Raw genomic sequence first — 57431 nt, 5'->3', positions numbered from 1 at the left:
AACCTCAGTTGATTGCTCGGGGTCGCTGATTGGGGGCCCCAATCCCCTCCAACTTCGATATTTCGTTATAGGACTAAAATGAAATAAAATGGAAAGTTGAGGATAAGAATGATAAAATAAAAAGATTTAGGACCAAAATGATATGGCTTATTTGATTTGCAAATGTGATTTCAAAATCACAACTTTAACCTAATTCTACCCGCAACAAAACAAAATAACTCATACAAAGTCAAAGAAGGGGCCCTTTTATATCACTTTTTTTTCACAACAAAATAAAATAATTCATACAAAGTCAAATGGTGGCCCCCATTTATACCACTCTTTTTCAAAATCAAAATCTGATTTTAAAATCCTATTTTGAAACCAAATGCAGCATAAAATGCTATAGATTGAAGACTAAAAATGAAAAAAAAAATTAACGCCATAACCTCTATGTTTAACGGAGCAAAGCACATGGGGCTAATTGTCCCAAACAAAAGAATAATGTGCGATTTGTCCCAATCCAAAATCACAATGAGGGTTTTTGTCTTTTTCCCTATAATATATGATAGCGAAACAGAAAAAGTATGTTAACAAGTTTGTGCCATGTGTCATCCCAAGATTAATAAGATGATGTCATGTATCAAGCCCTTAGCTCTTTATTGCATTGCTTCACCTGCATGGAAGAAGATAGTCAAAGATGATTAAAAAGAAGCAATAATGTATTTAATGAGAGATGGTCAATGCTTATGTGGCAGATCATTGCACGAACAAAAGACTTTTATGAGAGTAGTCCGAATTATTTAATATATATATATATATATATATATAATTAATAGAAGTAGATTAATTAAATGTTCTTTAACTAGGCCGTGTTAATTGAAGCTCCAGTAGCATCAATGACATATTGAGCAAAGAGCGGACAATATCTTATGCTTATTACTTCTAAAAATAGTTGATTACTTTTGTAAAGTACTTATTTACGTGAAACTATTTTTTCATGCTTTTGATAAAATCATTACTTATTTATGGGGAAAATGACACTAGTGGTCTTATAAGTTTGCCATTTTTTGATATCGAGTCCTAAATGTTTCACTTCGGAAAAACAAGTCCTAAAACGTTTGTAAAAGTGTTAGCGGTAGTCCTATCTGTCACCGCCGTTAACGGAAGTGCCAGCAAGGATAACGGCTTGTCCAGGTGGCCGTTAAGTGTTGATGTGGGACGAATGGCCCGACTGCACCCGAGAGGACGATCCAAATTTTGAAGACTGGGCTTGAATTTCACGATCCCGCTCTCTCTTAGAATCGGGTTGGTTCGGGTCCGGATGTCTCATTCTTCACCCGACTCCTTCCCCATGCCCGAAACCCTAGCATGACTCCTCTCCTCCACACAACCTAGCGCCGCCCCTGCAAACCGCCGATCATGGGCACCCTAGCACCTCGAGTAGCCCCGCCTGAGCCCGATCAGGGTGTAGCACCTCGAACACCCCAATGCGGGTGGATGGGTGGGTGCTGGCATTGAATCGAATTCACTGTCAGATCTTGAAGAAATTCTCTGTCTTTCCTTCCTCTTCTTCGTCTTCTCCTTCCCCACATGTAATCGGACCGGCCCAATTCTGTCAGGTTCGATCTCGTCTCCTCCCTGTCGGATCTGGGTTTGCTTCATTTCTTTCGTCAACCTTTACACTTGTTCGCGATGCTTTTGAAAGTTTGGCTGAAGAAAGATGCTAAATTTTGTTTGCCCATATGTCTGATTTGATCCTAATTGAAGAATTGACAATATTGATTAGTTGAATATTCCATTCTTGTTCGGCCACTTTGAGTTCTTGAGCTGCTTTTATCGTTTCTCTTCGGGTAATTTAACGTTGATTGCTTTTAAAAGAACGATTTGTTTCTCAAGCGCCGCCCCTGCAAATCCCTAATCCAATTCCCAACCAAATTCTGAAATATCCAAATTCTGAAAACCCTAATGGCGAAATTCAAGACCATGGGAGAGCTTCAGCGCCCACGGAAATGGCGGAATCCAAGACCGTACACTCCCATCTCGTCACCTACTTCTCCATGCTCTTTCTGCTGTCCCTCTGCCTCCCCTCGTCATCCTACTATAAGCTAAGCTATCCCCCCATTACTTCTCTACTATTTCCATCTATTCCTGCTTTCCTTTGATTCGGAGCTTCCCTGCAGCTGCTCCCGAGGGTGATGCGGTTAGTTGAGTCTTCAAAATTCGAGCCGTCTTCTCGGGTGCAGTTGAGCCATTCGTGCCACGTCAGAACTTAATGGCCACCTGGACCCGCCGTTATCCTTGCTGGCACTTTCGTTAACGGCTGTGACGGATAGGACCACCGCCGACACTTTTACAAATGTTTTAGGACTTGTTTTTCCGAAGTGAAATATTTAGGACTCGATGTCAAAAAATGGCAAACTTATAGGACCGCTAGTGTCATTTTCCACTTATTTATGTAAAACTATTTTTTCATAATTATGCAAATCGAAATTAAAAGGGCTAAGCTTAAATTGGTCCATACTTCTTGTAGCAAATCAAGGTTAACCCCTATAACTCTTAACATGTACATTTCACTTTTGCCGATTTAAATTTATATTGCAATATAAACTAATTACCTTAATTGTGATTAATTTGATTATGTTAATATTATTAATAAATTATACAAATGATTCTTTTTTGAGTTAATAAAGTACTTATTTATGTAAATAAAGTACTTAATTTTGATTTAAACTAATTATATTAATTTCATTTTATCGTCAATTTGAAAATTACCGAAAACTTAATTTTACGATCATAAAGTAATTTATATTTTTAAAGGCCTAATTATATATCAATATATATTATTTTTTCATGAATAATAATCTCTCGCAACACGCGAGTGGGACGACTAGTATTGTTTATATTAATACATTCAACGACTTCATTTTGATTTGAGAGTATATCCATGTTTCTCTCTTTTTTTTTTTGCATGTATATACTACCCTTCTGTTTCAGAAAGAAATCATATATTTAGTATTCTTTAGAAAGAAATGAATGGACATAGATGAAATAATATTTTCTACTTTTATATTTGACATATTTACTTTAAAAATCACACTTTCATTGAAAATTGATAAATCTTGTGAAATTATTAAATAAATGAAATTATTAATATCTTAATTGGCATATAACATTCTTATATTAGCAACAATCATCAAATTTTTAACATCACCAACATTTTTTTAGTTTCATTCATGTTCACACACGATAAATTTTTCTTCCTCTTCGCTCATATATCTATGCATATTTCTCCTCTTTTGTTTTTTCTAGAATTTTAGTTCGATCTTTGGTTCATAATCGTTAGAGATTATTCTATTTTACTTATACATGTTTATTCTATATGTTGTCGGACACACTTAATTATTTTGTCAAAATAATTCATTTGTATTTGAGATGGGTGATTTGTTGCAATATTATATTCCATGTATAAATATTTGAGTAGATTATATTAGTTATAACTAAAAGTTATTTAATTTATGCCTGCGCAACTGCGGGTCTTCAACTAATTTATATATATGTTTTTGATACGAATGATTTGTTTCAATATAACATGTATAAATATTCCAGCATATTAGTTTGCAACTAATAATTATTTAACTTTTGTCCATACAATGCGCGAGTCTTCAACTATATTATATTTTATCATTTTAATTCTTTTGCCTATGTGAATTATATCAATCGCACGTAGCACTAGTATACGATCTAGTTTTTATTATGGTGTTTGTGAGTACTGCAGGTGTGTTTTCTTTGTCCATTTTGACACAAAATATTAAGGGAAGGGATATAATATCCCACGCTATAGTCGATGGTAGGGTTGTGCATAGATAGCAGGTATATCCAGAATCGGTCGGAACCTATTCGTTAGGGTAAGATTCGGGTAACTCGTATTGAAAATAGGGCAGGGTCTGAGTATTAAAAATAAAGAATCGATGAAAATCTACTTTGATTTCGGTTCTTGCATATAGGATACCTAGAACCAGAACCGAAACCGATACTCGGACCCAGATAATAATTTCTCACATTATATATATTTAATTATATTCATATATTCTTATATATATAAAAAATATAGTTACTAGTTTTTTTAAAAAAAATCTAAATCTATGTCGACATTCTATTTTGCGTGATTACTGATTATGAATGAGACATTTTCGGTTTTATTTGCCGAGACAAAAAAATTTACAGGTTCTAACATGTTACTTGAAACCTGCGGTATAATATAGGTTCCAGTTAAGTTTTGGTACCAGGACTCAACATGGTAGGATCCGGTTCTAAAATCTTAGAACCTGATCCTTACAGGGTATGGTCCGCGTATTGTGAAAAAAAATAGAGTACCTGAACCCGCACACCCTTAGTCGATGGCCATGGGGAATACTTTCCAAATATTTGTTTTGGGTAGATATTCCTGAAACCCAAAGTTCAGGGGGCAAAATGTATTTTCCCCAATTTTCTGTTTTTCTCCTCACATTGTCGGGGCGCTAAACCTCAGCTGCTTCGTTCCCAACAGAAGGAGAATCTGAAACTCCATTACATTGCACTCCTCCCCACCTCTACGCTCGCGGCTATGCCGGAATCGTCGTGAACTTCCAGGCGGCGGCGGCGGCTCGGAGGCGGAGAGCCAAGATGTTCGAAGGGCTGGTCCGCCAGCTGCTACTCGGCTACCTCGGCCGGTACGTTAAGGACATACAGAGGGATCAGCTGAAGATCACACTCTGGCACGAGGAGGTCCTGCTGGAGAACGTCGAGCTGATCCTCGAAGCCTTCGATTACCTGCGTCTGCCCTTTGCTCTCAAGGAAGGCCGTGTCGGCAGGCTCAGCATCAGAATCCCATGGAAGAAGCTCGGTTGGGACCCCATAATTATCATCCTCGAGGACGTCTTCGTCCTCGCCTCCCCCAGGGATGACGAAGAGGTGCGTGTTCCGGCAGGCTGAGAAATAGCCGAATCTCTTGCAATTTAATTTGATTTCGGAAGTTTGTGATGCTTCATTCTGCGTTTTGTGTGCATCTGTCTGCCGGGATTGGTGAACTTTAAGGCAAGAATGTCAACTTGTTCCGGTGTTGGTTTTATTAGTAAGGCGATCATATAGCAGAAAACTGTCTTGGGCTGAAAAACGCTTGAATATCTGCCTTGTCCCGTCTAAATTTACGAGTGAAAGTGTGTCGTCCTCGGAGTACCTTGGATGCAATCGCTTCGTGGAAAATGTGATGGGCTTAGAATTGCGTGCATACCTTTGTCTTGCCATCTAATTTCTTGTTGAAAGAATTATCTTTATGAGTGGATTGAAGGCTGGTGTGAGTGAACATAGCGATAAGGAAGCTTGTGAGTTCCTATTAGCTAAGACCAATATTTAAAATTTTCATTTTGTTTTGCAAAACTGTGCAAGTTTACGACTTTTTACGTGAAGACAATCTGTGAAGCATTATATTTGTAATTTCATTGCCTACATGGTTTCAGTGGAGGTTGGCAGCAGTGGAGCAAAGGGAATTTGCTAGCAAGAAGGCCAAGCTCGCAGCAGCAGAGCTAGCGAAGCTATCAAGGCGTGTGTGTGGTGAGCTGCTCGACTTCTATTTCCAGATATTCCCCTTTTCCAGTATACATGATTATTTCATGTGCACCACTGTAGATTATTCAGTTTTTAATTTACTAGAAAGGAATTTAGTGCTTTCATCAAGCTGGATTGTGTTTCTTATTGTCATCATGCCACTCCAAATATGAAGGTTCTAGCTCTCCAAGATTGTGTGCTTAGTCAACACAACTTGCACTTGGTGGCGATGAGGTCAAGGTTTCTTGTGTTGTGAGTTTATGGATGTTTGTTCTCTTGGGCTGGGAAACTGAATTAGGCACTGCACAGTGGAGAATGGATTGCTTCTTGTATATTTAAAGTTTGTGGATAATATCCTTTTAAAAGTTAGATTAGGAAAGAAGTGCAAATGCCGAGTGTAGGTGACGGTTTGTGCATTGGGACCAGGCTTGGGCAAAGGTGCTCTCTAACTAAAGTTAAGCCGGAAGACAGTTAATATTATATGGAGAGACTATAGTCTGTTCATGTAATGGTTTTGGTGACCAACTCTGGATGAAGTAGGCTGAGTCTAGCTACTAGCCACACGCCCCTCAGGATGTCTCATTGCTAGGAAATGGTGGTGGACAATAACTGTTGGAGGGAGTTTGACTTCTAAACGGACTGGGGCTTGTAGACTTTGGCAAATGTGCTCTCATGCTAAAGTTAAGCCTGAAATCTGTTACCTTTAAATGGAGAGACTGAACTTCTGTTACTTTTATAATGGTTTTGGTGACCAGCATGGTATTAATTTCATTGAGAAAACCTCCCCTAAAGAAAAAGGTACTAAAAAAAAGGGAACAATCCTGTGTGACAGTGGCATCACTAGGAAATGATGGTGCCTAATAACTGTGGAAGGGAGTATTACTTTGGGTTCAAAATTGCTGGTGTGAAATGTCTATGTGATTACCGGTTTACCTTTGTGGCCACACCTTGTATAGGTCCTGTGAATTTTGATTTGGTCATAACTCTAATCTTGGCATCGGAAGGTTATCTTGCACTTGAATTTCAACCTGAATTCTACTTACACTGATTTTTCAGTCTGTAGCAACATTTTGACAATCTACACACTTTTATCTCCATTTTTCTTTAAAACCTACGAATTATCTCTTGTACTGAAGCACAGCTGTGATGTTATGGGACATGATTTTTGGAATAAGTTCCATGTTCTATTCCTTTTCTTGGATTGTTTATTCTTTGTCTTAGATGTGAGAATGGAGCTTTGAGATCTTGTTCACACATGGAGAGAGGTCTTGGTTACCTCATGGAGATCATTTGGAAAGACATGCTGCTGATTCACGCCTTGAATCTCTTTTATAGTCACTATTGGTGTCTTTTTATTTACTATAGGATTATGAAGGGTTAGACTTGTTTGATGGGCAATTTTAATGCTATAGCATTTTATATCTTGGAACTGTTGATTACATGAGCCTCTTTCTCATCATTAAAAATTTTAGGGAGCCTGAATATGTTGATATGTTGCTCTAGGAATTTAGTTTAGTTGATATGTGGGAATTATTACTCAGAGATTCCTTTATGGAGTTATGCTTAATGTTCCTAGTAGCTGTTTTTTTGCTTATTCTGGAACAGTATAAGAGGCCAATGATGAGGATCTATTTTTGTAGATAACCAGGCTGGGGAATCGTTTATATCATATATTACTGCAAAGGTAATGGGGTTCCCTTTTCTATCTTCACTTTCTGTTTTTCATACTTATTTTGCCACGGCACTTCAAAGATGTGTTTTTCATAGTTTATGCAATGCCAGCTGATATATCTTTCCTCTCTTGGTTAGATACTTGACAGCATCCAAGTGTCCATTAGAAATTTCCATGTGGTATACCGTGACCTGTACTGTGGCTTGCCCAGTAATTCTGTAAGTTTATTTCAGATTCATTTTGCCTTTGATTATTGCTTTTGTTACCTTTTACTGCTTCATTTGTGAACTACTGTATCTTTCTCTTATTGCTGGTATTAGACTGCTTTAATCAAGGGCATATCTATACACCGTACATCCTTTTCGTATCCTGTTCTAGTTTTATATTTCAGCTATTTCTAGCTTTCTTGAATCTTATGGAGCTTATGTTCTCGAATCAGAAGCATTTTAATGAACTTTTGCGGAATATGCGGTACTACTGTGAGTGGCTACTTCTTAGGGATGCCATTGATGTTTTGGCAGTGCTTGTCCTAGTGTGATCTACAATAGTATGATATCAATTTTGATGCTGCTGCTGCTGCCATTAATATAATTTTCATTTTTGCCCCTGCAAACAATGAATTACTGGTTAAGCATACTGGTTATCTAATACTGGCACCACTGTAACGATGATTTTAGGGGTTAATCGTATTACCTTGAATTTTAGTTCTTCATTTTGAAGAAATTATCTCACATAAATGTTTGATATCCAATAATGTCACAAGATTTGTTTGGTAGAATCCATTTCCTGTTAATTCTTTCACTTCTTGAATAATTTCCAGAATGTTTATTTTTAAATTTTATCAAATTATTAACGGACATGACAGAAAAAAGCAAAAGGAAAAACAAATGGTCTTGGTAAAGAAGAGGATGATGGAGAAAGGGGGGTTTTGCTTTCCTGTCACTGTTGACCAAAAGCATGGCAATGCAGTAGTTATGGGAAGAATAAGGCTGAAAATATAAAAGCACAGAAGGTTGTTCTGATTGTTTAACATCTCAGAATAAATTTCTCCCTTTTATTCCCACAGTAAGAGATGTTTAGCAAAAAGAAGGGTTTTTTCATTCACTAACACTCCCCCGCATATGTGACTAAATAAGGGAAAAAGGAAAATATATTTTCCTGTAAATAAGGTGTATTTTATCCCATAGCAAAGCAACACTGCCCTGACGTGTGAATAGACGGGGAAAATTTCTTTTCCCCACAGAATTAACACTCCCCCTCATGCATGTGTTAGATTGGTTGAAGAAGCACTGCGTATGTATGCTTGCCATGGCCTGTAAATGGTTGGGCTCAACTTCAACCTAAAAGCTTAAGCTAATAGATTGGTGACTATTTCATCTTATATATCCAGCTTTTTCTTATTGACTTTCCTTGGATCCTAACTCTCAGATTTGCCTTTGTGTGTCAATCAAACATGTGGACTAAAACTTCTCTTGATGACCCTCTCATGTGTCAGTTAGACACAGGTCCTTAAACTGGCTACGAGGTTGGTAGACCTCTTTTTTTTGTTTTATACTCTTGGGTCATTGAGCATCAACTGAAAAAGCGATCTTAAAAACCGCCCCTCAACATGGGCCTAGCATGGTGTGAGCCCACTCAAATTCTTAAAACCTTGTCTTGATAACATGTGTTATTTTGACCTGTCTTAACAACTTCTGATAAAGTTGGCAAGCCCATATTGACCGAACTTTACTGGGAATTTATCTCTATAGATCCAGGTGTCAGTAAATTCTTTCTCATATCCGAGAATCTATCTATCTATATATATAAGTAAAATTCATTTGAGTAGTAATAAATGCTATAGAGTTAATGCAATTAAATATTTTAAAAATACTTTAATTTTCAGAACTAAAAAATACTTATAGATACAGCGAACGTTTTATAAATATAAACATTTATTTATATGTATAGTTAAACTCACTCGAATAACAATTAAAATTCTTGAGTTTATGCAATTAAAAATTAGGAAAAATTAATTTTGATTTTCGTACTTCTTTGTAAAAAATTTAATTTTTGGAATTAAAAACACTTAAATTATAGCAAAACCAAAGGTTGTGATTTATGATAAATTTGTGTTTTTGCAAATTAATCTAAAAAAATTAGCAGAAGTTACTAATTTAATAAACTTATGGTCATATAAGAGGAAAAAAAATTTGACAGGTCACCTATGGTCATATCAAATTTTACTAGCCTAAGAAAACCTGTAATAATCCTAAAACAATAAATTAATCGATAAAAAATATAAAATAGATATTATAATATTTTTTGGTTAAAAATATAATTAATTATGCATATACATATATAAATTATTAATTTGTGTTTTTTTAATAGAAATCTTGACAAGTAATTATTAAAAATAAGCCCGTGCAAAGCACGGGTTTGAACGGTAGTACTATTGTATGCGGATGCTTATGTCCTCAGGTATTTTCATTCTTTGAATTGCAGAAGAAGCATTCGTCTATTTTAACCATCTATGAAAGTTATGCTTACTTTAATAATTGTAGATGTTGAATCATGTTTTTCATTTCGTTTTTAATGTTAATGTGTGCAGGCACAATTCATGCTTGGTTTGAAATTCTCAAGTTTGGCAATCATGAAGCAAACATCTCCTGGGTGCGTTTGCATGCAGATTTATACACATTCATATGGTCAAATTATTCAATTTGAATTTTTCCCAATTAACTGTTGCTAGATCAGCATGTTTTATGCTCATTTATATCATTTTATTTTGATTCTAGTTCTTGCTGTTTTACCTTGAGAAATGAATACAAATGGGAGAAGAGGGCTGGTGGAAGTAGAAATCGTTGAAATGTATATATAAATTTCAAACTGCCCATCTACAGACTTATGCACACATACGCTGCTGTGCCTCTCCACAGACCTCTGTATATAGGTAGAACTACACCGGTTAAAAATCCCTACTAGAATAACGGAAAATCACAGTACCATGAACAAACAGTAAGTTGGAATGTTACAGAATAATTATCACACCCGGTTGGAGGAACAACTGACCGGCTGCATCTATGCTCGTAAACCTTTGATGTTTGACTCTCTCTTTTTCTATGCTCTACTGCCAATGAGTGTGAATATGATGGCATGAAAGTCCTTTAAGTAACTTCTCTTATTTTCCCCTGTTGTAGTCACACGGGGAAAAAGAGAATCTCCTAGGACTCTTCCCAAGCCCCATGTATGGTGCGCGGCACTGGAAGCAAGAATTAACGCTGCATTTATAAGTTAATGCGTTGCTCTAAACCTTATTATAAATTTGTGGTAAGACATTAAGCCGACTGTTCTGTGAAGAACTTGATGAATTAATTCTTGCATTGCTTGAGTATACTGCATTTAAGTGATTATCATGCGCTTGTGACCTTGCTCAGTGGTTTCATGAGTTTCTCATAAGAAAATCATCAGTTCATCTCTGTTGGTTTATTTGATTTATCTCATGTGGTACTTGTTTGTATTTTCTCCAGTACAAGGGGCCTGGTCAGCAAAATGGTGGAGATTACTGGTTTGGAAATCTATTGCAGCTCATCAAATGGAAATCTCAGTTTGCTGACCAGGGATAATGTCCAAGACTCCAAGGACCTGAGGAACTCAAGATATGAGGGGAATGCATATGACCATATACTGGCTCCGCTGGATGCGTCTCTCTCGCTTCTGGTATGGAAATAGTTTTGCATGGTTAAATATGCTAAATATTCTATCATGAATTGCTGAAATCTGATAGTTCAATTTTTGACATACCTGAGGGGTGGGCTGGGCTGTGCAATAGTATTTATAATGTGTCATAGGCTAATGATTGTTTTTGGTCCACTCGCTGCTTTTCATCATTGATTGTTCTTCTGCTTCAGTTTCAACTTTATGCATTATACTTTATAGGGGTATCTCTAATCTGACACTCTTTTCTTATGATAAGTGAACCGAACACTTTTAAGCTTTATAATCAAGATTAGACCTCTGCTGTTACAGCGTCCTTTAACTTGCTTTGCTTTATCAAGCAGCTGAAATAAGCTGATCTGGCCAGACAATTATTCACTAACCGTTTGATTAATTTGTGTAGGTTGACAGGTCTGGCAAGCTTGACAGTGATGCTCCACAATACTCCATAAATGCTGAAGTCACCAACTTGGTTTGTTTTAGTGCTTTTAATAAACTAAAAGTTACTTTCTTAGTTTCTTTATTTTGTCCCTCACACTGATATGGTGATTTGCTTCTTTTTTTTTTCCCCCTCTTCCCCATTGTCAGATGTTCTCTCTTGATGAAGTCCAGCTGCAATACATCCTGATTATATGGGACAACTTGTGCACATATCAACTAAGAGAAAAGTATGAAATGGGAAACATTCTATATAAGTTTTTCCACTAGTGGAACATCAATCTACAATTGGTGCTCAATTATAAGAATTTTGCAAACAGATATGGACGTTATCGCCCTTGGAGCTGTCCTTTATCAAGGAAACCTGCAAATTGGCAAAAAGTTTGGTGGCGCTATGCACAAGAATCTGTTTTATCAGATGTTCGAAAGACATTGAGGAAAACATCTTGGAGATTCTTTGGAGAGAGACTGTACGTTTTTAACCGATAAATTGTTTCTTATTAGACATTTTGAAATAGATGGTATTTTTTCTCTTTGACTTGGCTCTTAAGTTGAGACATCTGTTTTACTATGTTGGTGAGCTCTCAAAGTGTACATGCTGAGTGACTCTAATTTTCTGCATTGTTTCTTATTAGGCATTTTGAAATGGATGGTATTTCTTTTTACTTGGCTGTTATGTTGAGACATCTATATTACTATGTTGGTGAGCTCTAGTGTACATGCTGAGTGACTGTGGATTTCTATATGATAAATTGTTTCTTACTAGGCATTCTGAAATGGATGATATTTCTTATTTTTACTTGGCTCTTATGCTGGGACATCTATATTACTATGTTGATGAGCTCTTGAAATGTACGTGTTGAAAGGGAAAATGTTCTGTATGTTATGTTGTCAAATGGTTTTTGGTGTGCAATCATTAAAGTTAAATATTGATTTCATTTAAAGTCAAATTTTCTCAGTTCTCCATTTTGATAGATGCATAATAGGGGTTGAGCTGTTTTCTTGTTAAGGACAGATCAAGCTCAGATTATAGGGTTGAGTAATTAACCAAAATCCAGCAACCTCAGGAGAATGTTATGTTCAGAACAGACTAGGAAAGTCAATTTATTGGTGTATAATGAAATTCTTTTTGTTGCAGGAGCTGTCGTCGGCGGTATGTTGACCTGTATAAGAAGAAACTAATATTTCTTAGACAGGAGCAGGTGATTTCTCCACCTCAGTGCCGGACCAAAACTTCTTTAATTCAGTTCTTGCACCCTTCCCCAATTTACCATTAGAAGCAATTAAGGGTAATATTATGTGTGTTGTTTGTTTATTTGAATTGGTATAGACTTGGATCTTTACCTTTTAAATGTAGTGTGAGGATTCCATTCTTTCTTGCTTGAAGGGCCAGAGATTATTGGGACTATTAGTTTTGTAACTTGTACATTCATTCTGTATATCTGATTAGCCGTCCCCCACAGAGTCGATAGTGCTTCATATTTCTAACCCCCCTTTCTATTCTTATACTTTGTTTAACCAATAGCATGGGGGACACCAATCTATAAAGAAAATGTCTTTCTGGATTTTGTGAAAAAGAATTTTATGTCCGAGTCTGACTCTTTAGTTTGAATCTTGAGTTTTTTAGCAGATTGTGTAGATAACTTTTTAGATAATTCTTTGCTTAACTGCAGTATATTCCCTTTTATTATATTTTCTGATTGGCTCCCCCGTCTTTTGACGTATGGGACAAATTGGATATGAAGGGCTTTATGAGACTGATGTTCCTATATGTTGATTCAAACTAGTGCTTCTGTGCACTTCTTGAACATACTACTCTTTTTCTAGAATTATCTATAAGTATCTTTGTGGGTTCTACAATTATGTGAGAGTTATCGCATTTGTAGCTGATAAATTCTGTGTTATTCTTCTCTGCTGTTTTTTCCATGGTCCTTCTGGTACAGGGTACATAGGCAAGTCTGTATTTTGCTTCACTGCCTCTAGGAGCTGTATCGTCATAATTATACTTAATTGTATTGCTATTGTTTATGAAGAATTTGTCCTACAGTTGGCATCTTCTTGTTTTGTATGCTTGCTAACTTAACATTATTAATTTGTTAAATCAGTCAATTGATGAAGAAATTCTTCTAGAGTTGGAGCAAATGGAAAAGGATTCTGATGTAGATGATATATTAAGTTACCGTGCAGTTGCTGAACATAAATTGCAGGTGAGCTTGATTAGTTTTGTTAGGGGATTCGCTTCATTTTGTTGTATTCTAGTTATGCACCTTGCCTTAGTAAAGAATACACGTTGGCACGATATATCATCTCTTTCAAAACTACTGCATGTTACTACATTGAGCAGACCTTTCAGTTCTGCGCTGAATTTTTGACAAATAAGGGATTCAAGTTCAATTTAGTAATAAAACCAAGAAGTGAAACTGTTCACATAAGGATATGCACAATTTGCAGAGCAGAGGAAACAAAGTGATCTATGTTATGACAAGAGTTGATCAAACTACGGAAAGAATGCTAACATCTCAATTAGAGTGACCATCGGTCCAAAAGCTAAACACCTGAGACCATTGATGATGCCTTACTAGTTGTGCAGCTTAGAGAAATAGGCTTTTACAGTATATTAAATTAATTAATTGGCAGGAGCTTCCAGTCAACTCTTCAGACTCCAATTCAGGATTTAACAGCCTTGAGAAGTCCCGCAATCTTGACCAATCATCAAGCAGACCCCGTGGATGGTTAAATTGGCTGTCTCGTGGTATGCTTGGTGCTGGGGGTACAGAAGATTCTAGTCAATTTTCAGGAGTCGTTTCGGATGAAGTAATCAAGGTAATGTTGTAACTCATAAAACTATACTTCCATTGTGCTGTTAGATATATTAAGGGGGAAAAATTTGGAAATTTCGGTGGTAAGAGTTTCATGATGTTCCAAATGCCTGAAGGTATTGATGAGGGAAATGGCAAAGATCACTTTTGATGTGCTAGAAGTATTGGAATTCTTGTTTTCATCTATGTATAATTAAAGTAGTTTTTTGTCTCTTACAATCGGATGATAGTAACCAATGACTTCACGCCTCATTTTTACAGGACATATATGAAGCGACAGAGTTTCAGCCTTCCGCTTCAACCAATGGACCTGTTGTTACGGATGACAAGTTATATAGATGTGCAGTCAAATTCTGCATTCATGAAATTGCTGCACTATTAAGAAGCACGTACGTAGATATCAGCATAGATGTGATGCCTTTGTGTTAGTTCTCGCTTGCTCTAGATGTTCATTCACAGTGATTGTCTCAACTTGGTATAAGTTATTGTTATTATTTGATAGTTTTGCTCAGCATTTCAGTGCTATTATATTGCTGTGTCCATTTTTTTTGTCCCTTGCATTTGCTGCTTTGGTAGGTCATAGGTTTTTTCATTGCTTATGCTTTTTTGACTACTCTTAGACTTGTGTAATATTTTTTATCTTTTATTCATATTTATTGTTTTATCTAGTAGTTGACATTGATTTTTCATCTTTTAAATTATTACTGGAGGAACCTTTTATTGGTGAATGTAAGTGTAATACCAAGAACTTTATTAGATGGTAATCCATTTACTCATATTATCTGTAGAAAATCCAAGACAGATACTGCAAAGTTGATTCTCAATGAAGCTGCTGTTGAATATAAAGTTCGGGAAGAATCTTCTTCAGTTGATGCGCTTCTCAACTCAATCAGTATAATCTCCCCTCATGATGAAAGGGCCATTTTACTTTCAAAGAGGGTATGTACCATCTTTACAAGCTAATGCACTTTTAGGATTTTGTGGCTTCTTTGTCCGAACTGTCTCTTGGTGTCACCATATCTGGTCCAAGTTGGTATGCTAAGATGGAAAGTTCAGACGGAAATCCAGTTTTAACTTTCATGGTTATCTGATTGAAGATTAAAAACTTCTTTCTTTCAATGGAAGAATATCGATGTTAATAACTTAATTGAAAAGTGCTTACAATTTTTATCCCTACTAGAGAATTAGTGACTCTGTTAGCTGATGACAGGACTTCCAAAAGGCATAACTGTCGTTATTATTCTTCATGTGGCAGTTTTCCTTTAGACAGTTATTGTGCCCAAACAAATTTATTTTCAACTTCAATTGCACCTTTGCCATATATGTCACATCTAATGTCAAAATATGCAGGACTCTTCACAACCTTCTTGTAGGATCCACATGGACCTTTCACCAAGCCAAGAAGTTCAAGTATCGATAAAGGTGTTATTAATTTGGAATGTCTATGTGAAGGATATATTTGATCTTTGTTTGGTTGGTGTCTTGGGCTGTGAACTTCTAACTTTGATTTCTCTTCAGATTGCAGTTGAACCACTTTTATTGTCTCTTGATGCTGCATTCTTCAGGAACTGCATGGAATTTTATGAAGTTCTGGAGTATGTTGAATTTCAGCATGAAAGAGTAAGCTTGAACTCTGAATCCTCTATATTCTGTTTTTATAAGTTTGTTCTATTTTTTTTTCTACGTTCTTACATTTTGGTGATTGTTCAATTTATTTTCTGTTGGCTTTCCAAACCTGTCCTTTCTGTTTAAGCTTTCTTGTTTGGTTGCTTTATTGTCTCGGGATATTCTAATAGGTAGTCTGAACGTTTTATCTTCAGTCATAAAATCTGTGTAGCAAAGGCATCTTGTTAATCCTTTTGTGTTAAGTTAGTTGAGTAATATCTAAGGTCTCGCTTTTTTCCGTTAAACATGGTCAAAAGTACTAGAGATCCTGGCTCCCTTTGGCACTGCATTTTTCCTTACGTTCTTTAGCCTTCTTTTATATTTGGAGTGATTTTATGTTGGTCAGTAAAGGTTTTGTTTAGTGTCACTTTGGCCGCTAAAGTTTCTGTTTGGTGTCATTTGACCACCCAAGATATCAAAAGTAAAGTGTCTGGCCACTCAGAATGAGGGAATCATTAAGATGGAGATACATTAAGCATGTGGGAGTCGCATATCCAATTAAAGGGCAAGAGTCTCTTTTTTCATTTCTCTCTTCACCATCTCCCTTGTGTCCTTTCTTTCTCCTACGGCTCAATCTCTCTCTCTCTCTCTCTCTCTCTCTCTCTCTCTCTACACGTCCTTCCAGATCTTTAAGAAAAGAAGTCTAACGTCCATAAATTTAATTTCCTCGCAACATAATCAAGAGAAAAGGGCAAAATGAACAAGAAATTTACTCAACAAACATATAATTAGGAATGCTGTTTAATTAACAAACATATAAAATTAATTCTTATATGGCCATTGAATTTAGTAAAAGAATGGTTGAGGTGGTGTAATGCTGTTGATTTGCATCACCATCCCCAGTTCAAACCCTGTTGCCACTTGTCCAAAAAATTAGGAGAAAAAGGGAAAAATGAACAAAGCTTGAGATAAAATTAATTCTTCCATGGCCATTGAATTTCTAGTCCAGTCGCTACATTGATCCTCCATTCAACTTAAACCCCATACTATACCTGCTGGAAGTTGAATTGCCCTTAGATACAGCTATTTAAAGAAATCCCAACAAAAGAAGGAAAAAATAATCTCCATTTTTCTTTCTCTGGCTCTTTTCAGTGTACCAAACACTAATCTTAAGCCTCCGTGGCATAGAGTCTTTTCAAGTTATACATAGTTCTCCAGGAACTGAGGTCGACCATGTTCCTGGTGGTGCAGGCATTATAGGCATTACCTACTAAGCCGCCATTTTGACCAATTATGGGCGAGTGAGTACAACTCTTCTTGGCTATGGCTAAATGTCTTCTATTTTTTTAACAGTCTGTTTCTTTGCTAGTAAAAGAATTCGTTATTGTATATCTCTTTCATTGTTTAAGTTAGGATTACCCTCTTGGGTTTTGAAACGGCTTTGGCTTGATTAATGTATCATTGTTGATCTTTGTTATTAGCTTTTAATGTCCTCTCTGCCTCTGCTGTTTAATGATCTTTCTTTGGTAGGGAGTAAAAATCTGAGCTAGTCACTAGAGAGTGTCCATCAATAGAGAACATTTAGCTAGTTCATCCTGTAATTAGTCCCTGCTGCATTGCTCTTTTTGCCTGCAGTGCTAAAAATTGCTGGCTAAATTAATACTCATTGAATTAGAATTAGAAGAAAGAAAAGAGGAAGAGAGAGATGGCAAAGAGGGAAATGGAAAACACATCCTTCTCCCTTAAAAAATGGCATATAGCTAGCACGTGTTGAATGAAAGGAGATGGTGAAGAAAGAAATGGAAGACCATCTTTGTCCCTTCTAAAATGTCATATAGGGCACATGCTTATTCTCTATCCATTACAATGGGCCGAACTGACATGCGTAGAAAATCTTCAGGGGACAAAGTGACAAAGTGAATTTTAGTGGCTAAAGTGATACCAAACATGAACTTTAGTGGCAAACTTGAATAACATCTAGATTACTCAACCATGTGCCGCATTATTTGTTCTTTATTTGTGACTTTGAAAGCTCTAGAATGGGCACAAGTTAGACCGTGTTGGATTGAAGTGCAAAATTTCTGTGTAGCAAAGACCCATCGTTTTATTTAATCTTAAAAAACATGTGGTTGGAGACTGGATTGTAGAGGCATACATGGTCAACCTGTTCCAAGTTATTTCTTTTTCTCTTTACGTTTCTAAAGGCAGGTTGCCAGTGCTTTTGGAAGAGGTCCAGTGATTATTATGGATTTACTCTTGGCTAATTTTAAGTTCTGCTTTTCCATAATTATTAATAAATTGAATATCTAAGTAAGATTGCTACAGAGCTTTTGTTCTTTGTATTGTCTAAATAACCTGTAATTTAGATTCTTTCGCATGAAGCATTTATGTAGGGTAATAAACACTGATTGTCTAAATAACTTCTTCCTCTTTTAGTATTAGCCTTGTATTGCTGCATAACTTTATAGTTCACTAAACTTTTTTATGGCATATCGTCATAGTGCACTTGAGATTATATTTCTCTAAAGAGTAATAAAGTCTTTGTATTAGTTTATTTATAAATCTTTGAAGCTATTTCTGTACCAATGCAGGTCATCTCTTCCCTAAATGGCATTAGGAACAGCAGAGCACGAGTACAGTCCAAAACTGAGTGAGTTCCCCCTTTATCCTGAATAAAAGCTATTGACTCTTAAGGCAACTATATCCAGCTCAACCTAAAGAATACTGATGTCAGAGAAATCTCCTCACCTGATACCTGACATTGGCCTTAAATAACATAGGTCCTTTTGTGTCTTTCCATTATGTTGTGTCTGAGGCATGCCAAATTGCAGAAGCTCCCCTTTACAATTTACTGCGGTTTAACTTCTGGTTCTTCTCCTACGAGAAACTCATGTTTCTTCTTCCCCCCACCCCCAACATCTATGTTCTTGGGCATCTTTTGCTTCTATGTGCTTTCTTATAGTAAGACAATTGCACTGCTCTTTGGCTGCATGCAGCTTTAGGTAAAATTGAGATTAAAAATCACACGTTTCCTTAATTTAATTTGGATGTGAATTCATTATCAACCTTTTGCACAAGGTTCTTGTTCAGCTACTTATAATAGCTTTAAGAGGTTCCTGTGCATAGAGCTGGCCATGATGCTATGCTATTTTTAAACATTGTCGTGCTGATCTTACTTGAATGAAAGTGGATATTAAGATGTATTGCTATGATGTTTCCATAAATTTTGTTTTTGAGCAATCCTTTTTTTATTTTTTATTAAGAATTGAAAGTAGTTAGATAGGGTTATGAGAATTTTTGGTGCTTTGCAGATACATTTTGTCAACGCGTGAAAGAGTGACATTGGATGTCAGAGTCAACAATGTTACTGTAAGCATACCTTGGACTAATACATCATTGGAGCACTCTGAAATGGTAATTACCTTTGATACATGGAAAAAAAAACCGTTAGCTCTGTTTCCTAGCAGAAGTCTTCCATTTCTTCATCCTCATTTGTATTTTCAGCGAGTTTTTTCTCTTTATTAACAGTGTGTCCAAAAGAAACTCCTAAAACAATGATTCACTTAACTGTTTATCATGGCTGCTGACTAGTTTTATTGCGATTCTACTTTGGCAGGTTCTGGGGCTTCGAGCACTGGTTTTTAGCTCAGACTCTGAGCAAGATGACTGGTCTGATGTGCCAGACGACATCCTAATGCCTGTTGCAGAGTGTAATTTTTCCAGTTTACAACATCATCTCTACGATCATTTTGAGGTCAAAATTGATGATGCTGAGGTGTGGTTTCTGTGTCTACTGCTTATCCGATATTTGTTGCTGAAAGGGATTACTTAGTTCTTTTATTGTGTCGGTGTAATTCAGTAAATGTTGATGCAGGTAAAAATTATTAGAAATTCTTATTCTAAACCGGTCACAGTATTGGAGAAGTTCTCTGCATCAGTTGGCGTGGCCTCATGCTTCATCCAAGATGAATCAATACCAAAACAGTTGGAGGTAGTTAAACATATTTATGAACCTGCCTGTCGAGACATAATTTGATATTGTCCCCTTCCTAGATTATTGTTTGACAACAATCATTACACGATATGTGTTAGTTGCCTTGATATGAAACTCAGTGATGCGAATTTGGAGTTGCGAAAGCACTGCTTCTCCAACTTGATTTGCAATACTGCAATATTGCAATAGTTGCTTTTTGTTTGTAATATTAATTAAAAGTTTTTAGTTTGAGATCATTTGCTTATATCTTTTCATTTCCTTGTAAATTTCAGGTTCGTATTAAAGCACCAATTGTATATGTGCACTTTTCACTGTCCATATTCATTGCTGCTATGGAATTGATTTTGTATCTTGATGACATGCATCAAAAGACTCAACCTGTGTCACTCAGAAGCCCTGATTCAGGTCATACCATATCAGATCATGTAAAAAGTTCAATATTTGGTTTTTCTCTTGCTGCAAATTTGGGAGCAGTGACCATTCATTTTGACCTTGAGAAAGATGAAGGCAATAGCACCTCATGCATGGTCTCCCTGAATGCAACAGATATCAGGTGTGTTTTGCTTATGCTCTTTTCTGTGCAATTGATTCTGTATATGCTCTCTTAATCTGCTTTCGGAATCATGACGGAAACATGTGGCTTCGTTTGTTTTCCGAATCATAATCTTACTCCACTCAACTCAGCTCTATTTTTCTCTCAATTCAACAACACAATCATTATCTTTTTATCTTTTTCTCTAATTTAATAATAAATTTTCTCACATACTTTTTTCTAATCATTTTTCTAATCAATTTTTTAATAATAAATTCCCCATCTACTTTCATATCTATATATACATATCAAATTTTTAATAATAAATATTCCATCTATTTTCACATCTACATATACATACATACATACATACATATATATATATATATTCTCACATGTCAATATATTTGTCAAAACTTGCAATCATTTCACAAAATCAAGTTGAATTGGATCATTATCCAACTCGAAAACCAAACACAAAGTACACTCTTATCTTTGAATTTGAGAATGCGTGCATGGTGTTTCCTTTTTCTCCTTTTTGGCTAACAAAAATTTTGCATCTTCATCATTAAAGCTTAGGTTACTTAAACTTCATACAGTTTAGAAATTTTTGTGATGAAACTTGTCCTATTCTCCAATGGCTCAAGAATTTCTACATATTAATTGGAGAATATGCCAGAGTTATAGCATAATCTCATAATGAGCATCTCTTAGGTATGCTGTTAGAAGTTGGGTATATTGATTGTTAGAAGTATTCCTTCTGTGCATATCTAGTAGCTACTATTTGGGAAAACACGTGGGTTCGGAACATGTGTGGGACATGTAATGTAAATATAACACATACATGTAATGTACTACAAAAGGAAGTAAAATGAAGCATTTGTCCATAGTTTAATCCAGATTACATTTAGCGCAGTCATAGCAGCTATTTGTTTGTTAAATTCCTCAGACAGATAAAAGGACCTTGCAAGGATTAATTCCCTAGATAGGTTGATGTAATTTATCTCTTGTAGTCACCTGCTCTAGCTCTAATGGAGAAGGCTTTGATACCAAACATCTCAATAAAAAACTCTAAGAAGCCTTCCTGTTTAGCAGTTCCTGTGTAACTGAATATTGTTATGAAAATACCACAAAAAAAAAGCCTGCGCTAATTAGATATACTAATAATGAACTAATATTCATTTTGTTCTTTACTTTTGGAGTTAAAAATCCTTTCTTGTTATCTTTTGTAATTTTATCTATACTTCCGTTAATTTCAAATCCATAAAAATTTGATAAGTAATAGATACACAAGATACGTGCCAAAACAGAATGAGATATAGAATACAATGCAAATATTAGCATCAAAAATAATAATTCCTAGTTTCTCTAAATATCCATATCTATGATATACGAGTAGCTTTAAGCTTCACCAAATTGAATTATTTTTAGTAATTTATTTATTCTATTTTTTTTTGTGGCAATGATCTGAATTGTTTATGGCTTGAGCTTTCCTAATTTGTAGCATGTCATTCTGTCAGATTTCATTCATGTTGTAACAGGATGAGTTGTACCATGCTATGCATTTCATTTTCTCATGTTAGACAAAAATTTTGTTAAGTAGTAATTACAAAAAAGATACAAATCTAGATCATGTTTGCCCATATCTTTTGAGAAAATAACTGTAAAGAAATTTGTTATTGACCTCATAAACCACACCCTTTGTCTTGCTACAGCAACATGAAAGGTTCGTAATATCATGTTGGAATCGTCATTTTTTAAGGAAATTTTTGGGGGCTTTGAGTGATGTATAGGTTTGCTTGATAGATTCTTGTAATCTCTTGTTGATACATGTGAGGTGTATAGGCCTAGAAGAGGATAGGAAAGTTGGAAGAACGGGGCATAGAAAATTCCTGATCGGAATGTGAGAACTCTCGGTACTGACACTGTCATAGTGCCATTGCATTGACCTCATTTCCTATATCCTCTATAGAAAGAATAGATTGCTTGTCTAATTTTGATGATGAAAAGTTTTTAGTTGACTACTGGGAAATGGCATTTTCTATTTTTGTAAGATGTGGGGTCAACATTTTCTTAGTGTGGTGTTGGAATACTGAACGATAAAACCAATGAAACGTAAAGAGCATCAAATTGTGTTTACAAGCTAAAAGAGCCAAATTGCATGAACCAGTGGGAATTAGAGTGGGCATGACCTTTTGTTGATGATATGCATCATATGTTATATTAACACTATTAAGAGAAGAACCTGACTTTGATGCAGTGAAGAAGAAGAACAATGTTTGGTACTAGCAACTTCTCTTGTACAAAATGTTGTTATTGAAGTTCTTAAGCGGCTGAAGGTTCAGCTACGGGACAGTAGATTTTCTGTATGACTAGATAGATTTGAATATGTAAGTACAGGTAGTGGAGCAAAATAGGTTTTAAGAGCTATCAGCTTTTGCCCTTAAAAAACTTTTATTTTCTGTTCTCTGTGTCCTGTTGGCCAAATATTTGTAGAAGTTTCTTTTGACCGTTGCTCAACATTTGTGCATTTTCATGTACTTTTACAGGTTTGAGTCTACAGAGCTTTTAAACTGCTGGATCTTCTCAAAGGCAGTGGAGATCACTAGTTGCTCTCTGAATGATGACCGAGACAGGTGTACTCTATGCTTGTTTGGCTCTGTTTCTGAAAATGTACCTCAACATGACATGAACAGCAGGGTCTACAACAAAATCAGTAAGAAGAATGACCAAAGAATATCAGCTAATGGATGTTTTCTTTTGCATTATGAAGCTTGTAGAAAAGAAGACTTTAGTCTGGAGAAATGCACGATAAGTTTGAGTGATGGTGAGCTTCACTGCTATCCTCATATAATTGGGTTGATGATAGGGTTTTCTGATAGAATAGCTGAGTATGCAAGACTTCATGTTCAGAAATCATCTGGTCACTCTTTAGATGAAAAAGCTCAGAGACAGGTGCCTGATTTGGAGAACAAAAAATTTGGCTTCTCAAACTTCTTGGAACCAGAATGTTCTAAGAGTGCGAGCATTCCGGCAAGTCAGTTTCCCTTCATCACTATTGACAATTCTGGTCAACTTAGAAGCCTTGAGGATTCTCTTCTTTATGGTCTCTCCGACTGGAGGAAGAAATTTTCTCCGTGTGGAAGATCTGGAGGTGTGAAGTTTACCAAAGATAATGTATCGAATGGATATCTATCCTCATCATTGGAGCCTGCTTCTTCAGGCAGTGGACAATTTATTGCTGAGTTTAATATGTGCGGAATCAGAGTACATTTCCATGATTCCTCATGCATCATTGGAACTATCACCGTACATACCATTAGTTCTAAAGTTTTTGTCTATGAAGAGTTTGTGGATATATTTTGTTCAACTGAAGGGTTGATGCTCAAATCATCTTGTTGGCGGCAGGGTCTCCTTGAGTTTTTGTGGGGCCCTGCATTACGGGATTTTTCTCCTATCTTAAATGTCCGTGTGCGGATCCCGACCACTCATAAAAATCCTCAACTAGAAGTAAGCATAGGAGTTCAACATGTGTGTTGCATTTTGCCCACTGAATATTTGGCTCTATTAATAGGTTACTTTTCACTGCCCGATTGGACCATTAATCCAAAGCAACAGCTTGATGAACGTAGCAGTTCACATACAGATGATGAGAGTCCAATGACCTTTAAAATAGAGATACTGGATTCTGATCTGATTATCCCCACTGAGGAAAAAGCCTTTCAATTTTTAGGGCTTGAGATTCCGCAGCTATATTGTGATATTATCCTTGACAATTCAAGTGTTGCAGTGGAGGACATCCCTTCCCATTTGGTCGATGGGTGTAAAATTGCAGAGAGAAGCCAGGCTTTTAATGTCTTTGGAAGACAATTGTATCTTTCCCTTCTCTTGCTCAAAGATGAAGATTGTCTTCCAAAATTTGATCGAGATGCTGTGAGTAGGAAATTGACCTTGATTGCACCACTCAGTGCTGATGTGTGGATTAGAGTTCCAAGGGAGAATGAGTCATCTTCTGACTGCTCTGTGACTCCTGTTTGCATCATGGCAAGGATTGATAATTGTGAACTCATTGCTGATGGTAAGAGGGCTGTATTTTCATAAATATGTGTGATCTTTTTACATTTTCACTGTATCTTTTCTCCTCTTCCATTAAATTCTAGACCAGAAGCTGACCTTTCATATCCAAACAACAAGTCACTTGCTAAAACAGCTATCAATTGCAATGCTTTTTGCGCGTCCTCCTTTTTGGCAGCAGTAACCCGTAACCATTTTTTTTCCCCTGCAATTGTTGACAGAGAGTTATCTCTTTGATGGACTTGATGGAGTGGTGAATGTCATCAATCAGTTTTCTGCAATTGAAGATAGATCTAAAGCTTTCACAGGGAATGCATTGCAGTTTCTTAAATCAAACAGCTGCCGAGAGAAGGATTTAACAGCTTCAGCTGATGTTTCAAGCTCTGGGTTGATGGAAATTTCATTATTCGTTAATTCGTCGAGGATAAAGTTGCATCACACTGCACAAGATTCAGCTGCTTGTGAACCAGTGGCTATGGCTGAGATGCAGTTGACATGTTCCATATCATTGAGACATGAGATGCCACAGCATTTGGAGATCAGTTTTTCTTCGTTTGTCATATATTCTTTGTCCAGTTCTGCCATCTTAGCAAGATGCTCTCCTGCTGGTTATGATTCATCAGTCCTGGGCATTACTTTATCGGTGTTAGAACAAGTTAGAAATGATATTTCCTTTTCTCTTCCATCTCTTGAACTTTGGTTTGAATATTTGGACTGGGTGAAGTTCCTTGATGCTCTGAGATCTCTTGTTGAAGAACAAGGCAGAACGGCTAATACAGGAGCATTATTGAACAGCAGTACCAGTTCGGTTCTACATACAGAATCAGCTGCTTCAGAAAGTAATGGCCTTGTGACTTCTTCAGATAGTAATTTTGTGGGCATGGTGAAGCGGGAGACCAGCTTTGTGACTGTGAGGACCGAGAATATGGGTTTGACCTGTCATTTCCCTTTTGCACTTAACAGAGACTCAATACAGGGTTCTGGGAATGGCACATTTCCACTGGCAGAAAATCAGCATCTTTCACACTGTAAATTTGCTTCAGTCACTATTAATACAAGGAGTGCTTGGCTGTCTCTGAATAGCAGAGGTTCAAAATTCAAATCTTGCATTGAGAATGTGAGTGCTAGTGTCGGGATATCTCCAGAGAAGTGTCTCAGATCTTCACCTTTCTTTCAGATAATTCAGGTTACTTTCGAGGCTGAAATTTGTAATAGAACAGATGAGCTTGTTGATATCTCAGCAGAGGTAGGATGCGATCGAATAGAATTCGGCCTCTCGCATCAAGTATTCTATTTCTGGCATGACATTGAGCTCAACATTCTGGAGGCAGGGCCTTCTCAGATTTCAATTGGTTGCATTGATTGCAACTTAAATATTAGAAAGGTGTCTCTGCTGGTAACTGATGGAAGGGTAAGTTAAAGTAGTTGGTTTTTGAAACTCATAATCTTTACTATCTCTTGTTATTTCCACTTAGATTGAGAGTCTTACTGGATTACGTTAGCCTGCCTACTACAGTTTTTCCTTGATAAGGATTGAAATATAAATCCTGTTTTAATCCAAAGAGACGTACTTTTTTATACAATACACCTGACCTCTCAAAACCACCCCAACCTTCACAACACTCACACCCCAGAGAAATGGCAGATCAGTTTCTGCATTGTGGAAGCATATTAATTGAGACTAGGACAACTTGCTCCATAATCTTTGTGAGGTGACCTCCATTTTATTTGATCTTATGAAGTAGAAGTCAAAAGCCTTAAGCTGCTTATCCTTAATATTTTATGATATTTTTTTGGTCTTTGGTAATGAAGTACTTACCATTGACTTGTCTATTCAAGTGACTTCACATTAGGTACTTCTGCACTAGTTCAACCCCTTACACTGTTTTTTCTTCTTCTGATCTGTGTTCTGTTTTGATCTGACTTGATGCAGTGGACCTGCAATGGACCCCTTCTTGAAGTTCTTGTAAGGAACTTCGTCTTGCAGGCCAAAGCGAGTGAAACAGTTGTGGAGAGCTCAATTTGGAGTGACATTCAAGTGAATTACAATAACATTCATAAGGTAAAACTTGACGCCAGATATGAACAGTATTAAGTATATCAAATCCAGTGAGCAAGTCTAAATTTGGTTTGCAGGTCATGTGGGAACCATTTATAGAGCCATGGAACTTCCAGATGAGGCTAACCAGGAAGAGGGAGATAAGTGTCCTTCTGAAGAGTTCCATCGTCACGGACATCCATCTTAAATCGATGGCACAGCTCAATCTGAACATCACAGAGTCATTTTTTGAGGTACATATGATAATTTATGGTCTCATTTCTTCATGTAAAGTGCTTCTTGAATGCTTGCCTACTCTAATAACTCTTTTCCTTTCAACTTTTATGTTCAGCATTGAAAGTAAGGCTTTCAATTACCATTATTTTATTTTCTACTTTATTTTTATACTAAAGATTGAGTTTTAGTAATTCTTTAGTGTCGTTATGGCCTAGATTTTTTTTTTGTCTGTTAACTCGTGATTTCTGTTTGGTTAGTGTGTTTGCAGGACAATTGAGATGATCAATGATGCATTGGGACTAGCAAGACCCGATGTTATTTCTAAAAGCTCAAGTTTCTTGAATCCACAATTGACTGAAACTATTTCGGCTGGAAGATATGCGCCCTATATTCTGCAGAACTTGACTTCTTTGCGTCTGGCATATCACACTTTTCTTGGACCAAGCAATTTGAATGATCTTGATACCGGAGAAATGAAAGACTGGCATTATGTGCAACCAGGTTCCTCAGTTCCAATTTACATCGATGAAACTCCAGAGGAGCAACTTCTTCGTTTTAGACCTGCTGCCTCTTCTGACAGGCTAAATGAAAATCAACTCAGTGGGGCTGCTCACCATTTTATTATGATCCAACTTGAAGGGACATCTACTCCTTCTGTACCAATGTCAATGGATCTTGTTGGACTTAGCTACTTTCAGGTCGATTTTTCGAAAACATCTAGTTTAGAACTCGGGACAGTTGGAAGTAGGCCTGCTGCTGGTCCTGAAGATGACCATAATGATAGAGCTAGTGATGGTTTTGTTATCCCTGTAGTGTTTGATGTTTCGGTGCAGCGCTTCAGTAAATTGATACAGCTGTACTCAACGGTCAGTTATGACTATCTCATATGATTCTGTAAAATCTAATCCTTTTTCCCATAGCTTTGTGCTTATTACTTCTAACTCTCAGGTCATTGTTGAGAATGAAACTTCTGTTCCATTGGAGTTGCGATTTGATATTCCACTGGGTGTATCTCCAAAGGTATGAATTTTTTTTATTTTTTATTTTGAAAAAGTGTTAGCCATTCTTTTATGAAAATCAGATTGGACTGGATGATCCAAGCAAGTCAACCGAGAATTGGTGCAATGACCTGTCTAGTTCTTGGTAGCATATGGATATGCCATGAAAAATAATTGCTGGACTGAACTGTCCGGTTTATCCACTAACCATGATGAGGCATTTACCTTTATGTATTCTCTGTGCTAACATTTTTATGAATGTAATGGTAAGGTTGTTGTACATGCTTAACTCTAGAGGAATCCATGTGCTCATCAGTTCATCTCAGTTGATTGGATGTCCACTACATTTCTAATAAATGTAGATCTAGATAGTCAGTTTTTCATTTTATCAAACATTCTGAACTTTAGAGCTAAATTTCTGCTCAGATTGTGGATCCAATCCTTCCTGGTGAGAAGTATCCGCTTCCCTTACACTTAGCTCAACCTGGCCGAGTCAGGTGGCGTCCCCAAGGGAACTCTTATGTTTGGAGTGAAACTCAAATCCTCCGGAATATTCTGTCACAGGATAGCAGGATTGGATTCCTTCGATCTTTTGTTTGCTATCCTTCTCATCCAAGTAGCAACCCATTCCGTTGTTGCTTATCGGTTAGAAAGATTTGTTTGCATTCAGTGGAGAAGCCAAAAAAAGGTACTTCCCTTCATGCTAGGAGTACCCCGAAGCGATCTGGTGAACGAGATGGGTTATTACTTGGTTCAGACAAATCAAAAAATCAGTTTGTTTATCAGTTGACCTTGATTACTCCTTTGGTAGTTCACAACTATCTCCCAGAAGTGGTTTCATTGACCATTGAAAGCGGGGGGGTTAAACATGCTTCGTTGCTGTCAGAGGTTTGCAATCCTTATCCTTAAATAATGTGGTTCTTAGTAAGCTTCATATCTATCTTTATCTTCTGTCAACTTCTCGGTACTGATGAAGCGATTATTGCTGATTCAGGTAGCTACTTCCTTTTATCACATTGATCCATCGCATGAACTGGGCCTTAATTTCCATCTGCAAGGATACAAAACGTCTGTCTCTAGGTTCCCTGATGCGGAAGCATTCGTTACATTAGCTAAGTTTACTGGCACCAAGTTTATTCTTTCAGAGACTCTGAGTTTTGAGGCTGATGTTGGTAAAGGTAATTATGTGGAGGATATTCAACTAGTACTTTTTATATTACATATGAATAGTGTTCGGTGAATTTAAATTTGCCCCTTGAATTTTCACAGTAGCTCTAAGATGCATCTTGTGTTTGGTCTCAAAATGAACTTGATCTTTGCACAACCATTTCAAATATTTTAGCTTGAGTTACATGCTGCTTATGTAATTTTCTGTATAAGGTTAAGCGGGAAATTCACCCATGTGCTAAAAAATAGTAGCATTAATTGTATAAGGTCGAGGTGATTTCAAAGCTTTATTTGAGGTTGGTGATTTCTAAAGCTTCAATGTATACCAATCCATATATTTCCAGCATATATATGCATGAGTTCGTAGTTTCCCAAATACACTAAGCAGCATATGACCAAAATCAATTAATTGTGTGTGTGTTCTGAGCCAATTGAGATGGTTTCACAAAGCTCTAGGGGCATTTGGGACAATGATATTATTTATTGGCATTTTGGGATTGTCCGTAAAATACAAGGGGTAAATTGAGAGTATTTCATTGCTTTATGTACTTATTTGATTGTTTGTCTAAGCCTTACATCAGTATTTTCATGCAACCTCAGGTCCAATAAATGCTACTCTAGAGAAGAAGTTGGATGCTTTTTCCGGGGCTCGGGAGCTCTTCGTATATGTTCCATTTCTGTTATATAATTGCTTGGGTTTTCCACTCTGCCTTGCTGACTCTGCCAGTGAAGTGGCAAGTGGAACAGTGTGCACTATTCCGTCATGTTACGATTTGGTTGAGGAAGAACCTATTCAAATGAAAATGGATGGCCTTGGTCTTTTGTCTTCCAGTGAAGATTATAAGAATGGGTCTCCTAATAGTGCGGTGATCTCAACTAGGAGATTCGTGAATATGCCTACAGGTGGGATGGCCTCTGTAGTGAATCTACGCAAGAAGAATTACGTGGAAAACCCAGGAGAGTGGATTGGTAATTCAACCAATAGAACTTGTCCGACTAATATATCAGATTTAAGGAACTCATGTGTTGTAGATAATGAGGGTGCAAAGGTTAGGGCGTTCGCTTATGTGCCTAAACTAAGTTCTTATTCAAGCGATAACATGGTAAGAGTTAGGAGAAGCTTTTTAGAATCTGTTGGAGGAAAGCAGTTGGGCTTTTCGTGGTCGGATCCATTTCCATTAGATCCTGCAAGTGGTTCGACTACTGTTCTTGTCCCTCAGCGGATCCAAAATGCTGCTTATGTGGTATCTGTGAATTCTACTGCACTTTCAGAACCATTCGCTGGCCGTACCAGGGCAATATCTTTCCAGCCCAGGTCATTCTCTTTTCTTCCTTTTGGTTTCTTTCTGGTTGTACATGTTGGACTTATTATATGGCTAACATGGGTCCTACACGCACACTTTAGAAGCCTATGGATCCAGGTAAAGTTGTGCGTCTTCGAGAAGCCCATGTGGTTAACTGGCAGCTTGTTAAACTAGAGTGCAGCGGTCGAACTAACTTTCACTACAATTCTTTAACCATTCATCTATTCCTTCTTGTTTCTGAAGAGTTGTTTTTGTTTGTTTAACCATATTGTTTGTAATGATGGATCTCTATGATTTTACAGATATGTCATTAGCAATGCTTGCAGCAAGGAATTATGTTACAAGCAGAAGGGAACTGATTCTGTTTTCCATTTGGGTGTCGGGCAGCACTCCCATCTTCATTGGACAGACACAACTAGGTATCTTCATAACTGTTGTGCGTGGAGTAATTTTTATTGATGGATAGTTTATTTTGGATAAACAAGTGATGTGACGTCACTTCACTAACTGCAACTTTACAAATCTTCGAATATTTGAAATCTATATTATATGTGTATGTAGACTTAAGTTTCAAACAATGCAGCTAATAAATGCAATAATTACTCTAAAAATGATTATTATAATAAATATATTTATATGACGAATTAATATGAAGTTCGATCTTAGTATTTTCATTGGAAAATAATCTTTCAATGATATTAAATGAACATTCAGTGTGTCAATTAACTTAAAGATTTATATTATAAGTTATTCACATATATTATCAATTTTGCAAATCTGGGCTAAAAGATGAAGTAGAATATATGGATATACATCCTTGAAATCTTTTATCAGTACTTCCTGAAATATCAGTGAGGTAATTATGAAGCAACAATAATTCATCCGAAAATTTAAAAAGTAAAATGAAAAGCTTTGATAGTAAGATCAATGCTTTGTTCTATTTTTGTTATATTATGTTATTATTAATGAAGTTAATTGTGCTCTGGGAGGAAGAAAAACTAGAAGTGACAGTCAACATTGTCTCAATGTGATTGGAAGAACGTGACAAAAAGATAAGCAAGAAAACTTTGACAGAATATGAGTGCTATTAAAACTTTTGGCGAACCTCACTCTTATGCTTTGAAATATAAGCAACAATGTACTTACACTACACATTTGAGTGGCCACATTTTATCAGTCATTTTAATGGCTTCCCCATATTATTTTGTGAATTGCATTTAGAGAATTGTTTACTAAATTTTTTTTAGTAAGATATCTATCAAAAACTTATTCTCAAAAAAAATTGAATGGGTTTGTTATACAATGAAATAAGTTTGTCCTCCATTGCATATAAAGATCTACAAAAGGAATTGGTAATAATTTTTAAAATTATTACATTTTGCTATTGTTTGGAATGGAGCTGAACTATGCTTTTCAAGAATGGAAAAATCTGTAGCTGTAGATTTGGAAAATACAAAAGTACGAAAGAATCAAAGAAAGCTTAAACAAGGAATCTTTTAAGATATGAGTAGTTTGAAATCTTATCTAATGGTCCTTACAATAATTTCGCCATGAAGAAATAACCCCGTGCTTATAATCCCATAATCGGTCGCCGATACTATTAGCGCTTCTTTATGCCACGTCGTGAGATAATATACCACTGAAAAATTTGTCAATTTTAACATATTTGTATTATTTTATGTTTTTAAATTGAATTTGCAAATATTAAAAATAAACCTTAAGGATCCTGTCCAAGACTCGTGTAAGATGCTAGTATATATATGAAGACGAATCTGTGCAACAGCAGCAGCACAGATCCTGTCCAAGACTCATGTAAGATGCTACTATATATATGAAGACGAATCTGTGCAACAGCAGCAACAGAGGATAGGACGCTAGTTATGAGTAAAATTTGCTGATTTTTACGTCATTGAGCATAATAATAAGTGGGAGAGAGGTTCTTGAGACTCGAGAAATGTTGACTGCACTTTTGATTTGGAAATAAGTAAGCATTGCTGCAACATGTGGGCAACCATCTAGTTCCAATCAATATTGTTGTTGTTTTGCAGTTACTATGCTCCACGGTGTTTCTTCCTCCTGCCATCCCTTTGGCATGACATTTCCAGTCCCTTTCAATTTATTGCAGGGATTTACTGGTTTCCATCCATTACAATGAACCAGGATGCGAGTGGTCGGGTAGTTTCTTGCCGGATATTCTAGCTGATACTCAGGTGAAGATGCGGAACTATATTTCTGGAGAACTAAACATGATTCGTGTAGAAGTGCAGAATGCCGACGTTTCCATCAGGGAAGAAAAGATTGTTGCGAGCATTCATGGAAATTCTGGAACAAACTTGATTTTGCTTTCTGATGACGATTCAGGCTACATGCCTTACAGAATCGAAAATTTCTCAAAGGAGGTCAGGGGCCTGAATTACTTGTGTTTCAAAGCCAGTGTGTCCGTCTGTCTCTTTTTTTTTTTTTTCTTTTTTTGGAATAACTCGCATTGTTGTAGCTATACAGTTTATTCATTTTTTTAACACTATGAATGCCATCTACAGAGGTTACGCATTTATCAACTAAGGTGTGAAAATTTTGAAACTATCGTGCATTCGTATCAGTGTCATCCTTATGCATGGGATGAACCTTGTTACCCACACCGCCTTGTTCTTGAGGTAAAATTTTCTGCTGTTATTTTTTGTTACTTTTCCTACGGAGTAGTTCCTTTTTTTCCTCCTTAAGGACAATCAATTATTAACCGTTACACATAAAATGAAGGTGCCTGGAGAGCGAGTTTTAGGATCATATGCTCTTGATGATGTAAAGCAGACCATGAAAGTGCATTTGCCTGCTACCACTGAGGTATCTTCTTCTGTTTTAATAAGTGCCAAAGGCCATGATTGAGTCATGGAGTGGACCAGTATAAATTACAATTGAAATGGAAGTGTTCAGAGAAAATTTTAGGTTCATGCAATGGCACTTGTTCACTGACCTGGACTTTTTTTAAGTTTCCGTGAGGATGATAAAATTGTCTACTCACAAAATGTCGTAATATGAATTAGGCTTAGTGGACAAAAGTTTATTTACCGTGATTTCAAGCCGGTGATTTGCATAAGATGACCACCAGTCTATTACCTGTGCTTGCTAAAATGCCATTAAGTTGGACTTAATTGGATCCTATTCCATATGTTTGACTTTTCTTTCTTTATTCCCCGAAAATGGCTGCATGCAATTTTAATCAGATAAAATTTTCTTGTAGCATCTCAAAACTTTTATCTGTGGATGGGATTTCCGGGAGACTTCAAATTATATAAAAGAGTATAACCAATGTGCCATCCTTTTTCTGGATCATGATGCACTGAAGATATAAAATAAAGTTTTAGCATTAATAAAAATTGCAGAAAAATGCAAAGTTGAGCAAACCCTACGGGTAGTCTGTGTGCATCTCATATGGTCTTTTTATCTTTATATTACATTCTTTGACGACCATGAGAAATATAAATATGGGGTTTATAGGCTGGTGACTGATCGGCATGTTTCTTTCCTCAGAAGCCAGAAAGAACTTTGCTTATATCTGCACATGCTGAAGGAGCGACGAAGGTGTGTTTCTGATTATTATTGATACCAAAATTACTCATCCTTAATTTTCTCACCTTTCTTTATTTTCTCCCCTTTCTACAGGTGCTTAGCATTATAGATTCAAGTTATCATGTTTTCAGAGACTTGAAGAGCTTGAGTAACAATGTAACTGGTGAGAAGAAGAAACCTGAGGAGAAACGGGACACTTCTGATTACAACGAGAAAGTTTCAATCACTATCCCTTATATTGGTGTATCTCTTATCAACTCTAATTCACAGGTGCACAATGGAGGACTTACCTTTGATCTGTCATATATATCCCCTTTTTTCTGCTCCGTCTTTCTTTTCCCTTATTATAGTTTTTCCTTCTGCAGGAATTGCTTTTTGTCTGCATAAAGGGCATGACCGTTGATCTGCTTCAGAGCATGGATCAACAGAAGCTTTCATTTCAGGTCTCCTCATTGCAAATTGACAACCAACTACATACCACGCAATACCCAGTCATCTTGTCATTTGATCATGATTCCAGAAGTAAGTCCTATGGTCTCAAAGATGGTGGTCAGAACAAGTGTGAGGACTTGCAAATTCATTCTCACAGCTCTTGTGAATCTGTCATCTGCCTAGCTGTGTCAAAGTGGAGGAAGAAAGACGTGCCAGTGATCTCATTTGAATACATAATCTTCAGGTAAGAGCTGCTAGCTTCCTTTTGCACTGTGAGAGTTTTAGCAATAGAGTACCAGGCCTTCATCTGCTGACCTGCCTTTGACATTTTTCTAGATTCCTGTAGATTGGTAAATCTTGCATCTGCTGACATACGGCTTTGATATTTTTGTAGAGCTTCATTTCAGACATCTGTAGACTGATTATTTCCAACTTATTCACTTTTAAAATAATGGCGAGTAGCAGATATAAAATTTGATAACCTGCGACTCTGTACCATATGTGTAATGTTCGTGGTTGTTTATGAGTCAGCTAGATGGATACCTATGCAAATTTTTACATATGAATACCTACAATAATTTTTTATTTTCAAATCCTCTTGACATAATTAGGTGGAAACAAGTAACTCAAATTCATTTGTAAAAATCGATAATGTCAAAACAGAACAGATAAAATTTAGGAAGATTCTTTTTAGGGAGTGCCTGTGATACAGTGCCTCCTTAAAAGTGCACTTTTACGGAGGCTCCAAAAAGGATAAGTTTCTTGCTAAATACCAAGAAAACTTGTTATTTGACAATAGTTTTGTTGTATTTAAATAAATAATTTTTTTTAATAAAATAACAAGTTTCTTATTATTTAGTAGGTATCTTATTGTTGGAAAAAAATAAGTTTCTTGCTACTAGTTTCTTGCTATCTAGCAAGTTTCTTATTATTTATTGACATCATTCGACAACTTGTGACATGGCACTATCTGATTGGGTTCCGTAAAATGCTCCTTTTAAGGAGCATCCGAAAAGTTAATCCCTTCTTTTTATTGTCAGTATAGTGAAGCTCTTCTCATAGGAGACTGATCGGCTGAATATCGCTCAACTTTACATAGATAATATATCTAGGTATTTGGATATGGCAGGGTGGCAGAATTTCACCTTGAGCTTGAACAAGAAGTGGTGTTGAGTGTGGCTGACTTGTTGAGAACCATCTACTTGAGACTGCAAAGTGGAGTGCTCCCAATTTCAGATACAGAGCCACCAGTTTTATATGATATCAGCCTTTTGGAAGATCCACACCCACTCGTTCCCAATTTAAACACTTCAATACCGAGTATAAAGTCAGGAAATCGTTCATTGCTGCCCTCTGTAATACCCATTGGAGCACCCTGGCAACAAATATACCATTTGGCGAGGAGGCAAAAGAAGATTTATGTTGAATTGTTTGATTTGGCTTCTGTAAGGTTCACCTTAAGGTAGAGATTCAATTCTGTCTTTTCCTTTTGCTACATTCACTTTCTTCGAAGTTTTAGCTCTTAACCTTAACTTCATTGTTGATGCATGTTCAGCTTTTCTAGTGCTCCATGGATGCTTAGATTTGGGATCCCTACATCAGGAGACTCTCTTATGCAAGTAAGTGCCCAAAAAAAAAAGAATTTGATGGGGTGCATGGAGATTCATTTTTATTTGTAAGCTCAGAAAGAAATCATAACATCTTCCTATACTAGGACTCTTGCTAATGTTTATGATGCACATATGCATGAATGCTTCTCAAATATACACGCATCTATTGAATGTATGGAAATAACCATATTTTATGCTCTCATTTTTGGAATATTTTTAGCATGCAAATCTTGTGCTACTGCTTTCATTGTCATAATTCATTACTCAATATATTGACTTTGTGAAATTGTTCCTTTTTTTCTTTATCCAGAAAAAATGAGCATATATGATTGCTGGTATTCTTTAATTCAGAAGTCATATTGATATTATTCAATAATTAATGTCTTGTTCTCTGAATGTACTTGTTAAATAAGTTGTACGAACAGTTAAATGGTGCATTTTTTGGTTAATTGCTCTTCAAATCACAGTTATCAGGACCAGGCTGCACATAGAAGCAGTCAAGCCAAGGATTTGATTTGTTGATGGGCTTTATATAACAATACTAAGAATTATATTAAAGATACATAAGATCATCCACTTCAGGATGAGTTATTAAAATCCTGCCAGTTCCTTTTGGTCATTGACCAATCGACATATTCTATCCAACTCACTGATTCTGTGCATTTCGCTTTGTTTACATGAAGCAGACCAGTTACATGTGTTTCTATGGTTACTTAAGTAACTATTAATTGTTCCATGGGAAGACAAACAAATGAAAAGAATTGAAGGTGCATGGTGCTAGATTTGCATGCATTGCTTTCATTATATAGAATGGTAATACGATTCCCATGTCACTGCTGATGGCATCTTGCAGCTAATCTCTTAACCCTAGGGTAATTTATTTTGCAGAGAGGTTTAATGGCTCTGGCTGATATAGAAGGAGCACGAATTTATCTTAAGGAGCTGACAATATCTCATCACATGGCCAGTTGGGAATCCATTCAGGAGATCCTCTTTAGGCATTACGCTCGGCAACTTCTTCATGAGATGTACAAGGTAATAAGCAATATCAAGGAATTCTGTTGGAACTATATCTATATGTCAATCTGCTTTCAAGTTTACATTTATGCCCTGTTGTCTTTGAGTTCTGGAAAATACTAAAGTACATTCATGTTATGCTTCAACAATTGTCTTTGTAGGTCTTGGGTTCAGCTGGTGTTATTGGTAATCCAATTGGATTTGCAAGGAGCTTGAGCCTTGGGATCAAGGATTTCTTATCAGTTCCTACCAGAAACGTTTTGCAGGTTTTGATTGTACAATTTGCTATTTTAATTTGCCAAAGCAATTACTGAACAGTTGAATGCGTATATTGGTTTTTTTGTAAAAATGGGGATTTCCTCCTTTCACTTCTGACAACCAGAATATGTGCTTTTGTCCATGTTGAGTGACTAATGTGACTGGTTCTTGCTTTCTAGAGCCCTGCAGGACTAGTACGTGGCATGGCACAAGGAACTACAAGCCTCTTGAGTAGCACTATTTATGCCTTGAGTGATGCTGCCTTTCAGTTTAGTAAAGCTGCTCAGAAGGTGCTAATGCTACTTGTGGTAGTGTCTAGGGTGGTTGTTGCAGCAACATAGCAAAATGTAATTAATATAAGTAATAATAACAAGGCCAGTGTGACATGTGCAGGGTATTGTTGCGCTTACATTTGATGATCAAGCAGTTGCTAGAATGGAGAGGGAACAAAGAGGTGTGGCTTCTCATAGTCAAGGGGTCATTAATGAAGTCCTAGAGGTATTCACTTCCTTAGTTCATTTATATGATCTCAAATGATACTTATTGCTACTCAAGGCATCCTGCTATGAGAGAAAAGCTGTGGTACACTGATATGATGCCATCAGAAGAAGTCTGATGGTGGGAAGACAACACCATATATTTGTTGTAGTGGAATGAGAAGGAATGGTGCACATATTAGTAGTTTCTTAGGTTCCTAAATAGCAAAATTAACTATATGAGTTAATTTGACAACAATAACTTTTGCCTTTGGATGGATATGACCTAGATCAGAACTATGTCATTGTGCCCCAAATTACCATTGTTCATGTACCGTCTCATGTTGCTATGTATTTTTGGAACTTCCTGAGCCTGTGTTGATTGTCTCGTCTTAAGCCATAATCAATGTATGTTACTGTGTGCTTTCCTAATAGCTAACCTTCCGAGTCTCTTGCCATGGTATTAAAACATGTATTAGGTTCAAAACTTGGTAATTTCTATTCTTATCCATTTTTTGCTGTTCATTTTTGCTCAAGTTAATCTCTACATGAGCGTATTAAGCTAGCACAACGCAATTGTTGATACTCAGATGGATCTTCCTGCCATTCTATGCCCCTTGTGAGGATCGATGCATGCAGCATAACGCATTTGTAGAATGATATAACTGCCCAAATGCTTCTTCCTCAAACTCCTTTGCGTTGGCATTGCACCTAGTTTTATAAAATTAGCTGTCTTGTTGTCAATTTAAGTTTTGATCTATTCAACTACTGTGTTTCGGGAGAGAATGCAGACGATTTTTTCTCCCAAAACATTGTTAGGGCCTTGGCCTTATACTTGGATGGGTAATCGACAATGCCTCTACTTTAGGGTGTGTTTGGGAGAGAATGCAGATAATTTTCCCTCCCAAAACATTGTTAGGGCCATATACTTGGATGCAGCATACGGTAAGTTCTAAAGTTTCACTCTCTGTAGGGTCTCACTGGACTTCTCCAATCGCCAATCAGAGGAGCTGAAAAGCATGGTCTCCCCGGTGTCCTCTCAGGTAAGCAACAGAATTTCTTCTTTTTGAACCACCACCTTCAAACTGTCCAAAGGTTTCAGATTGGCTGTCATTGGATCACCAAGAATCTCTCATATTTTATGTTTGCAGGAATGGCACTGGGGCTGACTGGTGTGGTGGCACGACCAGCTGCTAGCATCCTCGAAGTGACTGGGAAAACGGCCCAAAGCATCCGAAATCGAAGCAAACACTACCAAACCAGAGGAGCAAAGCGCCTCAGGGTGCGCTTACCAAGGCATCTGAGGCCTGACCTCCCCCTGAAGCCCTACTCCTGGGAGGAAGCAATCGGGATCTCCGTACTCCGGGAAGTAGCTGCTAACAGTAATAGCCACAACAACAATGACAGCACGACCACCACCACCACCTGCCTTGGGGACCAAGATGAGGTGCTGGTCACTTGCAAGTCCCTCAGGCAGCCGGGCAAATTTGTCGTGCTAACTGAGAGGCGGATTCTGATCGTGGGCTGCCCGAGCCTAGTGAACTTTGGGAACCCTGAGTTCCCAGGAATTGAGGCAGATCCTGGTTGGACAATCGAGTCAGAAATCGGGCTTGACAGTGTGATCCACTGTGATGCCGATGAGAATGTTGTGCACATTGTGGGTAGCAGTTCCTCAGAGAGGTTGCTGAGGCAAAGTCTCAGCCACCACCATACCACAAAGGGAAAAGCGAAGTGGAATAATTTCAGCCCTGCAACTCTCCCCCTTTTTCAGATGGATCTCGAGCTTGGGTCGAGGGAAGAGGCGCAGCAGTTGCTGTCGACAGTAGAACAGGGGAAAGAACAGAGATGGGGAAGTGCCCGGGTGCTTCATCAATGGAACATGAGGTGAAATTGTGGAATCTTGGGATGTTTGGTATGCGGCTTAGTTCATTTTGTACAGTGTACATAACTTTAGTTGTATCCGTAGATATTGATTGTAATTTATCCTGTTATAGCGTTGATGCTTCATTTTTGGTCTTCTAGTCTGGTAGCTGAGATTTTCCGACTTTATCTGAAACTTGGGTTTTGATCGGGCGTTTGCTGCAGTAGCTAAATTGAATTGAGCTTTGCAAAATTCAAGTTCGAATTTTGAGCACCCATTTTTAACCGTTTAGCTAGTACAAATACCTGTCTCGCTTTCATTTCTAGTCAGCTTGACTATATAGAATTGCTATGCACATGGCCCACAGTTGACAATCGACATTTAAAATAAGCATGAAACATGTTTGCTTCCTCCTTTTTACACGTAGGAATATGAATTTGAAGCGCAATTTAGATCAACGAGTAGGTCAAAATGTCGATAACGAGTTATGGATTTTTGAGGCCCATGAAGATTTAATGGTGCTCATATGCTCAAAGCCACAATGGATGCATGAGGAAATTTCAATGGCAGCTAAATTTTCTTTTGATTTTATGTTGTGAACTAATCCAATATGTTCTGCGATACTCTTTAGAATATTTCTTATTAGCTATTTAGGATATCTAGGTAGCTATTTCCCTTTGAATAATATTTCCATTCTATATTTGAGGCCTATCCAAATTTAGGGAGATTTTAGAAGGTTTCATGTACATACCTATGAATACGTGTGAAGTTTGTTGTAAGGGCCTTCGACCAAAACAACTATCGATTGCATTTACTTGTCTATTTTTTCCCTTTACAGCACTTTTCCTATCATTTACTGTTTCTTGCACCTTTACATTCTCAAACCCTTACATTTCCTTTGTTGCATATATCCTGCTTTTCGAAGTAAAACCTGATTAACCTTCCATTTAGGGTTGTTCGAAGCCGATCCGTCGGCTTCCACCTATTTCGACTCACAAACCAAGATAGTTTACTTGAGTCTAAATACTGGTCTAGATTTCCTCTTTTCGTTCGTTTAAGGCCGAGAACCACTCCTTACACGGTTGTTGACGCTCGATTTTTGGATTCTTTTCACAAATCTGATCGGCTGGTTCTGACCGACACTCCGATGATATTAAAGGATACGCATAAGCCGAAATATCTAGTATATATATGGATATAATGATTGATTGATTGTGTGTTTCCACCCAATGGACCAGACTCGAGTCAAGTGAGAGAGAATAAGCTCATCCGATAGCTCCCAAGTCCAGATAGCGTGCCTAGCCCATGACCTGTCTTTCGAGTCTATTATGGAGACCATTAATATATTTTATCGAGGCAAGACCGAGCCCTACTTGTACAACTCTGACCAAGCTTCGATTTGATACATTATGGGCTCCTAACTCATTCGGATGAGTGAGATATGACCTGACGAAGTCAGCACAGTCCAATCCTGGTCCAATCCGAAGTCTTGGATTGCGAGCCCTCTTTGACCGATCAAATGGGCTTCGAACTGAGCGAAACCAAGTCAATATGAGAGCATGTTGAATAAGCTTTCCGTTGATATATTATGGGCCCCGTAGCTCCTCACAGATTGAGAGTTACGGTCATTTGAAGCCCAAAACCGGCCCGAACTAGAAGAGCCGACCGATGCTGAGTACAAAGTTGGCCGGTTCAATGAGAGCCGATCGGCTTACTTGTTTGCCAAGCAATTAAAATGAACCTAGACAAGTTCCCCACATGGTAAAGGGCTAGAAAATCCGGGAATCGCATGATAAGAAGGGAAACAACATGGGAAATAAGAAACGTCAAACCAGAGCCCGGTCTGTCTGTCTGTCAACTTAGCCGACTAGCATAATTAAGGCCGACTGTTGCTGTTAACAAAGGTGACCGACGCTCTTTACCAGTGCAACCAAATTGGAAGTTTTCGATCCCAAGAGCCTATAAATAGGACCCAATTCTCAGTGTTTAAAGGGGGAGCGAGTCTAGGAGAGCATACCCTAAAGAGAAAAGGAAAAAACCTAGACAGAGAAAGTGAGAAATAGAGAGAGAGAGATTTGGAAGTCGAAAAAGTCGAGAAAATAGTCAATAATCAAGAGAAAGAGTTCAGTGTCATCCCGATAGGTTCAAGAACACCCCTAGCGCTGAGAATCGGTCCGAAGGGTAAAACCCAATCATCAATCATCTATATCCGATATATATTGCTTGATATTTGCAGGTACTACATGGAGAATCCATCGATATGAGGAGAAACCAGCGAAGCCGAGATCCCCTGTTCTCTTGAGCGAGGTTCCTTTCTTGTTACTATCCTCTTCTAATATTTCCCCGAGTCCTCTCGAGTGAACAAAACCGTGGTTTTGAGATGAAGGCTCATGTTTTATAATTCCCGATTCGATTCTGCTATGTTTTGTCTTCCGGCCAGACAGAGCCAGTCAATGCAAATAGCGCCGAGCGGCGCTATTGTCTTGGCCGATCGGCCTACATTACGACGATCAGTTCTTCCTTCTTATTTCAATTCGATTCAATTACAGTTTTAATGATTATTCAAATGGTCTCCTGTGAGTGATTCATTACATTCCATTTCGAATCAAGTCAAGGAAGTGTTCTGTGAGCGTGAACAAAGCCATTCGGCTTTGTTGTCAGTGGCAGTCGGTGCTTATAGTGCTGGCCGGCCCAATTGCGCAGCTAGAGACAGAGAGAGAGAAAAGGATTTCTTAAAATCAATGTGACAAATTGATTTGATTATGCTTTTTACTCATAATTGAGATCAAGGAAGTGTTCTGGGAAGGCCGGAACGCAAAGCCTATTGGCTCTTTCATTAGCGGTGATCAACACTATCTACGGAGACCGGCTTTGTTGAGTGGCCTGAGATACAGAGATGAAAATCACGTTACATGAAGTTTGCAGTTTCGATTGTCAACTAATCTAGAAAAGATTCCAAAGATTCTAGAAATTAAGTTTCTATCTTTCTAAAATAAAATTCGATTGACTCCCCTTACAATGCATTTATAGCCGACCAGCGCTCTATGCATTTCCTGATAAACAATTAATTATGATTTCTGGTAAGATTGGAACTGATTCGAGAATGATTATGACATTGACATTTAGGCCTAAGGGTTGTCCGCTGATATTGAGTCAATGACTCGAGATATTCGAGGAGACATGTTGAGATCGATATTGTGGGAGTATTCATCCGAGCTAATTTGCAGGTCTGAGCAAGGTAGAGAAGACTTTTGGGCCCACATGAAGACTTTTGAGGCCATTTGAAGACTTTTTGTGTACTTGAAGACTATTGTGCTTTTTCTTATTTCTCATATACTCTTCTTGATATACTTGGAGACCAAATGTCTATACTAGGCTTTAACTCTAGTTACTTCATTAATGTAAGAGCACTATATAAGCTCTCTTGAAGGTGTAGTGGCATATTTGATGCTGAACGAAAATTGGCCTTTGTGCATTTTTAGTGGTGAAGAACCCTTGATTCTTATGATTCATCCTTGAACGTGGCGAATCAAAGCGTCTTGTCTTGTTTGTGGCGATTTATCTTATCAAACGAGGCTAATTGTCCCTACCCTTCCCCCTTCTTTCCTTAGCCATTTCTAGTTCGAGATCCTGTCGTGTGGGCCGAAGCTCATCATCTAGTATCGGAGCAGAGGTTCTATCTCTGATTGGCTGGGTGAAACACGCGAAGGAGTGTAAACACGAGTGGTTATGAGGAACCCTTGCAAGAGGAATGAAGATATGGCTGAAGAAAACCCCGGTCAAGTTCTAATAAGGCTTACTCTCAAGCAAGCTCAGTTCCCGGGGTTCCAACAGAAGGAAGATGAGCTCTTAACACGAGTGGATCAAGTGACCTAAGCACTCGAAAGGTTGGCCTTGCTGCCACCTCCTCCAGCACGACCTCTTCCGAGGATGAATGCTCCCATTGAAAAGAAACTGCGGGCGAAGAATATGTCTTGGAGGATGAAGAAATACCGGTACTACCACGACAACAGAGGGGCCCTGTGAAGCACATCAAGCTGAAGATTCCCCAATTCAAAGGCATAACGCTCCCCCGAAGAGTACCTTGAGTGGGTGCAGCGTGTTGAATAGGTTTTTGAATACTATGAGTGCACGAAAGCCCAAAATAATAAGCTTCTTGCTGTTGAGTTTTATTGATTATGCTAATCTTTAGTGGGAAAACTTGAAAGCATAACAAAGAAGAGACGGAGAAGATGAGATTCGTAGTTGGCACCTTTATTAGCCAAAGATAGAGTGTGCTTGGATGAGAATAAACAAGTTGAGCAGATCAAAGCATTGCACGAACAAGTGAAGAAGCAAACTGAGAGGAAGAATGTAACTTATGCTCAAACTGTGAATAAGGGAAGGAAACAAGTGCAATTCAAACTGGGAGATCTTATTTGGACTCATCTTCGGAAGGAGAGGTTCCCAAGTAAATGGAAGAGTAAGTTGATGCCCAGGGTAGAAGGTCCATTTCGTGTGGTTGAAAAGGTGAATGATAATGCTTATAAGATTGAGTTGCTCGTTGGCTTCAATGTTTCACCCACCATCAATGTGAGGGGTTTATCGCCTTACTTGGAAGATAGTGAAGATCTAGATTTGTGAACAAATTTGTCTCAACCCGAAGGGAATGATATGCCATAAGAATCAACTCAAGAAATTATCGACTCTGTTTCGAGGTCAATCACCCAATCAATGGCTCAGAGACTCGATACAGCAAGGTCGGGTCTCATTACCATATTCCAATGCAATAAATAAGGTGACATTACACTTAAATCACATTGAATTGATCCCCAAATGATAGCCACATGAGGTTTGGACGAACTTTGGTTTTTAAATTAAATAGTGAAGACTTTTGGGCCCACATGAAGACTTTTAAGACCACTTGAAGACTTTTTGTGCAATTGAAAACTTTTGTATTTTTTCTTATCTTCTCATGTACTCTTCTTGATGTGGTTGGAGACCAAATGTCTATACTAGGCTTTAACTCTAGTTACTTCCTTGGTGTAAGAGCACTCTATAAGCCATCTCTTGAAGGTGTAGTGACGGATCTTATATTGAATGAAACTTGGCCTTTGTGCATTTCTCTTCTTCTTATCTAAATAATTCCCTTGTTTAGTACCGAAGAACCCCTGATTCTTATCGTTCATCTTTGAGTATGACAAATCAAAGTGGCTTGTCTTGTTTGTGGCAATTTTTCTTATCAAACGAGGCTATTTGTCCACGTCCTTCCCCTTTCTTTCCTTATTTTATTTCTAGTTCGAGATCCCATCGTGTGGCCCGAAGCTCATCATCTCACTGGGCCCCTTGGTGGGTGAAGTCTGAAAATGTATGTGTATACTCAAATGAGTCGATATAGAGATATCGAACTCATTTGCTCTGACAGACTTACCCGGAACCAAGAAATGAGATTAAGCCATATAAGGATGACAACAACCTTCCTTGGGCTCAATCTAGATATAGAAAATAAAGGGACCATTTTTGTATAGTAACATAGTCCATAAGACCATCAAATAGTTGACTTTTCGATTGCTTAGATAGTAGTGATGCATTACTAGATGCTACTCACTGTTTGTGATGTCAGAATGGAGATTTTGACATTACAGCCAACGTAATCGAGAATTTACAAGGTCATACGCAACAACCAAATCGGCGGATGTTAAAGGCAACCTCATCTAATAGAGATTAGATGAGTTTAAGCGCAAATCGAAAAATATCTGAAGTTTAATGAGATTAAACTTCCCGATTGATTGGATTCTGATTATTAGATTTAATATATCAAATAAGGGGTGAATTAGGCGATAATACTTGGTCCAATCATATGATGATAAGTGAACCAATAAGGTGTCGACACGTGGCATAATAGGACCAATTGCAAGACGACTTGTGGCGCTACTTGAGAGGTGACACGTGGCGTGGATGCCAGGTGATCCAATCAAAGTAGACCAAGTGGCACCAATCAAGGGCGACCAAATGGTGGCTAAGGAAGAGGCCAAGATAGCCATCCCACATTGACTTCATAACCCCCCATGGGGTCTCTCCAAGCCTATAAATAGGCACCTAGGTCCATGCTTCAAGGCATCGAAGTTCAGGTGCAAATATAATCCGATTCGATCACGACAATTTGTAATATGCTTACAACTTGCTCAAGGGCCCTATTTGAGTCCATTAGTTTAATAATTTTATCTTTTGCGGGGGCCTTACTTCGGGTAGAGCCCGCTAGCACCGCCGATCCGGGAGTTTCGTCGACGCGGTTGGCATGGATGCTGATAGAGGCGCGACACATGGAGCGCTTAGTTTGACAGGTCGATAGAGGTTTTCCTTCTTCAAGGTATGCTTTATATGTTTCTATTCTTCTAGCATGATATTGATTTTAGTTTTTGCATAGTAGAAAATTTTGAATTTTAGGTTTTCGCCACTTGCTGTTGCTCTGTTAGGTGCGCGATTCCCACACATATCCTGATTGGACCTTAGTGACCAATAGTTAAGGGTCGGGAGTAACGTCGCGAAACCTATCACGTCCTAAGTCCCAATAAACATCGCCCTAGACCCTTTTTCTTGTAGTGTACCGAGTAGAGAATTACACACTCATGACCATAGAATGAAAACACAAATGAATGAAAGATAAAAGAAAAATTTATACTTGCTCCCTTGTTGATGATGAACAGACTTGAAAGCTTGAGACTCGATCTTCTTCCACTTCGGATTTGCTCTAGAAAACTTAGAACTTAGCAAAATACTACTTTTCTCCTCTCTCACTCTTTAGTTCAGCTCTCTTAAAATATAGTCTACTATGAGATATATGCATATAGAGAACAAAACTAACCATAATCTGGCCATATCTCTTCTTAAAGATAATGAAAGATTTTATCTAGAATATCTATAGAGATAGAACTTGGTCTATAAAGAAATGAAATCTATATAACCCTAAAATATCTTCATGGAATTTAAACATTAAATAAATGTGATGATATCTTTTTCATATCTTCTAGAAATTTCTAAAAAATAGCATCTTCATGGGATTAATCCTCCGTATCATAGACTTGACTCTCTTGGTGGTCTCTCATCGTATTTCGGCAATCCATCACTTTATATCTTCATCCATTCACGAGTTTTCTTGCACTTCGACTCTTACAAACACCTAAAAACATAAACAAAGTATCAAGAAACTGAAAAAACTATAAAAATTGTATAAATCTAACTATAAATAGAGTAGAATACATCCAAAAGTATAAGTTGAGATAATAAATATATGGCATTTCTAGCAAATAAGCCGACGATGCCACTTCCTAGCATAATAAAAAGTTAAATGAGATTTGACGAGGAAAAATGGTCTGATAGGGCTGAGAGAATATTCCCAGTCATGACATTGTCATGGGCCTGGGCTTATAGAGGGCCCGGCCCAACTATTCGCTGCCCTGCCCTCCAGCCATGATCTCGTACGTGATTGTCCACGTGGCGGCATATTATTGGTGTCTTCCTCGTGGCAGAGTGCCCACGTTTGCCAACTGTCCACGTCAGCATGATCCCATGATAAAAAGCATATCTCCTCACCTGCTCATCCCTCTCTTCTCCTCTCCTCCGTCTTCTTCCTCAGATCCCAACTTCGAAGTCGTACCTGCTTCCGGTCAATCAATGGCCTAGGGTTTTCTTGCCGGCGTATCTCCAATTTCTCCGGTCAATCGTCTCCTATCCCGATCTCGAGCTCCAAAGATCTGACTGCATCGCGTGGAATTGCGCGATCTCTGATCTGATCTCGATCGTACGTGTCTATCGAGCTCTGCATTGATGCATGCACCCTTTTGATTGGATTCCCGTGTTTCTTCCTGTACATGTAAACCAATTTTCGGTGATGGATTTGCGATTTTCCCGTGAAAGAAGTTTTTTTTCCTTTTTTTTTTTGGCAAGAAGATGGATTCCGTGTGGAATGCGATTTGATCTGCACGCTTGATGACATATTTTGTTGCTGATAAATTATCAAGATGGTTCGCAGAGATCGATGGATTTGAATTTCCTTGTCAATTAGCTCCACGATAATTTGCCAATCAAACATCCATGGATCTGCATGCTTCACGATATGACTGATTAGTGATCTATTAATTTAAATGTTTGCAGGTTTTCTGGGTAGAATTGAGGAATTATGGGAGGCGGATTTAGAGTGCTTCATCTCGTCAGGCCATTTCTTTCTGTCCTGCCTGAAGTTCAGAGTGCTGACAGGAAGGTGCCCTTCCGCGAGAAGGTCATCTACACCGTAATCGCGCTGTTCATTTTCTTGGTGTGCAGTCAGCTCCCTCTGTATGGCATACACTCCACAACTGGTGCAGATCCGTTCTACTGGATGAGGGTCATTCTCGCTTCCAACCGGGGGACGGTCATGGAGCTTGGTATCACTCCCATTGTGACATCTGGGATGGTCATGCAGCTCCTGGTCGGGTCAAAGATCATTGAAGTGGACAACAATGTCCGTGAGGATCGAGCACTTCTGTAAGTACCAAATTGAATATCAGTTCTTTATGATAGAATTAGTATAATGTAATTTGCCTCATCAATTGATGAGAACAAAATGAATGCTGCTGCTGAACGGCGGTGATATGCCGCGAATGGGATTTGGATTAATTAGGAATGATTTCAATATGAGCAAGAGTTCGACCTAGTCACTATGATATAAGTACAAAAGAAATATGGTTAGGGCCCTTAAGTGTCTTGGACTTATACTAAATGCGGATAATGTAAATTTCATAAATGTTCTATACTTCTATTTGTTTAATATTGGACAATTAAAAGGAGGGTCTTGATCAAGCAGCTAGCTGTCCAGTACACAAAATCTTGAGTACCAATGGCAGGGGACTGCATCTATTGGGCATGTGATGTTTTGACATAGTCAAGTCCTTGTGAATGGGCATTACTGACTGCTTTTTCACGTTTTGTGCAGAAATGGAGCGCAGAAATTGTTGGGCATTCTGATAGCCATCGGTGAGGCTGTGGCCTATGTTCTTTCAGGGATGTATGGAAGCGTCGGCCAACTTGGAGTTGGTAATGCCATTCTCATCATTGCTCAACTCTTCTTTGCGGGAATAATCGTCATATGCTTGGATGAACTACTCCAGAAAGGATATGGATTGGGCTCTGGCATTTCCCTTTTCATTGCAACCAATATTTGGTGAGTTGTTTCCTTCTTTTAGAGTATTGTTTCTCTGAATGAAAACTTGGTTTGAGGTCAGATATGTACAGCGCAATGTTTTAGCTTATCTTCTCTATCATTACGTTAAAAGAATATGAGAAACTAAAAGAGTACAAGAAATATGCCGCTTTCTTGTCTTAAAACCCTTTTTTGAGACTTCATGGTTGGGTAAACTCAATCTTTGTGAATGTCCTTGTCTGTAGTGCCAGTACTTACACGTATCCGGTTTTCCTGCAGTGAGAACATCATTTGGAAGGCATTCAGCCCAACTACAATTAACAGTGGGCGAGGAGCCGAATTTGAAGGTGCAATCATTGCTCTATTCCATCTTCTGATTACCCGTACAGACAAGGTCCGTGCTCTACGGGAAGCATTTTACCGGCAAAATCTGCCGAATGTGACAAATCTTCTGGCAACGGTCCTTATCTTTGGAATTGTGAACTACTTCCAAGGATTCCGTGTAGTTTTGCCTGTGCGATCAAAGAATGCGCGAGGACAGCAGGGTTCATATCCAATCAAGCTCTTCTACACCTCTAACATGCCCATCATCTTGCAATCTGCACTTGTCTCGAATGTTTACTTCATTTCGCAGGTCAGTCATTCATTTTTGTGTTATGAGTTGGTCTCAGTTTTTAACTTTTGAAGGTTTATATGGATATTCTGATCCCATCTTATGTATCTCTGTGCAGTTGTTATATCGGAAATATAGTGGAAACTTTCTTGTGAACCTCTTGGGTAAATGGAAGGAGTCTGAGTACTCAGGCGGTCAATATATCCCTGTTGGTGGCATTGCCTATTATATTACTGCACCATCAAGGTGAGTCTTCCTAGTGATGCAATTGCTTTACCATTTGTTTCCCATTTTGTGGGCAGCATTTTTTTTCCCTCTGCTGTTGTTTATACTTATTGTGTAGCTTCTCACTTTGCTATCTGTCATTGTGTCACACAGCGTAGCTGATATGGTTGCCAATCCATTCCATGCACTTTTCTATATTGTGTTTATGCTCGGCGCATGTGCTCTGTTCTCGAAAACATGGATTGAAGTTTCTGGATCTTCTGCCCGAGATGTTGCCAAGCAGCTCAAGGTACTGATCACCCCAAAAGTTAGCTACCCTGTTTTAATATTGCAGGCTGCCCTATGTTGCCGTATTTCCGTTAGTTGCCATTAGATTTATCATTTGTCTCTGTTCTGCTTGAGTTGCTCATTCATCTGTTTAGGGTATGAGATTTTTAGAATTCTCCAAGAACATGTTACAATTTTTTAGTTTAAGATGGAAAAATATATTAGCATTAATATTCAAAAAGCATTTTCAAGGAAAGACACTGTAATATTTGTAATTCCATTTGTATGTAATGTCTGCATCAGACATTACATATCTGACCCATTTAGATATTTGATAATAATGTTTGCATCAATATCATTAGAAGGCTTGCATCCCTGCACCTGATAAATATGTTGGGTTTCCTGATCTTACTGAATTTCTCTTTGCTGGTTTCCTGCAGGAACAACAAATGGTGATGCCGGGTCACCGAGACTCCAACCTGTACAAGGAGCTCAACCGCTACATCCCCACAGCTGCTGCATTTGGGGGAATGTGCATCGGCGCCCTGACTGTGTTGGCAGACTTAATGGGAGCAATTGGTTCAGGGACAGGAATCCTGCTCGCAGTCACAATTATCTATCAGTACTTTGAGACGTTTGAGAAGGAAAAAGCCAGCGAGCTCGGCTTCTTCGGTTTCTAGAATCTGAATGCAGACCCTCATTCAGTTTTCCGGTGAGGCCCAGAGAGTAGGTAGGGAAATACATTTTAACTCCAGGAAATTTAGGAGTTCATCAAAGATCAAATCTAAGCTGGTCGGCTAGTTGTTTTATTTGCCTGTTAAGTGAAAAAAATGTATGTGTTTTATCATACAGGCTTACTCACAAGTTATATCTGGTTGAAATTTTTCTTTGCTTCGTTTTCTTCATTTTCCGAGCAAAAGCTAGAACAGAAAACATTTTCTTTATTTTAAGCCAGCTGTTGTTTTCTGTTTTCTTTTTACCTCTCCTTTTCTCCCTGTTTTCTGCTACATTTTACAGATAGCTCTTTGGTTCGTTGTAGCAAATCCATCTTTAGGAATCAGATGTGAAGTTGCCTACTTAGGCATTTCATCTCGGCAGCCTTTGCAACAACCTTTCCTTTTCCTAACTCGGGTCGTATTCGGCTCTCGGCAATATAAATATCAGCCAATAAAATATTCTTAACTCTTTGAGAGTTGAAAAAATGGAGGGAACAACATGAGTTTGGCATTGAACCGCACTTAAGGAGATGAGAGAAATTGCACTAAGCCAGGCGGACTTTAGCATAGTTTGCCTATTTCTTAATTCAAACCCTAGTTTCGACTATTTTGATGTAAAATCAGAGTAAACTACTCGGGAGTAAAAAGTTTTTGAAGTATGTAACATTTCGGGGTATTCAGCAAAAATGTAACATTTCGGAGAAAAATAAAAATAAAAATTGTAACAATTCGGTGCATAAGGTTTCGGAAATGTTTTAATTAAGGGCAGTCCATCTCGCGTTTGACGCTATTAATCCGATCATACGTGGCACAAACTTAAAACTCATGTGGCAGGGGGCGGGGAATAGGAGTGCCATCATGGATGGAAATTGAAAAAAAAATAAAAAGCAAAAAAAAAATTCAAAAATAAAAAGAGCAAACTTGAAAAAGGAAGACGTAGACACGGACAGAGAGAAGGGAGAAGATGAACGTTTTTCTCCCGTCAAGCTGAAGCTCTCTCTTTTACCTTTTACCTTGAAAAATCTGGTTTTCGAGGGCGATTAAAGGCTTTAGGGTGACTAAAGTGTACGTTAGTGCGGGTTCTCAAGTGAAATGGATCCTTCCCGCCACGGAAATCAACTTCGAGACGACTGGGATGCAGCTCCCTTGTGTGGTAATTAATTGAATTTCAGGCTATATGGACGACTATTGCGTCAACCAGGGTAGCAATTCTACAGGTTGCAAACGACGTGGAGATGGAAAAGAAAGCAGGATCATTGATTGGAAAATCTAATGAAGAAGCAGGTTCTGTAAGAAATTCCCTCGAAGAAGAGAGAACCGTCATGGCATTGGCGATCCATGCTACCTCTGTTACAGTTCCGGTGATAAAGGATCTGACCCATGGAGGCAAGATACTTTATGATGCCGATCTCTCCAAGTCAATCAAGGTTATGGAAGAGCTACTGATGAGGTTTGTCAGCCTGAGGGTCATCAACGAGATTAAGGATGGTTTATGTCCACTCAGAGAGGTTCATATTTTGAAGGCTCTAAAATGCGTGAAGACCTATGTCAATTAAATAACCAGCAAGGTACAACATTCTAAACATGGCTCAGCAGAATTTGATCACAAACTCATCATTGTGAGGAAATCGATGAGGGAGCTCGAGGATGTCTTGATAAATTTGTTCCCAGTTGGAGTTGCTGATTTGGAAGACGAATTGCAGGACGCAAGTTTGAGCTATTTAGCAGCTGGGTGGGCTGGAAAATGGAAACGGCAGGTTCTTTACAATTCTTCTTCTTCTTAATTTGAAATGCTTGGTGCTTTCTATTCATTGATGCATTTAGCTTCCAACTATTGCAATTTTTGCATTTGACATTCAATCTCTCCTCCTTATTTGTCCAGAAGACCACATTGACTTTATTCAAGATTGAATATTGCCTCGCTGCTCGCCTAAGCAATTCTGTTGTTGAATGCCTAACTGAAATTTTGGGCTCTTCAAGTCCCTATCTGCCCTGAATTGTAGCAGCATTTCTGTAGTCCTCTCACCGTCACCAGAATGTGTGCTATGGAAGCCATCAGACTCTTCACCAGGATCACCTTCCTCACCAGTGGCAGTGGCATCACCTTCTGCCTCTGCTACTTCTATCTAGTTCTTCTGCCTCTGCAACTTGTCTCTCCTCCTTCTGTCTCTTAGGGTTCACAGGATCTTCTTCATCCTCCCGTTGATGAATTCCTACTTATTGCAGCATTTATGTCAATCAGCTCCGCATCATCTGTCATGTCATTGTCACTGTCACTGGAATCACTTTTTTACCTACCCTAACCTCTACAGGTACACCCCCAGCGCCAAAAGCATCTTCAACTGCCTCTACTCTTTGTTCCTCGCGCCTAACTTCATCAGGCGCACGCCCTATCCGTCAAAAACAAGTAACTACCCAATTAGTACCTTAAAACAGCATCATATAACTCTTCACATATTGCAAATACAAAAGGCCACACAAGAGGCCACGTTTTGGTCCAGATCAAAACCCCCTCAAACATAGTTCTAGTGAAAATTTTCTTCGTAGTTTCATTATAAAAATGGCGAATACATCATCAGTTTGGTACTGCAATGCATCAAAATGAACGATCAAAGCCTCTTTCATTCCGCTAAAGATGACAGAATTCATATATTTTCAGCTCGTTTATCCACAATATCAATCCTAGAATTGACGGAGCAGAAAATAAATCATTGACCACTCCCAAATTTAATTGTGGAGTATGTACAAAAAATTCGCTCTTTAATGGCCATAGCCTCGTATTTTATAGTAGCATAAATGAACTGTAATTATACGTGCAACCACCTTTACCATGTTGACCTTTTATCATAAGTGTTGAGGATATTAATCTTACGTAGAAAAGATGAATCAAAATCCATTGGTTTATATGACATTTGGGTACCACCACTTATCAGTTTAAGTTTTTAAGTGGATATAGGCCCAAGTCCGTATAAGTCCATTGGAAATTTAATATGGTATCAGAGCAGGTTATGCTTCTACATGTCCACGTGGACTCACACCACGCTAGGCCCAGTATATCAAGTGCAGCCAAAGTACGCCTCATGTTAGTGCCCCCTCGCCCGAGCATGGAAGAAGAGCCTGACTCGAGATCAATTGTTGAGGGCCGGTGTTTAAGGGCACGTGACAACGTGATGTGGAGGCCCTAGGGGTTGAATTTATGGAGAAGTTCAATGGCGCCAAGCCCAAGCTTTATAAGCCCGGGAAGAAGTCCAATGAGAAGGGGAATTTGTCCAAGGTCAAGGGAAGTCTAGAAAGTGAGAAATCAAGCCCATCATCAAAGGCCAAGGACAACTCAAGCTAAAATTCGTCCAAACTGAAGGAGCCCTCATAAATGTCAAGTGGTTGAGTCATTTTATTCAAATAATGCCTTGAGAATGTTTCCAAATCTTAGTTAATTGAGTCTAGTTATCAGAAGTTGTTCATTTAGTGTGTTTTAGAGTCCCCAATGGTACTTTGGTATTGTAAGGGACATTTATTGCTTGTTTGACTTATTGTGCTGGAGTTGGTAGCTGTAAGCATATATGTATGGGGGTTGGACGAATTTGAGGGATCAATTACTTTCTATTTCCTTTCATATTGCTGAGCTCTGCTTAGTGTTTGTTCTGTCCTTTTTTTTTGCTTGGTCTCGACGTGTTCGGGCTGAGTTCTACCGATCCTCGTTGCATTAGGTGGTATCAGAGCTTGGGAACTCGCCTAGGTCTGTCCATGGCTGACGAAGCTGGTCGGAACCATGTTAACGCCGATGAGCGGGAGACGGCTGACGTAGCAGTTCTTGGTCAACAAGTCGGGCAAGTGGAGCAAACACTCCACGAGATTCTCATCCGACTTAATGCTCTTGGGCTGCGTGATCGAGGCGATGCAGATGATGGTCGGGCGGAGAGAGTTGCTCCCAGTGCACCTCAACGTCTTCCTCGAAGGATGCAAGTGGTCGATGACTCGGATGACGATGATGAACTCTTGTTCGAGCGGGCATCTCGAAATTGACATCACAGGGACTGGCGCTAAGCTGATGATTTCAAGTTGAAAGTGGACATTTCGGTGTTCAATGGGTGCCTTAGCATTGAGGAATTCCTCGATTGGCTGTTGGAGGTGGAGCGGTTCTTCGAATTCACGGAGGTCCCTGAGGAGAAGCGTGTGAAGTTGGTGGCCTACCGGTTGAAAGGGGGTGCCTCAGCTTGGTGGGATCGAATGTAAGGAAACAGAGCTCTTGAAGGGAGAGGGCCCGTGAGGTGCTAGCGGCGTATGAAGCGGATGTTAAGGGCTCGATTTTTGCCCCCTGATTATGAGCAACACCTCTTCTTGAAATACCAAAGGTGTGTTCAAGGGCAACGATCCATTGACGACTACACGGCGGAGTTCTTGCGGCTGGCTAAAAGGAATGCGTTGAGTGAGTCAAAAGGGAGCAGGTGGCAAGGTACTTGGATGGGTTGAAACCCGTCCTTCGAGACAAGATAGGGGTTCAAATGGTTACCACCATTGATCAGGCATGGAGCTTGGCCTTAAAGGCTGAGTTGTTGTCGCAAGAGCGGGGGAGTACTTTTCGGAAGAATTTTGCTGATTCGACTCAGTCACAAAACGACAAGGGGGGGACTTTCTTTCGGGGATCTACAAGCAAATCCGAACAAGGGATGAAGGATAAGGTGGCCGGAAGGCAGGCTGCACCGGTTTCTGATAGTGTACGGAATTCGAATTCCTTCAAACAACAATCTGATCTCAAGTGCTACAAATGCAATCAGCCGGGGCACCGTTCGAGTGATTGCCCCCGTAGAAAGACGTTGGCTATAGTAGAGGCAGAAGATGATGTTGAAGACGTGCTTTGTGATCTAGATGACGAGCAAGACATGGGAGTATACGATGAGGATGATTATTCGCAAGCTCTTGTAATAAGGAAGCTGATGCTAGCCTCGAAGCAGGAAGATGAGTCTCAGCGGAACAAGCTATTTCGAACTCGTTGCTTGATCAAGTCTCGTCCATTTATTGTGATCATTGATAGTTGCAGCCAAGAGAACATTATCGGGAAGGCAGTGGTGGAGAAACTAAAGCTGCCTGTGGAAAAACATCCCAATCCATACTTTATTGGTTGGACTATAGCTGTGGGAGAGATCCGAGTGAATGAACGTTGCAAGGCGCCGTTTTCTATTGGCCGCTACCGAGATCAGGTGTATTGCGACGTTGTGGATATGGAAGCGTGCCATCTTTTATTCAGGCGTCCTTGGCAGTACGACAACAATGCAAAGCACTTGGGGCGTGACAACACCTATCAATTGGTGAAGGAATGGGTGCGATACACTTTGTTGCCTATGTCTAAGAAGTCGAGCCCCAAAGCAGATGTGAATGGAGATAGTACGGTTTTCCTGATTGAGTCACATTCGGAGCGGGAGATGGATGCGGAGTTCAAGGAGTCGGGAGAGATGCATATATTGATCGTCAAGGAGCTGCCCACTACTCAGCAAGAAGAGAAGATTCCCGAAGAAGTGCAAGCTCTACTAGCTGAGTTTGAGGAGATTATTCTTGATGAGTTACCCGATGAGTTACCTCCGATGCGTGATATTCAACACCAAATAGACTTGATCCCGGGAGCAAGTTTGCCAAACTTACTACATTATCGGATGAGCCCAAAGGAGAATGCGATATTGAAGGAGAAGATTGAGGAGTTGCTGCGAAAGGAGCATATTCGAGAAAGCCTTAGCCCATGTACGGTTCCAGCTCTACTAGTGCCAAAGGATGGGAGTTGACGTATGTGTGTCGACAGCCGTGCAATCAACAAAATCACGGTGGGCTACAAGTTTCCTATTCCTCGGCTCGATGATATGTTGGATCAGCTCCATGGATTAGCGATGTTTTCAAAGATCAACTTGCGGAGTGGATACCACCAGATTCGTATTCAACTAGGAGATGAATGGAAAACCGCGTTCAAAACAAGGGATGGCCTCTATGAGTGGCTTGTCATGCCATTCGGCCTTTCCAACGCCCTGAGCACCTTCATAAGGCTTATGAATCAGGTACTCAAGTCTTTCATTGGGCGTTTTGTGGTGATATACTTTGATGATATCTTAATATATAGCAAATCAGTTGAGGAGCATTTAGAGCACTTACATGAGGTTTTGCTTGTGTTGCGTGAGAACAAGCTTTATGTGAACACGAATAAGTGTAGTTTCATGAAATCTGAGTTGTTGTTTCTCGGATATATTGTGAGTGCTGATGGTATTCAAGTAGATGAGGAGACGGTTTGGGCGATTCGTGATTGGCCTACGCCGAAGTCAGTAGGGGAGGTTCGGAGTTTCCATGGGTTGGCTACATTTTATAGGCGATTTATTCGTGATTTCAGCTCTATTATGTCCCCAATTATTGAATGTTTGAAGAAGGGTAGGTTTCATTAGGGAAAGGAAGCTGAGGAGAGCTTTGAATTGATTAAGGAAAAGTTATGTTCAGCTCCCGTGCTTGCTTTGCCGAGTTTTGATAAGCTATTTGAAGTTGAGTGCGATGCTAGTGGTGTGGGTGTTGGGGCTGTGCTTTCGCAAGAAAAGAGACCCGTGGCCTTCTTTAGTGAGAAACTGAATGATACTCGCCGGAAGTGGTCAACTTATGATAACGAGTTTTACGCAGTCTTCCGATCTTTGAAGCATTGGGAGCATTATCTTATTGGGAAGGAGTTCATATTATACTCCGATCATCAGGCGTTGAAATACTTGAGCACCCAAAAGAGGTTGACTAGTGACAAGCATGCTCGCTGGTCGGCTTTCATCCATAAGTTTCCATTCAAGTTGGTGCATAAGTCGGGAGTAAACAATCGAGTGGTTGATGCATTAAACCGCCGGGCTGCTCTTCTGGTCGAAATGCGAGCTGAGTTGGTTGAGTTCGAAGAGTTAAAGAGCGAATATGCGCAAGATGAGGACTTCGTTGCCACATGGTCCAAGCTTGAAAGGCACGAAGCAGCTGGTGATTTCCATATTTTCAAGGGGTATTTAATGCTTGGAAATCAGTTATGTATTCCACGAACGTCTCTCCGCGAGAAGCTAATTCGGGACTTGCATGGAGGAGGTCTTGGAGCATA

At 38.6% G+C, this 57431-nt stretch overlaps 2 protein-coding genes across 6 annotated transcripts; both read left to right on the top strand.

Annotated features, from left to right (window-relative positions):
- The first annotated feature begins 4507 nt into the window (after nucleotides 1-4507).
- Nucleotides 4508-39658, top strand: LOC116188354. 5 transcript variants are annotated; one of them, XM_031517647.1, is made up of 45 exons: nucleotides 4508-4932; nucleotides 5478-5571; nucleotides 7206-7249; nucleotides 7375-7455; nucleotides 9828-9889; nucleotides 10747-10936; nucleotides 11337-11405; nucleotides 11522-11601; nucleotides 11692-11841; nucleotides 12510-12573; nucleotides 13477-13578; nucleotides 14009-14194; nucleotides 14452-14579; nucleotides 14979-15129; nucleotides 15541-15612; nucleotides 15709-15810; nucleotides 18387-18445; nucleotides 19107-19209; nucleotides 19412-19570; nucleotides 19670-19786; nucleotides 20062-20342; nucleotides 22871-24399; nucleotides 24617-25806; nucleotides 26329-26457; nucleotides 26532-26687; nucleotides 26928-27536; nucleotides 27619-27690; nucleotides 28095-28556; nucleotides 28663-28846; nucleotides 29436-30150; nucleotides 30442-30558; nucleotides 32265-32538; nucleotides 32680-32793; nucleotides 32897-32980; nucleotides 33668-33718; nucleotides 33800-33976; nucleotides 34072-34382; nucleotides 35268-35600; nucleotides 35694-35757; nucleotides 36637-36783; nucleotides 36927-37031; nucleotides 37203-37313; nucleotides 37417-37521; nucleotides 38473-38542; nucleotides 38651-39658. In XM_031517647.1, the coding sequence occupies exons 1-45, from the start codon at nucleotides 4645-4647 to the stop codon at nucleotides 39385-39387; spliced, it is 10428 nt and encodes a 3475-aa protein (XP_031373507.1). In that variant the 5' UTR covers nucleotides 4508-4644; the 3' UTR covers nucleotides 39388-39658. The 5 variants fall into 5 exon arrangements, with proteins under 5 accessions (XP_031373507.1, XP_031373509.1, XP_031373508.1 ...); XM_031517649.1 differs by lacking the exons at nucleotides 37417-37521; nucleotides 38473-38542; nucleotides 38651-39658 and having other exon boundaries at nucleotides 37213-37313; XM_031517648.1 differs by lacking the exons at nucleotides 4508-4932; nucleotides 5478-5571; nucleotides 7206-7249; nucleotides 7375-7455; nucleotides 9828-9889 and adding an exon at nucleotides 10437-10546.
- A 7280-nt stretch (nucleotides 39659-46938) lies between these two features.
- On the top strand, nucleotides 46939-50572 carry LOC116188036 (protein transport protein Sec61 subunit alpha-like). Its single transcript, XM_031517142.1, has 7 exons — nucleotides 46939-47140; nucleotides 47494-47862; nucleotides 48311-48538; nucleotides 48797-49151; nucleotides 49249-49376; nucleotides 49509-49644; nucleotides 50063-50572. Exons 2-7 carry the CDS (start codon nucleotides 47519-47521, stop codon nucleotides 50300-50302), a joined length of 1431 nt encoding a protein of 476 aa, XP_031373002.1. The 5' UTR covers nucleotides 46939-47140; nucleotides 47494-47518; the 3' UTR covers nucleotides 50303-50572.
- The last annotated feature ends 6859 nt before the right edge of the window (nucleotides 50573-57431 follow it).

Source organism: Punica granatum, chromosome 8 (genome assembly GCF_007655135.1).
Source record: "Punica granatum isolate Tunisia-2019 chromosome 8, ASM765513v2, whole genome shotgun sequence".
In the NCBI taxonomy this organism is placed as follows: Eukaryota; Viridiplantae; Streptophyta; class Magnoliopsida; order Myrtales; family Lythraceae; genus Punica; species Punica granatum.
Note: the sequence above shows the minus strand (reverse complement) of the source record. Positions and strands in the feature narration are given on the sequence as shown.

What these genes read in the sequence shown, in the direction of transcription:
- LOC116188036 (XM_031517142.1), top strand. Translation starts at nt 47,519, where the DNA reads ATGGGAGGCGGATTTAGAGTGCTTCATCTCGTCAGGCCATTTCTTTCT. An exon ending in TTCATTGCAACCAATATTTG is followed by an intron (nt 48,539 to 48,796) that starts GTGAGTTGTTTC and finishes GTTTTCCTGCAG; the next exon opens with TGAGAACATCATTTGGAAGG. An exon ending in TATATTACTGCACCATCAAG is followed by an intron (nt 49,377 to 49,508) that starts GTGAGTCTTCCT and finishes TGTGTCACACAG; the next exon opens with CGTAGCTGATATGGTTGCCA.
- LOC116188354 (XM_031517647.1), top strand. Translation starts at nt 4,645, where the DNA reads ATGTTCGAAGGGCTGGTCCGCCAGCTGCTACTCGGCTACCTCGGCCGG. An exon ending in GCTGCACTATTAAGAAGCAC is followed by an intron (nt 14,580 to 14,978) that starts GTACGTAGATAT and finishes TATTATCTGTAG; the next exon opens with AAAATCCAAGACAGATACTG. An exon ending in GCAATATCTTTCCAGCCCAG is followed by an intron (nt 30,151 to 30,441) that starts GTCATTCTCTTT and finishes ATGATTTTACAG; the next exon opens with ATATGTCATTAGCAATGCTT.